At 37.6% G+C, this 72,089-nt stretch overlaps 1 protein-coding gene across 3 annotated transcripts; it reads right to left on the reverse strand.

Moving 5' to 3' along the window:
- Window positions 1-6,367: 6,367 nt before the first annotated feature.
- On the reverse strand, window positions 6,368-18,958 carry LOC107830058 (putative plastidic glucose transporter 2). Of its 3 annotated transcripts, none has more exons than XM_075221640.1 (15): window positions 18,463-18,958; window positions 17,931-18,025; window positions 17,514-17,622; window positions 17,305-17,372; window positions 17,093-17,225; window positions 15,401-15,500; window positions 15,201-15,313; window positions 15,015-15,108; window positions 9,881-10,034; window positions 9,556-9,699; window positions 9,345-9,418; window positions 8,713-8,801; window positions 7,588-7,702; window positions 7,247-7,430; window positions 6,368-6,666 (listed from the first exon to the last, which is right to left on the reverse strand). In XM_075221640.1, exons 2-14 carry the CDS (start codon window positions 18,016-18,018, stop codon window positions 7,248-7,250), a joined length of 1,464 nt encoding a protein of 487 aa, XP_075077741.1. In that variant the 5' UTR covers window positions 18,019-18,025; window positions 18,463-18,958; the 3' UTR covers window positions 6,368-6,666; window position 7,247. The 3 variants fall into 3 exon arrangements, with proteins under 3 accessions (XP_075077741.1, XP_075077742.1, XP_075077743.1); XM_075221641.1 differs by having other exon boundaries at window positions 17,931-18,032; window positions 18,463-18,778; XM_075221642.1 differs by lacking the exons at window positions 17,931-18,025; window positions 18,463-18,958 and adding an exon at window positions 17,701-17,838.
- Window positions 18,959-72,089: the final 53,131 nt, after the last annotated feature.

Here is a 72,089-nt window from a genome sequence, read left to right on the forward strand (position 1 = left end):
TCAGATATACATCCGGGAGAATATCCGATTGCATGGAGTGCCCATTTCCATCATTTCTGATCAAGGCACGCAGTTCACATTACAGTTTTGGAGAGAAGTGCAGTGAGAGTTGGACACACAGGTTGAGTTGAGTACAACATTCCATCCTCAGATGGACAGGCAGTCTGAGCGCACTATTCAGATCTTGGAGGATATGTTACGTGCCTGTGTTATGGATTTCGGAGGTTCATGGGATCAGTTTCTTCCGTTAGCAGAGTTCACCTACAACAACAACTTTCAGTCGAGTATCTAGATGGATACTTACGAGGCCTTATATGGTATAAGATGTCGTTTCCAGTTGGTTGGTTTGAGCCTAGGGAGGCTAGGTTGTTGGGCACTGATTTGGTCTGTGATGCTTTGGATAAGGTGAAGTTGATCTAGGAGTGGCTCCGCACAACACAGTCCAGACATAAAGTTATACTGATAGGAAGGTTAGTGATGTTGCATATATGGTGGGTGAGAAGTTTTTTCTCAGAGTTTCACCCATGAAGGGTGTGATGACGTTCGGGAAGAAGGGCAAGTTAAGCCATTGGTATATTGGTCCCTTTGAGGTGCTTGAGAGAGTTGGGGAGGTGTCTTATAGACTTTCATTACTACCTAGTCTATCAGGTGTTCATCCAGTATTTCATGTTTCTATACTCTGGAATTATTATGGTGATCTATCACATATTTTGGACTTCATCACGGTTCAATTATATGGGGATTTGGCTTATGATGTGGGTCGGTGGCTATTTTGGGTCGGCAGGTTAGGAAGTTGAGGTCGAAGAATATAGCTTCAGTGAAGGTTCAGTTGAGAGGTCACCCAGTTGAGGAGGCTACTTGGGAGACCGAGCAGGAGATGCAGAGCAAATATCCACAACTATTTGAGACTCCAGGTATGATTCTAGACCCGTTCGAGGATGAATATTTGTTTAAGAGGGGGAGAATGTAACGACCCGGATGGTCGCTTTATGTATTGTAGCCTTGTTCCCCTATTTATTGCCTTTTCTATGTTCTGTTGTGGTTATGTGACTTAAAGGGGTGATTGGTTTGATTTCGAGGATGTTTTAGAGTGAATTGGGACACTTAGTCCGAAGGTTAGAAGCTTAAGTTGGAAGACTTGATCGGAGTTTGACTTATGTGTAAACGACCCCCAGAATAGAGTTTTGATGGTTCTAATAGCTTTGTATAGTAATTATGGATTTAGGCGTATGTCCAGATTTGGAGTTGGAGGTCCGTAGGTTATTTTGGCTTGAATTGACGAAAGTTGGAAAGTTGAAGGTTTGGAAGGTTGATAGGTTTGACTGAGAGTTAACTTTATTCATATCGGTTTTGGATTTTTGGTTCGAGAGTTGGGATATATCTGTTGTGTCATTTGGGACTTGCATGAAAAATTTGAGGTTATCTGGAGTTGATTTAATGTGGTCCGGCATTAGTTTTAGAAGTTGAAAGTTCATTAGTTCATTAGGATTAAATTGTGTGTGATACGTGATTTTGGTATTGTTTGATTTGATTTAAGGCTTCGAGTAAGTTTGTATTATATTTTAGGACTTGTTGGTGTGATTGGACGGGGTCCTAGGGGCCTCGGTCGTGTTGCAGATGAGTTTCAGACCATTTTCTACATGTTTGTACAGCTGATTTGGTGTCTGGTGTGTGCTTCTTCGCGTTCGCAACATAGGGGTCGCGTTCGCGTAGGGTCTTCTTGGTTGGCTGGTAGGTTATTGTTTGCGTTCACAAAAGGGCGACCGCGATCGTGATGCTTTAGAGGGTTGCGGCCTTCGCGAACGCGAGCAGGGAGTCGCGTTCGCGTTGAAGAGAGGCAGGCTGGAGGGCATCTGGCCTTAGGCCTTCACGTTCGCTAGGGAGGCCTTGCATCCGTGTAGCATGGGGTCGTTTGGTCAACACGTTCGCGATAACGAAGTCGCATTCAGGAAGGAGGATTTGGCAGCTGGTGAGGTTTGTGCTTCGCGAACACGAGGATTCTTCCGCATTCGCGAAGGGTAATGTCTGGGCAGACTATAAAGTACTCTATTTCGAGGTTTTGGTTCATTTTAACATATTTTGAGTTGTAGAGCTCGGTTTTAGGCGATTTTAGAGGGGATTTTCACGATTTAGATTGGGGTAAGTATTCTTTTACTCGAATTAGTCCATTATTCATGATTTCATTTTTGTTTTTATCATTTAATTGTTGATTTGAATTGGAGAAATTGGGGATTTTAGTAAAAACTTTCCTAAAGTATAAGTGAGGATTTGAATGTCGATTTGAGGTCGTAACTGGATGGTTTTGGTATGGTTGGACTCGTAATTGAATGGGTATTCGTAATTTGTGAGTTTGATCAGATTCCAAAATGCGGGCCCAGGGTTGAGTTTTTGGGTTGACTTTTTGATTTTGATAAAGATTGAAGCCTTATTGTTTGAAGTTATTTCCAACGGTATTAATTGTTGATATTAAGTTGTTTGTGACTAGATTCAAGTCGTTCGGAGGCCAAATTGCGAAGGAGAGGCTTTTTGGAGTATTGATTTGCGCATTTTGAGGTAAGTAACACATCTAAACTTAGATTTGAGGGTATTCAACCCTGAAAACTACGTTATATGAAAGTATTGGGGTGACGTACGCGCGAGGTTACGAGCGTGTGTACGTGCACCGGTGTGTTCCTGATTTGAGGTAGCCTTAGACTATTACCAAAAATTGTTTTTCTATCATACCTTATTATACCCATGTTTTCCCTACTTGTTCGGTTATTTGAACTGTGATTCATGTTAGATATCATGTCTAGGCTATGTGTTATTTGTTTGAGACTTGATAGGGCTATTCTTGTCGTTTCTGAGCTATTTGCCTTATCTGTACACATGTTCTCAGTCATGATGCTATATCTATGTATGATATCTCTGTCTCAATACTTCTTATTTCATTTCACACAAGTTGTTGATGCCTCTTATGTGTAACACTATTAAACTGAGTATTGTGAGGTGTGTTATCTGAGGCTTGAATGATAAATGACTGAGTTTGGGCCATAGAGCCGATTTGGTATTGATTTTGAGGTGACACGTAAGCCAGGCCCATATTGGACTAAGTGTTATTGTTTTGGGGCAACGCGTGCACCAGGCCTCACTATTGTGCTATATGATTATAATTAGAGTTTGGGTAGGATCCGCCCCTACGGAGTCTTACATGCCAGTAGTGGGAGCATGCACAGTATTTTATATACGTTCTTGATGATGGGCAGTTATGCCAGACACCCGTACAGTGCTAAATGTGAATATTTTGATGGAGCCCTATGATATCATTGATTTGACATGTATACTTGACATGTAGGCATAGAGATGTACCTTACTCATGCTATCTGGTAAATGAAATGCTTTATCTGTGTTGGGCTTTAACTGTTACACTTGAAGGCATGCCTATATTCCTGAAATGTGAACAAGCTGAACATAATATCATTGAACTATATGTTTCTATTGTTTCCCTTTATATTCTGAACGGTTACTGGTTATTGATATTGGCATATGACTATTGTTTCTGAGCTCGTTACTACTTTTAGTCCAAGGCTAGTATTGTTACTTATTGAGTACATGCGGTCAGATGTACTTATACTACACTTTGCACTTCGTGTGCAGATCTAGATACATCCGGTCGAGGCAATTTCCAGAGTTGAGATGCTATTAGCTTTTGGGAAACTACGAGGTAGCTGTTATGTTGTCCGCAGTCCTTGAAGTTCTCTTTCAGTTATTTCTATCTTTACTATTCTATTGTTCAGGCAGTTGTATTAGAGGATTTTGCTGGTATCTTATTATTCAGTAGTGCTCGTGTACTTGTTGACACCATATTTTGGAGATGGTTGTAGCAGTATTGTGGTTATATTCTCAAATATTTCATGATATTTTTCCGTTGTTTAGTTATTAAACCATGTTATTCGATTTCATAGTTATTATGTGACTGTTGAGTACCTAGCGGGTTTAGTTAGGTGCCATCACGAGTAGTGGATTTGGGGTCGTGACATCAATATATAGTATATAATCGTTATACACTTTGATATATAGAATGCAATGTATATACATATAACAATGTGTATATAAAACTTTTATGTGAAATTATACTTGTATCTTTCAACTATGATTAAAAAAGTAGATAATGACAGGACACTGAGGATTTGGGTACAAGACTAATGAATGTTCTCGACTTTGTTAGGTTAGTCCTTTTTATCCTGCAAATAGGCAAATTGTTCCACTTATGATTGATATTGATTTTGAAACAATGTCTGCACAATATTCTTTGGGGCCATTACACATTATGAGAAATGTAGCCACCCATCCACAAATAATGGACGCATGGTATTTGTGTATTTATTATTATTTTTGTCTCCCTTTTTTTTTTTTTTTTTTTGTCTTCTTCTTCGTGTTCTCGTATGATTACTATTTTAAAACAAAGAAAACCTGAGAAAGAGGGTTTCTACATACAGGGATTGACAGAAATTAGAAAATTATGGCCACCTTGATAGTACAACCCCCTATATTTTCTTCATTTGCAAAATATTAAAAAAATTATTTACACTATATATCTTATTTAGTGAGATTGTGAATTGATCTGATTTTTTTCTTGAAGGAGGGGAGGAGGGCTACATACTTAATAAATCGCTTCAAATACATCATAAAAATTAGGAAATAGTTTCTTACTTTTCCACAATTGAATAACTGCCATCAATTCAAGCCTTCCAGTCCTTTTTTATTATTTTTTTACCCGACTTTCTAAATCCATATGACATGGCTTTCAATACTCCTATTTATTCATTGATCAATTGACTGTTAATATGTAAGTCAAGAGTGGCAAGTGGGTCGGTCTCGGGCCTAAATGAGCCGGTCCAAACGATCCCGGTCCCGGAGGTCCCAAATTAAACGGGCCACGGGACCGTTTGGTCCCGGGCTAAACGGTCTCGGCCTGCGGGCTAAATGGGCTAAGTGAGCCCAACGGATTTCTTTTTTTAAAAAAATTTAAATAGATATTAGAGACAAAAGGATGTTAAAAAAAATATCTAAAGCAATGCTTTGTAAATTTTATTATAGAATTGTGACCTAAATTTTATTTAACATCCTAAATTTTAATATTCAATATTTAATATCGAATATAACTTTTATATATATATAGCTTATATATTATACATTTAGTATATATACTATACTATACTATATATACATCTTATATAAGCTATATAAGATGTATATATAACTTATCGAATATAGCTTATATATATATATATATATATATATATATATACACACTTTTTAGTAGTAACATGAAAGGACCAAAGTATGATACTTCTTAGCTGGTATAAATATGGAATGATAGAAGATCAAGTTTTAGCTCAACTCAGATTACAGTTTCAACTAAAACTGAGTTGAGCTAAAACTTGATCTTCTATCATTCCATATTTATACTAGCTAAAAAGTATCATACTTTGGTCATTTCATATTACTACTAAAAAGTATATATATACTAAGTGTATAGTATATAAGCTATATAAGATGTACATATAGTATAGTATAGTATATATATATATATATATATATATATATATATATATATATAAAAGCTATATTCGATAAGCTATATATACATCTTATATAGCTTATATAAGATGTATATATAGTATAGTATAGTATATATACTAAATGTATAATATATATATATATATATATATATATATATATATATATATATATATATATATATATATATATATATAGCTTATATATTATACACTTAGTAACAATAAAGTAAGCAATAGTAGCAATTATAGAAGAAAATTAGAGAGAGATTGTGATAGATTGATGATTTTGTAAGAAAAATAAAAGAATGAAGGGGTATTTAAAGTTGAAAATAGGGAAAAAAATATAATTATAAAAAGTTTGGGGTTAAAACAAAGTTTGGGGGTTAAATGGCTATTTTATAAATAGCCAACGTCTATTTTTGACAGCCCAACGACTATATTTTTTTTTTTTTTTTATAAATATAGCCGTTGGGACCGTTTGGCCTGCTAAGACCAATCCCGGGCCGGTCCCGGTCCCTGACGGGCCAAATGGTCCCGGGCCTAACGGTCCTGGCCCGTTTAGCCCGCGGTCCCGGACCTGGACCGGCCCACTTGCCAGCCTTAATGTAAGTTATCAACCGAGAAAGAATAAATAGCCTCAAAAATTGGGCTAAGTTCAATTTGATGGGCAATTGGCAGCCCCAGAGGAGGAAAATCTGTGCATTGGAAATAGTGATTTTAACTTGTCAATAAATTGGGCCTAAAGGCCATTTCGGTTCTGTGGAAAAAACATGGGCTAATAAAAAATTTAGGGGGCCATAGAGTGGAAAAAATTCTCATTTCATATAAGCACAGCAAGTCCATATTGTAACAGGCCTAATAGCGTTATTGTTAATCTTATAGGCGTCGCAACACCATGTCATTTCTGCCCCCAATACTAGGAGGCTGCTAACAGCGCACAGCCCTACTCAGATCCTATTTAACTCTAGTAGCAGAAATCCTGGCTGCTGGGAAAAAGCTGCTAGTGCCAGAAACAGTTAATGAAGACTGTCAATCAATTACGAAGGATGATGCTCGTTAACTTTTCCTCTTAAGGAGCTTGATCTCTAGAATAACACGATATCTGCAATGCACAAAGAACAGGATTAAAAAAATGAGTCTCTCTGTAGGCTCTTATCACTTATCAGTTCAAAAGCTTAAAAAAGAAAAATCATTTGCTTTTTCCTTTTTGAAGCAGACATAATGGTTTCAATTCAATAATTCATTTTCAATTGAGAAACTTGTTTAGTCTTGGGACAACTTGGTGAGTTGTGTACTTGTGTCCCTGGTAGGTGGTCTAAACAGGTATGTAAACAAAAAACACTGGGAAAATGGAGAATATCTGATGGGCAAAAGACCAAGGAGAAGCTAAAACTGCAGCTTATATACAGGGCCAATGACACACAGTTTCACCACATTCAATGTATAAAGCAGAGAAGAGCCTGAAAAGAGCCCATGATTTGATAATGGTTTATTCTTTCCCCACACTTCAGAAGAACAATTCCTGAAAAACTGGCAACAATTAGGGGGAATAAACATGTTCATCTTTTTTTGAAGAAGAATGCATAAAGAACAAACAAGAACTATCTGGTACTGATCAGTTGCTGCAGTATGCTACTATGCTCTGACAGCATCTATAAGCCCATTAGTTCCCAAAAACTTACTTTATTCTTGCGGAAGAAGGGCTATCTCAATTTCTTGAAGTGACTTTCCCTTTGTTTCCATCACATTCCTCTTTACAAAAACCACGGCCATCGCGCAGAAGGTCGCAAATATGGAGTACAATAGGTGCGGCCCAAGTTGCTCGAGCAAACGCAAGAACATCAGTCCAACAAAAAAGTTTACCACCTAAACAAGCACCACAGACAATTAAGAAAATCGGTACAAAGATTTGTGCACTCTCATCTCAGTAATATGAATTGAACAATGGTATAGTCTATCAGCTGAACAAAGGTCTGATGCCGGTTGTAAATAAAAAACTGGAGAATTTGACGAGACTAATTACCCAGTGAACTGACATACAAAATGCCATAGCTTTAGCCCTAATCCGACTGGGAAATATTTCTGGGAGGAGGAGACCAGGAACTGGACCAGCTCCAACAGCAAATGTCAAGACAAACCTGCATAAAGTCTCAAACAGATACATCTTATTCAATATTAGTAGATGCTGTCATTAATGAATTGAAGAGGAAGGCTTACATGCAACATGAGAGAGAGAGAGAGACTTGACAACTTACTAGCTCATTCTTGCTCTTTTCTTTGGTATCAAGAAATAGTAACGACTCTATGCTTTCTACTAGATAATGAGACCAAAATAAAACATTTAAAAGGCACTGGATTTCTTATCCAAATCTTGAACAGGTAAATGGAAAGTGCCAGCGAGATTAATATTACCAGTCCTATTCTAACCCCCCCCCCCCCCCCCCAAAAAAAAAAAAAGACACCAAATCCAAAAAACACCCCAGTGAAAGGAAAGAAGAAAATGAAAAGATAACGTGCAAGTTGAGTAGTAAGTAAAGCCATGTCCTGTGTTCTAGGCTACTGCTCATCCATTGGATCCTTAGGAAGGAGTGAAGAGTACAAATTTGTGCATCCAGGTGAAAACATGATATAATATTATCGGGTTTGAAACATCTAAGGGTGCAATTGCGTCTTTAGTTACATGTTGTCTACGGTTATAAACTGATTTATAGAGTTTGTCTTTTGGAAGTGCAAGATGTGGAGATGCTAATATGATATGTTATACTCCCTTGTACTAATTTATGTGAACCTATTTGACGAGTTTAAAAAATAAATGAAGACTTGTAAAACTTGTGGTCCTAAACAAGCCGTAACATTTGTGTCGCAATAATTCTTTTGAAATTTGTGGTGTTAAAAATGCCAGAGTATTTATGTGACTATAAAAGCTTCTTATTTGGACAGAATTAGAAGTTGAAGTTAAATTATTTCCAAATTCAGAAAGGGATCATTCTTTTGGAATGAACCAAAAAGAAAATAGGTTCACATAAACTGGAACGGAAGGAGTAATAAAGTATCAAGTTCACCATAGATTGTTCCGTATTCCAGCACTGGACATCAACCTATACAAATCAAATCATCTGCAAGAATTTTAATTTACGGGACTACTTACAGCAGCATGCCACCAACAGAGAAGTAAAAAGCTCCATAATATGAAGCAACCCCACTTGATGCAAACACTTGAACGGCCATGGCTAAAGCCTGAATCAATTCAACGCCCCAGACATGCCAAATTTCAGATATTAGAGATGGCCAAATACCTCAAATAGGGTAAAGAAAAATATAGAAGTGTTTGTTAACCAAATTTGCCAACTCAAGGTTTCCGTGAATAAGGGAAAAAAGAGAGAGAATGAAATAGAATAATAATAATAATTCAAGCATTGCCCACATATGGTCCAGAAAATGAATTCATATGTTCTGCCACATTAGTTCTTTTTTTATCCCCGATGAAGTAATAGTTGAATGTTATCAACACATATAGCGCCCATGAGTTTCCTATAATCAGAAAATACAATAACTAGACGCTAATCAGAATTTTAGGATTCCATCACATTAGCTCATTTTCACCCTCTTTATTTCCTTCCAACAAACAGGTAATGGCACTTCCGTCGAGAATCCATGAAGTGAAAGACTCATCTTAATGCATTTTTGTGCCTTGAGCTCAATACATTTTTAGGTCTGAAGTTGTTTTTCAAGTATTGATGAACCCAGTCAAGCAGGTATACAATAAAAAAGGTACATTACCATTCCAAAGAAGCTCCAATGAAGGAGGACTTTCCTTCCTAAGTTGTCCATCAGAACCAACGCAACAATTGACCCTTGGAAAGTGCAGAGAAGCAGAAGGTTAGCTATGGACTTAGGAAATAATACCATTGGACCAAATTAGAGAAATGTAACTATACAGAGGAAGATAGAAGAGAGGGACCGCAACTCGAGGACGTTCTCTAGTCTGTACCTGTTAAGTTTGCAATCCCAACAAAAACATTTGCCAGGTTCGAGGATACTCCCGCACGTCTAAATACAGTTGAAGAGAAATAAAACACAGCATTTATTCCAGATAGCTGTTGTAAAGCAAATAGGGTTGATCCAATAAAAACAACTGCAAAAGGAGTAGGTAAATGACAATGAACTTGGCAAATTAAAAATGGATTAAGAGAATAAATGAAGAAGATTCTGCGTGGCAGAGTTAGATGCCAAAACTTCATTAATCTAAGAATAACTACTAACTTTAGAATTGTAAGGCAAATCGTTGAACTAAAACAGAAATTTATTTTCTTTACCTCTAGAATGCCGACCATAAAGTAATTCAGAGATCTTAACACTTTCAGTCTCATCCCCTCTATCCGACTTTGAAAGCTCCAGCATTGCACTCTTAACATGTGCACTTCCCAGAAGCCTCTCAAACTCGACTTCAGCCTCAGCAAATCTTCCTTGCTGCAGACAACAGAAAATTAAGCAACTAACTTAACTTAGATTAGTTGAAAAAAAAGTAGCTTTTAAGCACTTGGGCTTAAAAGCACGCACTTCTAAAGTGCTTTTAATTTATGAATAAGCAGTTACGTGTTTAAGTGCTAAAATAAACATAAGCAGTTGATGTGTTTGGTGAAAAAGTGCCGGTAAGCATATTCTTTTAATTAAAGTGACTAAAATGCTCGTAAAGCTGTTAACACTAAAAATGAGCTCATAATTTAAAAAAAAAGGGTTCTAAATTGATTCAAATGTAAATTAATTTATATCACAATTCAAACTTAATTCTAAAATTGACTATATATAATTTTTTAAATAAGCATTGATTATTAATTTATTTAATGTATAATAATGAATTTTAAGTTTTTAACAAGGTAACTTCAAATATTTATTTAAATGTCATGTTATAATTAACTAGTATTCATATCCGCGCCTTGCGCGGAGAATATTAAATATAATTTTTCATAAAAAATATTACTTGGAAAATCTGACACATACAAAGAAGTATGTAAATGATATTATTTTATGAACATGTAAATACACTGGATATTCATACATTTAAGTCTACTCAAATTCTACTATTTTTCTTGAATTACAATTTTATTATTTAAGTACTTGAAGAAATTGAAAAAAAAATTCAGGATTAAATTTGCATTTAAAATATTTAAAAACCTTTATCATCTTTTATTTTCTTCATGTGCTTATGTTGTCCTGAGCCGAGGGTCTATTGGAAACAACCTCTCTATCCTCACAGGGTAGGGGTAAGGTCTGCATACACACTATCCTCCCCAAACCCCACGGTGTGGGATAATACTGGGTATGTTGTTGTTGTTGTTTCTTTTATTTTCTTCATGAAATAGTAGGTAATATTATTATATAAACCCGTCAACTGATAAATATTGGTGCAACAATATGAAAACAAATAAGTAATAATATAACTAATAGGTTGAAAAGTTGTCTGATTTGATAGATATAAAGAACATTTTGGCCGACCAAGAAACATTGCTATGGTGCATAATTCCATTTGTATATTGTTCGTAACAATTGTCACCGTTTGTGTTTGTGATAATGCTGAAATATGCTGGCATAGTTTGATCAAATAGAAATTTTGAGAATTATAGGTTTTTAGTTAAGAAAATGTTGGTGATGAAGTTAAGGTTAGTAGATTTTTTTTATTTTTTTTTAACGACGTGGGTTTTGGGGTTAGGTGTTTTCTAGGAATAAAGTTAATTTCTTATCTCTTGAAATTTAAATGTAAAATTAATTTTTTAGGCGTTTTGCCGCTTGGATAATTTTGCAGATTTTCATATTTTCTTTTATTTTCTTCATGAAATAGTAGGTAATATTATTATATAAACCCGTCAACTGATAAATATTGGTGCAACAATATGAAAACAAATAAGTAATAATATAACTAATAGGTTGAAAAGTTGTCTGATTTGATAGATATAAAGAACATTTTGGCCGACCAAGAAACATTGCTATGGTGCATAATTCCATTTGTATATTGTTCGTAACAATTGTCACCGTTTGTGTTTGTGATAATGCTGAAATATGCTGGCATAGTTTGATCAAATAGAAATTTTGAGAATTTTAGGTTTTTAATTAAGAAAATGTTGGTGATGAAGTTAAGGGCAGTAGATTTTTTATTTTTTTTTTAACGACGTGGGTTTTGGGGTTAGGTGTTTTCTAGGAATAAAGTTAATTTCTTATCTATTGAAATTTAAATGTAAAATTAATTTTTTAGGCGTTTTGCCGCTTGGATAATTTTGCAGATTTTCATATTTATAGTTACAAAATTACATCCAACTTCCACATAACTTAGCAATAGGAATTAAAAAAAATTCAATGTCTAATGTAATTAGAAATGCCGCATTTCACAATCATATTAGCAAAACTAAGCACATTAATTCTAAACTAACTAATTTTATTACATTATTTATTTATCTTATCATAATAATCTAATATTATCAGTTGTCTTGAGAAATGCCAAGTGACTTATTATTAGGTTGTCACTTCGCTTAATGTGGATACTTGAAAGAAGAAACCACATAAATAATTATTTGGAAAGTTTAATAAATAAATCAAAAAACTAGCAAACAAACGTGGCAGGAAGTATTAATTTTTCTTAAACGTGGGAGAAAATATTAATTTTTTAAAATTGGCAGTTTTAATTTATTTATTTTAATTTTCTATCTTCTATTTTTAAAATAATTTTGAAACTTTTGTTATAGTTTTGTCCTAAAAATTTAAACCTAGCATGTTATAGTGATGTCATTTGGCACATAATTCATCGAAATAGTATCAAATCTTTGTCTAATATTCAAAAATCTTCAATTGTCTAAATTTATCAATAAATTTTTGAGTGATATTATTTAAATTATTTTTTCTAATCAATTCAAATTATAAATGTCCTAACATTATATTTATTTCCTCTTTTCGTATATTTTTTCCCACTTCTATATTTAATTATTTTTTCCATTTAGTATTTTACTTATAATTTAAAAACCTTATTTTTTTATTAAATTGTAATTTTGAATTTATTAAATTGTAATTTTGAATTCATTAAATTATAAAGAGACTTTAATTATTTTGTTCAAAAGTCTAAAGAGAGAAGCCTGCTATTATTCACATTCTTCAATTTGTCTAAATTTATAAATAATACTTCTGTATATTATTTACTGACTTTATAATTTTATCTTGGTTATTTTATTTTATTTTTTTGTTTTGTTTTTAAAATGTTTTCATGAATAATTGTAAAATTTATCAAGTGGCTTTGTAGTATCTTGACACTTGGCTTAATCTTATGAATAATAATTTTTTGTCCAAAAATTACTAAGTGGCTTTTTATTATGCTGGCACTTGGCTTAATATGATGTCTTTGCCTCTCCTTTTATTATGTATAGATAATATAATATATAATACATAGATACCTCCTTTAATATAACATAGATAATATAGATTTCTTACTTCGTCCAAAATATATGTTCTTTATATTATTTTGTATAAAATGTATCAATATTTTGATTATTTTCTTTTTACATTATATGAAATAAGCAATTAGATTTTTTTCTAATTTATTTTCAATATAAAGTTTTGATTTTTAAATTTTTTACTTCGTCCAAAATATATATTCTTTTATTATTTAGTATAAAATGTATCAATATTTTTAGAATTTATTTTCATATTATATGGAATAAGCAATTAGACTTTTCTTTTATTTTATTTTCAATATAAACTTTGTTTTTTTATATTTTTTACTATGTTACTTGTAATTGTTTCAAATTCAAATTAGACTTTTCTTCTATATTTAAATTCAAATTCAAAAAGAGTAACTAATTATTAACAACACATAATACATAATTTAATTTTTTAAAAATTTAAATTAAAAAAGAAACTAATTATTACCCAACCTAACTAATTTTGTCCTAAAATTGCCAAGTGGCTTTTTGTTATGTTGTCACTTGGCTTACTATGGTATCTTTGCCTCTCCTCTTATTATATATAGATAGGTTCCCCTTAAAACATTTCCCAAAACTGTGCAACTTGTGTATTCTTGGAGAGCTTATGAAGCATGTGCGCACGGATATTATTTGCAATGACTATATGCAATACAATAATAATAGAAAATATTAGGAAACTTTTTTAGTGACCTACGGAAATGACTGGAAAACTGCAACGGTGTAATGGAATCATTTAGTTGTAGAGATGGAAAGGCAAGTGACTCAACAAAATTAAAAGAAACGAAAAGGAGCTCTGATTTTTGGTGTAATAGGTGGTATTTTGAGGTTATAAAAATATATAATGGGTAATATGGTAAACTACTTGGTCAAAACCCAACTAGCTTTTAAGCCAAAAAGTCATAAGTTGGGGCTACCCAACTTGTTGCTTTTAGCTTATTTTGGCTTAAAATCACTTGACTTAAAAGTTGTTTTGATGTTTGCCAAACATTGAAACAAGCTAAAAGGTGTTTTTAAGCCGATTTAACCAATTTTTGACCCAATCCAAACACCCTCTTAATTGACTAGCATGTTAAAGCCAATTGAGCCTTGTCCTTAGTGATATCATTCCTTCGCTTATAGTATTTTAGTAAATAAGCCAGTTTGTAGGACAAAAATAGAGTAGAAATCCCAGAATAATAACATAGACCCACCCCCCCCCCCCTCTCCCCCAAAAAAAAAAAAAAAAAAAAAATCCAAAACCATCTCACTGTCTTCATTGATCTATAGAGTAGAAATTTATACTTGCATAACTTGCATATCATAAGTTATGTAGCCTTGTGTCTTGGGATTCAAAACCAATAATGTTTTCATTTTGAGAAATTCTGAGCTCCCTCTACAGCAGAAGTTTTATTCTTCCATTATCTTTCTCTTGTTTGAGACAAATCTTCTGCATCTAGAATATTGTAATCTTTTACAATCCAAGAAGTTGGGACGAGATTGTTAATAATAGATTACATATAAAAATAGGTAAAAGAAATTTCCACCAAAGATTTAATAGTTGGTCCATTCTCAACTTCAGTAAAGTCCATCTTGTTGCAATAGGAATGAACAAAAACAAATAAGTTTTGACTAATGTATTAAAACATACCAATTAGTGTTCCAAAAACTTTACCCCTTTTATTTATGCCAAATAGCTCTAGACTATATATTAGCTTAAACCTTATGAAAAGTGCAATAGGGAGGAACAAAATGTAAAAAGATAGTGGTGATGCAACCCTTTATGAGCAAGGGAACATAATTATAAGAAAGTAAAAGAAAACGATACTTGAGAAGAGATTGGACACTCAGCCAGTAAAATTGTCAACACCAAAGGAATTCACTTGGTATACATCTAAATATGGATTACCTTAGAGACCCTAGGAATTATAGCAACTCAAGAACTCTGTCAGAGGATGGACATTGAGAATAATCATCAAAGGAGCAAGAGGCCCATACATTAGAATACCTTATATAGCCAATGAGGGGACTCAGCACAGAACATCATAGCAAGTGCAAATATTGCAGCTGGAATAGTAGATACCCAAAAGCATACACGCCACCTGTACACATAATGAGCTCAGATACAACTTCATTGCTACACAAAGCAAGTCATCTACATAAGTTTTCCCACTAGATATACTATTTATCGTACCAACCCACTATGTTCTTGACGGGGATCCCTATGACAAGAGCTGCCATCAGCCCAAGACATGTTGCTATTTGGATCGAACTCCCATAAGTACCCCTCACATGAGCAGGAGAAACCTGCACCAAAATCAAGAGTTTTAACAGAACCTAAGAAGGTAAGCAATAACTAAAAGCATCATACCCTAAAGCTGATAGTAGCTTTACCTCTGTTACGTAAAGAGAAGCAACAGGAGGACCCACGCCCAATCCTAATCCCACTAAAAACCTTCCTGCAAGCATGCCTGCCAGAGTTTTCGCCGTTGCACTGGAAAATACATGTGTCACTACCAGTCCAAATGACTTTAAGAACAAAAGAGATAATAGGAATTCTGATACCAGAACCATGAGACGGAAAACATAAATTCTGTTACTTCTAGTGGGACTAGCGAAGCATCTTTTCGAAAGGCTCAGACAAGATCAACAGAACTCAGAAATTTCCACAAAAAGCATTGTCAAACAGAAGGAAAATGAGAAAAGACAAGAAAAGTAAATTCCTATGCAAAGGGCGCAGGAGTAATTTTAAGTGATTCCAGTCTTCCAGAACAACTGTTAGAAGTTCAAATCTCATGTTATCCTGTCGAGAACAAGTCTTCCACATACTCAAACCAGCACCTAAGCTATGCACATAGTACTAAACATCGTAATTCTTAACTAACTGAAAGATCATACAATGAGTTGCGAAGGAGAATGAAACTTCACGGAGGAGAGCAAGAAGATGATGGGAGGGGGGAAAACATGAATGCACTTGAGAGATCCAAAAGCAACATTCAGTTATTCAAATTCCCCAGAACTAAATTCACACATTCTACCAACACATCCAATAGCTTTTTTCAAGTGAACTACAAACGCTTCTACAGAGTAATGTTCATAATGATCACTAACAAGCGTAAAATACCATCTAATCCACAAGTATATACTAAGACACGCCAATGTAAAAGCACATAACTGAACAAACTACAAAGCAAAACTTCTAGCTTAATGTAAGAGGAATAAACCCTTTTCCCAGTATTATACTCAATGGGTTAATGTACATGTTTCTTAAGCCATATGCTTTAGTGTCTACCATATGCAAGCTATACGGGCTTCGGAGTTTACAAGGTTAGAAGACCTAGACATCTGTCATAACCCAGAAGTCCTGAACTGCAAACAGAAGAGTTGAGGTTTAGAGTGCCCGATCAACAAAACAAATGCCATTAGATCCTTAGTTACAGGTCTAATCCAAATTGATCCAGAATGATATTACGAGACTTACTTATGAGACTTGATAAACAAAAGAAAATTGGGCCAGATATTGCACTGCTTCCATAGACCCAATATCCGTCAGTCTATTTAGGATATCTTTTTTATATTTTAATATTTAATAAATGGAGATAGTAGTTTCTTCCCAGCAGCACATTATTGAAAAGTCATTCTTGTATCTATTTTTTTTTTTTCCTTTTTTACTTTTGGCATAGTTCTTTCAGATAAAAATCTCTCAGAACTTTGGCTCCTGCAAAATCCTTCCCGTGAAGATATCCAAGTAAAACTTTTACAACAAGCCTTCCCTAAATCATGGACCTTTTTCTTTTCATAAACTTCTCAGTGCACTGACTTTCTATAAGGTCCTTACTGGAAACATTACCGGAAAGAGCCTTCCCTAGAAGAAGCATGTAAGACCCTAAGAACCGCTTAACGCCAAAAGGAGCATGGCTATTTCTCTCAAACCTAGCAAGCAATTCAGCCATCTTCTATACTTTAAGTAGAACACAAAGAGATCATATTGAAAGCACAACAAGTTCAGTAATAAGAGGAAGAACCTTTAGTCTACCACCCAAACCATTGGATATAGATGAGCATTGAAGGAAATTTGGACTTTACCATAGAGAAGCACCCATAATCATAGGCAATGAGCACAACTGAAAGGCTCGACGACGGCCAACTCCATCAGCAATCCAACCACTAATCAGGGATCCAGCAAAGGCACCAGCTAGACAAGTGCTCACCACCAAACCTCCATTCACGGAAAAATATTGAACTTGAAATTCCAAAAAGAAATGACGGATATTCCAAAAGAATAGAATGTCAGTTACCTTCGGCCAATGTATTCCCACTGAAGCCAAGATCAATTGAAATGCTTTCAAGTGGTTCATTCACTACCCTGCAGATGAGACAGGGAGCAGGACAATATTTCTTTTAATCATGGAGAAAATCTCTGAGAACAATTTTCAGAATTAACCCAAGATGATACTCAAGATTATAGAAAGACAGTGTAGAGGAAAGAGTATGATCCAGAACTAACCCAAGATGATAGCCAAATAGAAATGCAACTATTGTTGCCACAAGTACATGCGGGCACGAATACCTCCAAGAGGGATTTGTCATCTCTTGCTCGCCATTCTCAAGAAGATCTAAGTTGAAATTCAAGAATTAAAAAGAATATCAGACAAAGCATCATAACGAGTATGACAAGAAAAACAAAAACATACTTTTAGCTCTGCCTTCTTTTTCCATTTTAATTTGTCGTGCAAAGGAAATGCAGTCAAAATAAGGACATATACTATTAAATTTCTACAGTATCTGACAATTCTAGATAATTGCACCCCCACGGACCAAAAAAATTGAGTGTAACCTTCATGAATAATCTCCTCTTCTACTAGATTTCTAAAATTAATGCACAAGATAAAATGCAGTGATTGCAACAAGAGAGTTGACTCACCAGAATTGGATTCGACATCAGCATTCATGGAATCCCTGGATGCCACGCGCTTATACATTGAGGATGAAGCACGCAAGTGTCCCCACATACCACAACTGCGCTCTTAAAGAGAATCGACATCACTCAGTGTCACATAATAGTAATCCAAATCATTTGTTAGGGCTTGCTACCTTTATTAAGAAAACCGTTCTACATGTTACAGCAAAACAAGCATAAAATTCTATAGAAACCTAAAATCTGCCAATTAAATAATAATAATAATAATAATAATAATAATAATAATAATAATAATAATAATAATAATAATAATAATATAATAATAATAATAATAATAACTGTTGCTAGAACTCTACTGTAGGTAAACATTATCATAGAGATCACCAAGGCTCAAGCATGCTTCCATTCCTAGTACTCAAACATGAGAACACACTATAATCATAATCAACTTACACAAACAGAAAAAACTATAAACATCAAAAGAAAATTCAAAGGAATTCGCGAACATTCTACATAAATATTAACGATTTATTACCTTTCTCTTACGATCCGATCATCAAACGGTTTGAGAGAAAAAAGAAATCCAACAGAAGCAAAAGCAACCGCAACGCTGGCTAGAAGAGTCCTCGTCTCACACGACTCTGCTGCAACAGACGAAACTTCTGGAACCGCCTTAACTGTATCTATAGACGCAATTCTAGAAAGGAGGAGGATGAGGGATCTATGGTTGCTGCTAATATACGCCTGGTGTGATTGCTTCACCAGCTTCTCTTTCAATCTGTTTTCTTTTAAAGAAAAAGAAGATGACGACACTGCACCTGTTATTCTTAATTCTTCTTTTTGGAATAGTCGTAATAAAAATGAATAATCATGTCTGATTTAAGATGGTGAAATAAAAAACAAATGTATAATTCAGTGACAGTTATCTATTTTTTGAGTTTGTTAATTATAATTAACTGATTCTTTTTTTTTTGTGGAAAAAGTGGATGCTTTTTCCAGATTCAGGTGAGATCTCTGTGGTTTTGGCGGATGATGCCCCTGCCACGTGTTGGTTAAAATATGTATCATCATAGAGATGGCATATTCGTTGTATTGATCATTTCCTTGATGGTTTTGTGAAAGCCAACTAATCAATTGGACAAACTTATGTTGTACCGAAACATAATCATCAATTAAATTCTCTTTTTCGCTAAAGTCATAAGTGAGTACAATCTTGTTTCTCTAATACTCTGACGCGACCGTCTGACACAAATCTAGGAGACATATTAGTTGTTTATTCCGTTCTAATTTACGTGAATCTATTTATTTTTTGATTCGTTAAAAAAAATAATTATTTTTCAAATTTAAAAAAAATTTAGCTTAAACTTCTAATTCTACCCTTAGTTAGAAATTTTATAACCACACAAATACTCTGAACCCCTTTTTAACTTATTTAGGACCACAAATTTAAAAAATCTTCATTTTTTTTTAAACTCCGTATCGAGTCAAACTAACTCATCTAAATTAAAACGGAGGGAGTACTAACTCGGCACAGAGTTTAAGAAAAAATAATATTTTTTGAATCTTTTGGTCTTAAAAGTTTAAGGGGTAAATATTTTGTGGAAACATGACATTTGTGTGGTTATAAAAACTTCTCATTAAGGCTAAAATTGGTAAAATGCAGAGTTTAAAATTAAATTATTTTCAAATTTAGAAATGTGTCATTTACTTTGAAACAGACTAAAAAGGAAATTAAAAAAGTATCTCATCTAATTTGAAACGGGGGGAGTAATATATTTGCATTTGCATTTGCAGTGAAAGAAATATGTATTTGCAATTTGCTTTATACTTTCTAAAAGAGAAAAGGTAGAATACATAAGTTACCCAGTAACTATATATCAAATTCCTATGATACATTTTTTTACCATCAAAATCACTTTACACATTCAACTTTTTTAATGTGAACCAAGATATATCACTTTTTTATTGACAGATTTTTCAAAATGTGTGTAATGTCACGCACTAATAAAGTCGTGACACAACAATAACAACAACAACAACAACAACAACAACAACTACAACAACAACAACAACAACAACAACAACAACAACAACAACAACAACAACAAAAATATTGTATTCTCACAGTGTGGGATGTAAGGAGGGTAATGGGTACGTAGACCTTTAAAATCATAACTATACCCTTAATCATCTTCTCTCTTTCATCTATTTCTCTTCTCTAGCAAATTATCCTCATGTCATCGACCGCTAGCAAAATCCAAACCACCACCTTCTGTTTAAAACAAAAAATTAAAATGGAAAAGCTCAAAGAAGTGTGAAGAATAAAAATCTTTAGATTAAGTGCAGAGTTTAGTATGAATACAACTGACCACATATGCTCAGTAAGTATCATGACTAGTATCAGCAAGGTAGTGGCGAGAATTGCCAATGATACTCACTTAACAACCTGTTTGGTTCATAAATATGCAAGTGTACAGCAACGATACCGAAATCTAAGCATGAAGTAAAGGTACAACCAAACAGTGCATATAGAGAAGATGTGCACAAGTCTAGTAACAGTTTAACAGCTCAACATATAGAGAAGATATGTGTCTAACATCAATGAATCCTCACAAGTTTCATATAGAAAAGATATGCTTGAATAAGCAAGCAAGCAGACACAGGTTAACATATAGAGAGGACATGTATCGTGAATCAATTCTTCAATAAAAGCAACATCTAGAAAAGACATGCATAAAGAGGCATGTATACATTCCTGAGCTAGCATATAGAGGAGATACGCGATAAAAATCATGTATACAACCAAGGTATTTGTATATAGAGAAGATACATAAAAATCAAACACTAATTAGTTTCCATAATCCACATGTATGTCATCAAGAGAGAAACATGAGAGGACGAACCTAGGAGGTGGATCCTTATCCACACACTGCACGGATAAATCATGTGCTATAATAGCTCAACCGGCACAGACCATTCACGTGCTGTCATTCCAGTCCATATCACTGAAAGCATATACAAGAGTACATGGATGCAGTCAACAAATATCAAATCACATAATCAAGGACTGATAAAATAGCATGCTAAGGTGTATGTATGTGCGAAGTGTATGATTACAATACAAATTAGGTGGGTATACCATACAACAACGAATATCATGTTTCAACAAGTTTAAATATTGATTTTTATTTATACATATTTTTGGATCGGGCCTTGGGTGGCCCGGGAAGGATTCAACGTTTTTTATTGAAAGTTAGCAGTTTGAAGAACTTTAGAGTTCATAAGTTTGACTTGCGATTGACATTTGTGTTATTGCATTTTGCTTTGTATTTTTAACCTTTACACAAGTCCATATAGGGTATTTGGATTTTTTGGGGATGGTTTGCAGGGGACCCCAGGGGCTTGGGTGAATTTCAGCGCATTTGGAGCAAGTTTTAGAAGAATTGCGTTGCTGAAACAGGGCTTTTCTGTAGCTAGCCTGACTTCACAAGAGTATTTCTCCAAATATATAAGGAATTTGGAGATAAACCAAGAACAAAAGTTATAGCCCTTTGAATTTAGTTTTTCAGAAATTCAAATTATTTGTCATTTCTATATTTTGTGCAAAACGTTATGACTATTTTAATGAAGGATGGAATTGCAGCTTTTGGGAGAGTCTAGTGCTGGCGCCCAAGACACCACATTGCAGTGCATGTGGCGCTGCATTCAGAAAGGCAAAAAGGGCCAGCGCCCAGGTCTAATTGGAAGCTCGATTTTGGGAGGTTTTGACCTAAATCTTTATCTATATGCTTGGGGTAAGTGATTATAATCTAAATCTATGATTTATACATGAATCTATCGCTAGAGTTAACATCAAAACATGAGATGGAACAAGAAAAGATGGGGTTTTGTCCAAAAGTTAGAAAAGTGTATATTAAGGTTTTGAGTTCCGATTTGGATTTGGATTTGGATTTGGAAAATAATCACATATTTGGACGTTTAGGATTATGAGTCAATGGGATCCAACCTTAGACTAGAGTTTTGATCATGTAGCTTGGGTTGACTTTTTATTGACTTTTGGGATTTGATGAAAGATTGAATCTTCATTGTTTGGAGTTGGTTTTTATAGCTTTATTTCACTTCGTTGAGTATTGTTTGGGATAGATTGGACTCGTTGGATGGCTTTGGAGCTCGGAAAGGTGGATTTTGAAGAATAGATCTAGCATAAGGTGATCTATATGCAAGGTGACATGCGTATATGTGGGCGCCAAGGTTATTGTCACAACCCAAAATCCTACCAAAGATCGTGATGGCACCTAACATGCCATCTAGGCGAAGCAACAGATACAACTACCAAACATTCAATTATAGTAGAAAGAACTACCACAATATTCTAAAATAGATACATGTCATAGATAATAAATCTAAAACTGAAGTAGAAGTACGGGACAACATACAACCCCTAGAACTGGTGTCACTGAGCACATGAGCTCTACCAAGTGCTAATTACAAAGATCCAAAGTAAATGCAATACCGTCAGAATCAAATAACATTAATAACGATAAATAAGGTGACTCCAGAGCATGCAAACGGATATGCGGTACTACCTTGAGTCTCCACTGTCCACAGCTAAGCACCTTTGGAAACTCATTTGGTACCAATACTTGCACAAGATATGCAGAAGTGTGGTATGAGTACAACCGACCCAACGTATTTAGTAAGTATCGAGCATAACTTCAATGAAGTAGTGACGAGGCTAAGACAAGACACTCACTTTATAAACATGTGCAAGTAATAAACAAAAATCAGAACAAGAGAAAAGACGAGTAATAATGAAAGAGGTCAAATAAGAGAACTAATAAAAAAGTATCAGGGATATGACAACATAATCATAACCTTATGAACGAATTACACAAGAGAGAAGAGATATATAAGAAATAAGCACAATGTATCATCTCCATTGCGGCGAGTAATCCGGTCTAATCATGCTACTGTTGCAACATGCAACCCGGTCCCATATTAATATCATTGCAGCGTGCAACCTGATCCACTTGCCTTACCGTTCTGGAAGACGGGAAACTTCCGTCTAGTGGTCATGGGAAAGCCGAAACTTGTATATAATAAGTCAATACTTGGTTCACACCAAGCACGTGTGTATCAATGACAAGCATAGTAGAGTGCATGGATATAGATACGGAAATATGATTAACATACGAAAATAGATAAGCATGACAAGGTGCAATAGGAAACAAACATCTCAAAAGACATCTCGAAGGTATTTCTCAACAAGGCCTAAATATGATCACTAACATACGCATAATTGAGTAGTCTCAGAGTCCATTATAGCATAAGCAGATAATACATAAACAAACAAAAGCATAAATAAGACTAACTCTACCCCAGCATACTATAACCTTGCATACATATATACGCTCGTCACCACGAATATACATCGCCCCCAACACACTAAGAACATAGCACATAAGACCATATACAACCTAATTCCCTCAAGTTAATGTTAACCAATATACTTATCTCTTGTTGGAACAAGCTCAACAATCCAATACTGCTTTTCCTTTAGAATTTGCCTCCAACCAGCTCAAAACTAGCTAAATTAACACTTAATAAGGTCAAATAAAATCATAAAAACCAATTCCAAACAATAAAACTTCAATCTTTAATCAATTCCCAAAAAGTCAACAAAAGTGAAACAGGGCACACATGGTCAAAACCCGAGTTTAGGACTAGTTCTCGTTAACCCATAACCTTACAAGTACAAATATGTGATTAGATTCCAAATTTGAGTCCAAATCGGTACTCAAAACCTCAAAATATACTCTCTTAAGTTGTAAACAAAAATCCCAAATTCCTTTAAAATTCCATGTATTTGGGTGTCGAAATTCAAGGGAATCAAGATATATGATCAAGATCAAGTAGAAACTAGTTATCCTCAAGTTAGTAGTGAAATCCGCTTAAAATTCTCCTCCTCTCGTTCTTCAAAACTCAAAAATGTGAAAAATGGACAAAATCCCGAATTTCTCGACTTAAAATACCCTTGGAGAAAAAAATACTCTTTGCGATCGCGAAACTACTCCTACAAGCGTGTGGCACTACAGAATCACCCCTACGCAATTGCAAAAGTGCCAACGCAGTCGCAAAGCACCATTCACCCCTGGCCAATCCTACTATGCGGTAGCAACCACAACCACGTGATCACAATACTTCACCTTCCTAAAGCTACGCGATCACAAAATGAAACCATGCGACCGCAAAGGACAAAAACCTCAGCCCCCTCTCTCTCCTCTACGCGATCGTATCCCCAACTATGTGATCGCGATGAGTAAAAAAACTCCTACGTGATCACTTGACAAGCTCTGCGATCGCGAAGCACACTAGACACCAGCAAAAACCAGCAATCTCAAACATGCTCAAGGTAGTCCAAAACTCACCCTAGCCACTTAGGACACCGTCCAATCATATCGACAAGTCCATAAACACTAACTGGGTCTATCCAAGGCCTCAAAACACATACGGAGTTCATCACATCTAAGAATCAAAGGCCAAACCACTTGTTGGAATCTCTTAAGTTCATAAACTTCCAACCAAGCATATGATTCATAGCTAGGCACCTTGAACCTCAATCAAACTTTGCATATAAGTTTCATCCAATCACACGAACATATCCACAGTCCTAGAATACTAATCGGAGTTTGATACCATCAAAGTCAACTATTGGTCAAACTTATGAACTCAAAATTTCTTCAAAATGCCAACTTTCAATAAATGGTGCCGAATTCTCCTAGGAACCTCCAAAATCAAATTTGAACACATGCCTAAGTCCAAAATCATCATACGAACCTATTGGAAGTTCAAATCCCGATTCTAAGGTCATTTTACTCAAAAATTAAACCTTGATCAACTCATAAAACTTAAGGCTTCCAAAATAGAACTAAGGGTTCCAACTCACCCTCGAACCCCACAAAAACCAAAAACCACCCATCCCTGCAAGTCATATAACATCAAATGAACCTACAAATAGGGGAACAGAGTTCTAAAACTCAAAACGACCAATTGGGTTGTTACATTCTGTACCTCTAAAACAAACATTTGTCCATGAACGGGTTTAGAAATGTACCTAAACTGCCAAAAAGATATGGGTATTTTCTCAACATATCACACTTGGTCTCCCAAGTAGCCTCCTTGCTCAGTTGGCCTCTCTAAATCACCTTCACCAAAGCGACCTCCTTTGACCTGAGCTTTTGAACCTGCCTATCCAAAATGGCCACTAGTTCTACTTCATAAACCAAATTATCATCTAACTGCATTGTGCTGAGGTCCAGAACGTCTGACTTATCTTTATGTTACTTCCGAAGCATAAAAAACATGAAATATTTGATGAACTCCCGAAACACTAGGAGGCAAAGCAAGCCCATAAGTGTCATGACCTAAAATCCCACCAACAGTCACGATAGCACCTAACCCCTATGACTAGGTAAGCCAACATCCAACATAGAGCAAACCCAACATAATTAAGATGTAGTAGCACTGAAATAGTATAAATAACAGAATAAGTCTTTCAACAACGGAAAGTATAAATACATTGTAACAACAATCCTCCAAAACAAGGTAGTACGGCGTCACGATCTCTAAAATAAGATAAAAGAAATTTCTCAATAATACAAAACAATCTGAAATCTGAATAACAGTATGAAAATAGGAGGAAAAGGACTCCAAGGGTGTACGAGTGATCATGCAGCATTACCTCAAGTCCTCTTTATCAACTACTAGACACCCTCTTGAAGTTTGCTACTGCTAATGCCCGGAGCTGCACAAAAATATGCAAAAATATAGTATGAGTACAGGACAACATGAACTTAGTAAGTATCAAGATTAACCTCAGTGAAATAGTGACAAAGTTCAAGTCATGTGATACCTACTAATCAAATAAACATGTAAAATTCATATTATATAAAACAAGACTATGAAAAGAGATTCAATATCGCCAAAGATTATATCAAGAGTTATCAACTCAACATGGACAGTTATAAGGCATATAACAAAGGCATCAAGTAGCATGTTAGCATTCAACATACATAGCATGTATAATGCATGATATGGTATAAAGAATTCACTTGAATGGTCAAAGCATCCACCTTTATGCTCAAAACTCACCACATCGGATTCTATATCAGAATCAACCAAGCATCTGTCAATTTATCACAACCTGTGTGTATGCCATCAAGAGAGAAACATGAGAAGCAAACCCTAGGGGGTGGATCCATATCCACACACTGCTTGGCAAATACCTCATAGCATAACAGTAACAATATCACCATAACTACACGGCAAAAACCTCATGCCGCAACAATAATAGTATCACAATAGCCGCGCGATAGAAATCTCGTGCCACATCCAATTTAATCTGCTCAACATGTCCAAATGTCCCATAATATTAGACCGAAATAAAATTTCATCTTTAAAGAGGTATATGATCACAAATAATCAATGAGGTTCACAAAGACACAATAAATAGAAGTGTGGATGTGTGTTCAAGATGTAAATCATGACTACGACTAAATCAAGTATAACAACAATTTCATGAGTATCCCATCTTGGCCAATTACGAAGTAGTAGTCCTAAACATGGATACTAGCATGGAGGAATAAGCTCATGTGGTTATAAAATTGATTAAAACATAAATCATGGAAGACACGAAAGCAAACAAGGCATAATAAAAGCCTAAACTCTAATCCGGTCATGAATCATACACAACACCTGTATATATGCTCGTCACCTCGTATATCCGACATATTTCAATTAAGCAAACAAGGTCATATCCTAAGGGTTATTACCTTAAATCAAGATTTGGAAAGATACGTAACTTAGCAAGCCAAATCAACCCTCCAAAACTACATTTCCTTTAGAAATGACCTTCCACCAGCTCGAATCTAACAAAACAATACTTAATAATGTCAAATAAAATCATAGGATTCAATTCCAAACAAATAAAGCTTCAATCTTTAATCAATTTCCAAAATGCCAACAAAAGTCAATCCGGGCCTACATGGTCAAACCCACATTTAGAGGTATATCTCGTTTACCCATAACCTCACGAGTCCAATATGTATTTAGTTTTAAAATCCAAGCCCAAATTATTCCTCATAAGCTCAATTTACACTCTCTTAAGTTGTAGGAAAAACACCCAAATTTAACTTCAAAATCCCATGTTATAGGTGTAGCAAATCCATGCGGATTCTTGAAATATAACCACAAATGAGTAGAAATTACTTAACCTCTTTCCATCTATGAAAATCTCCTTGAATAATCACCCTTTTCTTAGTCTAGGGTTCAAAATATGAGAGAATGGACAAAAATCCCGAAATCCCCACTTAAATGCACTACGCAGGGATACCCTTCACTAACGCATCCCAAGCCTCGCGTTTGCAAAGCACAAGTCTGCCTCTGATCGAAATCCTCCTTCGCGAATGCGACATGAGTCTCGCGAATGCGAAGGCCATCTGCCTCACATCTTCATGAATGTGACCAGCTCCTACGTGAATGTGAAGGCCAGTGACTCGGCCCCTTCACAAATGCGACTTCACCTACGCAAACACGAAGGCCAAAACCTCAAGGCAAATTTCCTTATTCGCGACCGCGACCCTTCCCACGCATTTGCGATGCACACTAGATACCAGCAAAATTCAGCTATCACAAACACGCTCTGGGTCGTCTGAAACTCACCCGAGCCCCCCGTGACCCCGTCCAATCATACCAACAAGTCAACAAACACTACCTGGACCTATAAAGGCCTCCAAAAAAATACCAGATCATCATATCTAAGAATCAAAGGCCAAACTACATGTTGAACTCTCTTAAGATCATGAACTTCTATACTTCCAACCAAGCGTTTGATTCATGCCTAAACACTTCATATCACAACCAAACTTTGCACAAAAGTTCCACTTAACAAAATGAACCTATCCACAGTCTCGAAACAACAATCAGAGTCCGCTAACATCAAAGTCAACTATCCGTCAAACTTACGAACTCTCCAATTCTTTAAATTGCCAACTTTCTGTAAATCGAGTCAAAATCATCTAGGAGTATCAAAAACCAAATCCGGACATACGACTAAGTCCAAAATGACCATACGAACCTATTGGAAACCTCAAATCACCAATCTGAAGTCGTTTACACAAAAGTCAAATATTGGTCAACTCTTCTAACTTAAGGCTTCCAAAATAAAACTAAGTGTTCCAAATCACTCCCGGACCCCATGAAAGCCAAACCACCTATTCCCAAAAGTCATAAAAATCAAACAAGCATACGGAAAGCATAAAATAGGGGAACAAGGTTCTAATACTCAAAATGATCGGTCGAGTCGTTACATCTCCACCTCTTAAACTAACGTTCATCCTCAAGCAAGTTTAGAAATGTACCTAAACTGCTGAAAAGATGCAGATATATCTTTGCATATCTGGCGCGGCCTCCCAAGTAGCCTTCTCGATTGGTTGGCCTATCTAAAGCTTATCATGCCCTTCATAGGCGAGACCCTCAGAAGCACCTTCTCTTTCTCCATAAAAACCATATCGCGAACCTTCCTATCAGCATAATTCTTCTGCCTAGACTGAGCTATGCGAAGCCTCTCCTGGATCAACTTCACCTTCTCCAGAGCATCACGTACCAAGTCTGTACCCAACAACCTAGCCTCACCATGATCGAACCATTAAACCAGGGAGCAACATGGTCTACCATATAAGGCCTAACATGAGCCATCTAAATAACGGACCAGTAGTTGTTTATGTAAGCAAACTCCGCCAATGGTAGGAACTGATGCCAATAGCCTAAAAATCTATAACGCATGTTGTCAGCATATCCTCAAGGACCTAAATAGTCCGGTCAGACTGTCCATCCATCTACGGGTGAAATATAGTGTTGAGCTCCACCCGTGTGGCCAACGTATGCTGAACGACCCTCCAAAAGTGAGATGTAAACTAAGTGATGCGGTCTGAAATGATAAAAAGGACACACCATGCAAGCGAACAATATCTCTGTTGTAGATCTGAGCTAACTTCTCTGAAGTGTAAGAAGTCATCGCCAGAATGATATGAGCTGACTTGGTCAATCTATCAACAATGACCCAAATGGAATCACACTTCCTCAAAGTTAGTGGCAAACCTACCACAAAGTCCATAGTAATGCGCTCCCACTTTCGCTCATGTATATCTATCTTGTAAAGCAAAACCACACAATTTCTAATGCTCATACCTGACCTGTTGACAATTCAAACACCGCAAAACATGCCCCATAATGTCCTTCTTTATCCTCTGCCACAAGTAATGCTGCTTCAAATTAGGATGCATCTTCGTATCACCTAGATAAATTGAATATGTGAGCCTCTTCAAGAATCAACTATCTCAAATCATTAACATTAGGCACACAAATCTAACCCTGAAGTCGCATAACACCATTATGCCCATTAACCACCTTCTTAGCACCACCTCGTTGCACTGTGTCTTTAAGTACCAACAAATGTGGATAATCATACTGGCGAGTCTTAATACGCTCAAACGCGAAGGAATGCACATCAAAACAAGAAAGAACTCTGCTAGGCTCAGAAATATCTAATCTCACAAATATATTGGTCGAGGCCTGAACATCCATTGCTAAAGACCTCTCCTTAACTGGAATAAATGCCAAAATCCCCACGCTCTTTACCTTTCTACTCAAGGCATCCGCTACCACATTTGTCGTACCTGAATGATACAAGATAGTGATATAATAGTCCTTAAGTAACTTAAGCCACCTCTGCTGCCTCAAATTCAAATCCTTTGTCTTGAATAAGTGTTGAAGACTATGATGATCAGTGCTAACCTCACATGATACACCATATAAGTAATGCCTCCAAATCTTTAGCGTATGGGATATCGCTGACAACTCCAAGTCATGAACTAGATAATTATTCTCATGAGTCTTTAACTATCGTGATGCATAAGCAATCACCCTGACATCCTATGTCAACACCGCACCAAGACCAACACATGAAGTATCACAATACACAGTGTATAGCCCAGAATCCCTGCGCAACACACTGGGGTTGTAGTCAAAGAAGTCTTGAGCTTTTGATAGCTCTCTTCACACTTCTTGAACCATCTGAACTGAGCTCCCTTTTGAGTCAACTTAGTCAATGAGGATGCAATGGAGGAAAAACCCTCCATAAAGCGACGATAGTAGCCTGCCAAACCTAAGAAAATCCTGACCTCTGTTGCTGTAATAGGTCTAGGCCAACTCTGAACCACCTCAATCTTTATTAGATCAACCATATACCATCACTCGACACAACATAACCTAGGAATGCACTTGACAAAACTCACATTTCAAAAATTTAGTGTAAAGCTTCCGATCCTTCAAGGTCGAAAGTACAATCCACGAGTGCTGCTTATGCTCCTCTCTACTACAAGAGTATACCAAGATATCATCAATGAATACATTTAGAAATAAATCTATATAAGGCTTGAACACTCGGTTCATCAAATCCCTAAAAGTTGCGGGAGCATTAGTCAAACCAAATGACACCACCAAGAAGTCAAAATGACCATATCGAGTCCTAAAAGCCGTCTTAGGGATATCCAAAGCCCTAATATTCAATTGATAGTTACCCGATCTCAATTCAATCTTAGAAACACCTTAGCACCCTGAAGTTGATCGAACAAACCATCAATATGAGGAAATGATATTTTTTCTTGATAGTAACTTTGTTCAAAAGTTTGTAATCAATGCACATCCTCATAGTACCATATTCTTCTTCACAAACAACATTGGCGTGCCCCAAGGAGAAACACTCGGTCTAATGAATCCCTCATCAAGCAAATCCTACAATTGTTCCTTTAATTCCTTCAACTCTACTGGAGTCATGCAATATGGTTGAATAGATATGGGTTGAATGCCCAGAACCAAGTCAATACCAAAATCAATATTACGATCCGGTTGCATACCCAGCAAATCCAAAGGAAACATCTCTGAAAACTCTTTTACCACCAGTACCGAATCCATGAAAGCAACCTCTACGCTAGAATCCCGAACAAAAGTGAAATATGCTAGACATCCCTTTTAAACCATATGTTGAGCCTTCAGGAATGAAATCATCTTACTTGTATAATGAACTAGTGACCATCTCCACTCTAATCTAGGAAGTCTTGAAATTGGCAAAGTCACAGTCTTGGCATGACAATCTAAGATAGCATAATACGGGGATAACTAATCCATGCCAAGGATCACCTCAAAATCAAACATGTATAATAACAAGAGATCAAACATCGTATCATACCCATTGATAGTAACCACACAAGAACGATAAACACGATCCACCACGATAGAATCTCCAACAGGTGTAGACACATAAAAACAAATATCCAAAGAATTACGAGGCGTATCCAAATATAATGCAAAATAGGATTACACATACAAATAAGTAGAACCCATATCAAACAATACTGAAGCAACTCTATGAAATACTAAAGCAATACTTGTGATGACTCCATCCGATGCAACCGCCTCAGGCCTACTAGGGAAAGCATAGCAACGAGCTTCGCATCCACCTCTAGAAAGACCTCTACCTGCCTAACCTTCACCTCTAGCTGGTTGTGTAGGTGGTGTAGTAGCTGGTGTTGGAATCATGGTTTGGGTGCCCTGTTGAGATACACCCATCCGAAGCCTGGGATAATCCCTCCTCATATTCCTTGAGTCCCCACACTCAAAGCAAGCTCTCAGCAAACATGGATGATATGCCTGAGCCTTCCCCGAACGACTGAAATAACCACTATAAGGACCCTGACCTGAAGATGCCTATGGGAACCACGTGCGGGAGGTTCATTGAATGATGACTACCCTAGACGAGTAGCATGAAATCTATTTCTAGCTAGAGCACCATGTGAAGTCTGAAGTGCTGACTGAACTGGCCTACTAGAATAGCGTCTACCATGGTAACCCTTGCCCCTAGAGTAGGCACCACTAAATCCTCCAATACCACGAGGCTTCTTGGCCTCTCTATCTCCCTCTCCTGCCAGTGGATACGCTCCAATCTCCTAGCAATCTCTACAGCTTGGTGAAAGGTAGTCTCAGTCTCAACCTCTCGTGCCATCCTAAACATAAGACTGTAGCTGAGACCCTCAACGAACCTCCGTACCCTTTAGTTCTCAATAGGAATCATGAAAGTTGCATAGTATGACAACTTTGTGAAACTCATCTCATATTGAGTAACGGTCATACCATCCTGCTGCAAGTGCTCAAACTGGTTGTGCAAACTCATATCTCCTGGTGAGTGGAATGAACTTCTCTAAGAAGAGAGTAAAAAATTGAGCACATGTAAAAGGAAGTGACCCTGCTCACCTTCCCGATTCATATGTCTGCCACCACATCTTGGTTGGACATCTCAATTGAAATGTAGTGAAATCAACTCTATTGGACTCTACAAGTCCCAAATTACATAGAATCTCATGAAACCTATCATAGAACTCTTGAGCTTCAGTTGTGGGATCACCACTATAACATGGAGGATCTGACTTCTAAAATGGATCCATCTTCTCCTGCTCCTCCACAGTCATAGCAAGTCTAATCTCAGGCCTAACTCTAGCAACAGTCTTAATCGTCCTAATATGTGGAACAACTGAAACTCATTGAGTCTAAAATGTAGTAGTCGCTAGCTTCAGAGTGTGAATAGCTGGGGTCTGTGCTCCCTCTTGATACTGATAAGTATATGGAATCAAAGGAATCATACCGGCCTATGCCAACACATCAAAATAACTCAAGATCTAGACCAAGCATCCTGAAGCACTGGAGTAGAAACAAAGCCCTCGAGAATCTGAGTTGGACCCGGTGGAACCATATGAGCTGGAACTTGCTTCACCATTGGAGCTACCTGTGGCTCTTAGAAACTGATCTAGCATGAGCACACGGGATTGCAGGTGCTCTACCTCTTATAGGTGCGGCCGTACGTGCTCTGTCCTGAACTCTAGCCATGCCTAGGCCTCTGCCTCTCTCGGCTCTGGCCTGTGGTACTAGCTCCTGCTCAACAGCTACGGAAGAACGCGTTCTCACTATCTGTGAGAGAATAGAAGTGTAAAGATTCAAACTTTAGGATGAAATAAAGTTGTACAATAGAGAAATGAAGGAAGTGAAGTATTCTAACTATCTCATATCCTCTCGAAGATAAGTATATATATCTCTATACCGATCTGCAAGACTCAACCAGACATGCTGATGACCCGTATAACCCATGAACCTAGAGCTCTGATACCAACTTTGTCACGACCCAAAATCTCACCAACAATCATGATAACATCGAATCCATATGACTAGGTAAGCCAACATCCAACAATGAGTATAAATTACTTAACCTCTTTCCTTGTATGAAAATCTCCTTGAATAATCACCCACTTAAATGCACTACGCAAGGATACCCTTCGCAAACACAGCCCAAGCCTTGGGTTTGCGAAGCACAAGTCTCCCTCTGCCCAAAATCCTCCTTCACGAATGCGAAGGCCATCTGCCTCACCTCTTCGTGAATACAACCAGCTCCTTCGCGAACATAAAGGCCAGTGACTCAGCCCCTTCGCAAATGCGACTTCAACTTCGCGAGCACTAAGGCCAAAACCTCAAGGCAAAATTCCTTCTTCGCGACCGCGATATTTCCCCTGCATTTGCCATGCACACTAGATACCAGCAAAAATCAACTATCACAAACATGCTCCAGGTGGTCTGAAACTCACTTGTCCCCCGTGACTGCGTCCAATCATACCAACAAGTCCATAAACACTACTTGGACCTATCAAGTCCTCCAAACACATACGAAATCATCACAACGAAGAATCAAAGGCCGAACCACATGTTGAACTCTTTAAAATTCATAAACATCTAAACTTCCAACCAAGCGTCCGATTCATGCCTAAACATTTCGGATCACAACAAACTTTTCACACAAGTTCCACTCAAATAAATGAACATATCCATAATCCCGAAACAACAATCAGACTTTGCTAACATCAAAGTCAACTATCTATCAAACTTATGAACTCTCCAATTCTTCAAATTGCCAACTTTCGGTAAATCGAGTCAAAATCTTCTAGGAGTATCTAAAACCAAATCCGAACATATGCTTAAGTCCAAAATAACCATAAGAACCTATTGGAATCCTCAAATCACCAATCTAAGATTGTTTATACAAAAGTCAAACATCGGCTGACTCTTCTAACTTGAGGCTTTCAAAATAAAACAAGTGTTCCAAATCACTCCCGGACCCAAGAAAATCAAATCACCCATCCCCACAAGTCAAAAAACATCATAAATACATGCGAGAAGCATCAAATCGGATTAAGACGTTCTAATACTCAAAATTACCGATCGAGTCGTTACTCAAAATTACCGATTGAGTCGTTACATTCTCCACCTCTTAAACTAACGTTTATCCTTGAACGAGGTTTATAAATGTACCTAAACTGCTGAAAAGATGCAGATATCTCTTTGAATATATGACTTGGCCTCCCAAGTAGCCTCCTCACTCGATTGGCCTATCCAAGGCACCTTCACCGACATGATCTCCTTTGACCTAATCTTCTTCTGAACCTGCCTATCCAAAATGTCTATTGGTTGTTCTTCATACGACAAGTTCTAATCTAACTACACTATGCTGAAGTCCAAAACAAGCGACTTATCTTCATGATACTTCCGTAGCATAGAAATATGAAATACCATATGAACTCCCGAAAGACTAGGAGCCAAAGCAAGCATAATGACCTCACCAACTCTCTACAACATATCAAATGGGCCAATAAACCCCGAGCTAAACTTGTCTTTCTTTTCAAACCTCATCATGCCTTTCACAAGCAAGACCTTTATAAGCACCTACTCTTTCTCCATAAACACCATATCGTGAACCTTCCTATCAACATAACGCTTCTACCTGGATGGAGTTGTGTGAAGCCTCTCCTTGAATCAACTTCGCCTTCTCTAGAGCATCACGCCAAGTCTGTACCTAACAACCTAGCCTCACCAGGCTCAAACCAACCAACTAGGGAGCAACATCGTCTACCATATAAGGCCTCACATGGAGCCATCTAAATATCAGACTGTAGTTATTGCTGTAAGCAAACACTGCCAATGGTAGGAACTAATCCTAATAGCCTACAAAATCTATAACGTATGCTGTCAACATATCCTCAAGAACCTAAATAGTCCGCTCAGACTGTCTATCCATCTGTGGGTGAAATGTAGTGCTGAGCTCCACCCATGTGCCCAACTCACGCTGAACTTCCCTCCAAACGTGCTATATAAATTGAGTGTCGTGGTCTAAAATGATCGAGATGACACACTATGCAAGTGAACAATATCTCAGTTGTAGATCTGAGCCAACTTCTTTGAAGTGTAAAAAGTCATCACCAGAATGAAATAAGCTGACTTGGTCAATCTATCAATAATGACCCAAATGGCATCACACTTACTCAAAGTCTATGGCAAACCTACCACAAAGTGCATAGTAATGCACTCCCACTTTCACTCTTGTATATCTATCTTCTAAAGCAAACCACCCACTTTCTGATGCTCATACCTGACTTTTGAAAATTCAAACACCACAAAATATGCCCCATAATGTGTTTCTTCATCCTCTGCCACCAGTAATGCTGCTTCAAATTAGGATGCATCTTCGTACCACCTGGATGAATAGAATACCACAAAATGTAAGCCTCATCATGAATCAACTATCTCAAACTATCAACATTAGGCACAAAAATATGACCCTGAAGTCGCTTAACACCATCATCCCCAATAACCACCTTCTGAGAACCACCTCGTTGCACCGTGTCTTTAAGCACCAACAAGTATGGATCATCATACTAGCGAGTCTTAATATGCTCAAATGCGGAGGACTGCATAGCAAGACAAGAAAGAAATCTGCTAGGCCCAGAAATATCTATTCTCACAAATTTATTGGCCAAGGCCTGAATATCCATTGCCAAAGGCCTCTCCTTAGCTAGAATATATTCCAAACTCCCCACGCTCTTTACCTTTCTACTCAAGGCATCCGCTACCATATTTACCTTACCTGGATGATACAAGATAGTGATATAATCATCCTTAAGCAACTTAAGCCACCTCTGCTGCCTCAAATTCAAATCCTTTAGCTTGAACAAGTGTTAACAGCTCTGATGATCAGTGTTAACCTCACATGATACACCATATAAGTAAAGCCTCCAAATCTTGAGCGCATGCACTATCACTGCCAACTCCAAGTCATGAACTGGATAATTATTCTCATGAGTCTTCAACAGCCGTGATGCATAAGCAATCACCTTGAAGTCCTACTTCAACACCGTATCAAGACCAACACGTGAAGCATCATAATACATAGTGTATGGCCCAGAATCTGTGGGCAACACATTGGGTCTGTAGTCAAATTAGTCTTGAGCTTTTGATAGCTCTCTTCACACTCCTTAAACCATCAGAACTAAGCTCCCGCCTGATTCAACTTAGTCAATGAGGCTGCAATGCTCGAAAACCCCTCTACAAAGTGACGATAGTAGCCTACCAAACCTAAGAAACTCCTGATCTCTATTTCTATAGTAGGTCTAGGCTAACTATGAAACACCTCAATATTCATCAGATCAACCATATACCATCACTCGACACAACATAACCCAGGAATCCAACTAACAAAAATCACATTTCAGAAACTTAGCGTAAAGATTCCGATCATTCAAGGTCGAAAGAACAATCCACAAGTGTTGTTCATGATCCTCTCTACTAAGAGAATATACCAAGATATCATCAATGAATACAGTCAGAAAGGAATCTATATAAGGCTTGAACTCTCAGTTCATCAAATCCCTAAAAGCCGTTGGAGCATTAGTCAAACCAAATGACATCACCAAGAAGTCAAAATGACCATATCGAATCCTAAACACCACCTTAGGGATATCCAAAGCCCTAATCTTCAATTGATAGTAACCCGGTCTCAAGTCAATCATAGAAAACACATTAGCACCCTGAAGCTGATCGAACAAATAATCAATATGAGGAAATGATACTTTTTCTTGATAGTAATTTTGTTCAACTGTTTGTAATCAATGCACATCCTCATCGTACCATATTTCTTCTTCACAAACAATATTGGTGCTCCCCAAGGAGAAATACTCGATCTATTGAATCCCTTATCAAGCAAATCCTGCAACTGTTCCTTCAATTCCTTCAACTCTACTAGAGTCAAGCAATATGGTGGAATAGATATGGGTTGAATGCCCAGAACCAATTCAATATCAAAATCAATATTTTGATCCGGTGGCATACCCAACAAATTCGAAAGAAACATATCCGGAAGCTCTTTTACCACCAGTATCGAATCCATGGAAGGAACCTCTACACTAAAATCCCGAACAAAAGCAAAATATGCTAGACATTCCTTCTAAACCATATGTTGAGCCTTCAGGAATGGAATCACCTTACCTGTAGAATGAACTAGTGACCTTTGCCACTCCAACCTAGGCAGTCTTGGCATAGCCAAAGTCATGTTCTTGGTGTGACATTCTAAGAGAGCATGATACGAGGATAACCAATCCATGCCAAGGATCACCTCAAAATCAAACATGTATAATAATAAGAGATCAACCCTAGTATCATACCCGTTGATAGAAACCACACAAGAACGATAGACACGATCCACCATGATAGAATCTCCAATAGGTGTAGACACATAACATGAATATCCAAAGAATTACGAGTCATATACAAATATAATGCAAAGTAGGATGACACATACGAATAAGTAGAACCTATATCAAACAATACTGAAGCAACTCTATCATAGACTGAAGTAATACTTGTGATGACTGCATCAAATGCAACCGCCTCAGGCCTACAAGGGAAAGCATAACAACGAGTTTCGCGTCCACCTCTCGAAAGACCTCTACCTACCAAACCACCACCTCTAGCTAGTTGTGCAGGTGGTGTAGCAGTTGTTGTGGGAATCATGGTCTGGGTGCCCTACTGAGATACACCCATCCGAAGCCTGGGATAATCCCTCCTCATGTGCCTCGAGTCCCCACACTCAAATCAAGATCTCAACTGACATTGCTGCTAGGATCGAGCCTTCCCCAACAACTAGAATAACAACTATAAAACTGTGACCAAAAGATGCACTATGGGAACCATGTGCGGGAGGTTCACTTAATGACGACTGCCCTAGACGAGTAGCATGAAATCCATGGATAGCTAGAGCACCACATGAAGTCTGAAGTGGTGACTGAACTAACCTACTAGAATAGCCTCTAATGTGGTGACTCTTACCCCAAAGTAGGCACTAACAAGTCCTCCAATACCACGAGTCTTCTTGGCCTCTCTATCTCCCTCTCCTACCAGTGAATATGCTCTAATCTCCTAGCAATATCTACAGCCTGGTGAAAGGTAGTCTCAATCTCAACCTCTTGTGCCATCCCAAATATAAGACTGTAGTTGAGACCCTTAATGAACCTCTGTACCCTTTCCTTCTGAATAGGAATCAGGAAAGTTTCATAGCATGACAACTCTGTGAAACTCATCTCATATTGGGTAACAGTCATACTATCCTGTTGCAAGTGCTCAAACTGGTTGTACAACTCATCTCTCTTGGTAAGTGGAATGAACTTCTCTAAGAAGAGAGTCGAAACTTGATCCTATGTGAGAGGAAGTGACCCTGATGGCCTGCCATGCTCATAAGTCTACCACCACCTCTTGGTTGGCCATCTCAATTGAAATGTAGTGAAATCAACTCAATTGGACTCCACAAGTCCCAAATTGCATAGAATCTCATGAAACCTATAAACGAACTTATGAGCTTCAGTTGTGGGATCACCACTATAACATGGAGGATCTCACTTCTAAAATCGATCCATCTTCTTCTGCTCCTCCACAGTCATAGTAGGTCTAATCTTAGGCCTGACTGTAGAAACACTCTAAATCGTCCTAATTGGTGGATCAACCGGAACTCATGGAGTCTAAAATATAGTAGTGGCCTGCTCCGGAGTGTGAATAGCTGGGGTTTGTGCTCCCCCTCGAGATTGAGAAGTAAATGGAATCAAAGGAATCATATCGGCCTATGCCAACCCATCAAAATAGTTCAAGATCCGTACCAAGCATCCTGAAGAACTGGAGTAGAAACAACGCCCTTGAGAACCTGAGTTGGACCCCGGTGGAACCATATGAGCTGGAATCTACTTCACCATTTTAGCTACAGGTGGCTTCTTAGAAACTGATCTAGCATAAGCACAAGGGACTGAAGGTGCTCTACCTCTCATAGGTGCGGTCGTACTTGCTCTGTCCTAAACTCTAGCCCTACCCTGGCCTCTACCTCTTGTGGCTCTGACCTGGGGTACTAGCTTCTGCTCAGCAGCTATGGAAGAATGCGTTGTCACTATTTGTGAGAGAATAGAAGGGTAAAGATTCAAACTTTAGGATGAAATAAAGTCGCACAACAGAGAAAGGAAGGAAGTGAAGTATCTTAACTATCCCATATCCTATCGAAGATAAGTACAGTCGTCTCTATACCGATCAGCAAGACTCCACTAGACATGCTCATGACCCGTATAACCCATGAACCTAGAGCTCTAATACCAACTTTGTCACGATCCAAAATCCCACCAACAGTCGTGATTACATCGAATCCCAATGACTAGGTAAGCCAAAATCCAACATAGAGAAAACCCACCATAATCAAGATATAATAACACTGAAATAGTAAAAATAACGGAATAAGTCTTTCAACAATGGAAAGTATAAAGACGCTACAACAACAATTCCCCAAAACCTGATAGTACAGAGTCATGAGCTCTAAAATAAGATACAACAGAATCTCTCAATAATACAAATACCATCAAAAATATAAATACAGTATGAAAATATGAGGAAAGGGACTCCATGGGCCTGCGAGCAATCATGTCGCACGACCTCGAATTTCCTCTGTCAGCTGCTACAAACCTCCTAAGTCTGCTATTGCCAATGCCCGGATCTGCACAAAAATATACAAAACTGTATTATGAGTATGGGACAACGTGTACTCAGTAAGTATCAAGACTAACCTCGATGAAGTAGTGACGATATTCAAGTCATGTGATACTTACTAATCAAATAAACCTATACAATTCATGTTATACAAAATAAGAGTATGAAAATAGATACTATACGGTCAAGATTATATCATGAGATATCAACTATATATGGACAATTTAATCTCGACGAATAACTCTAAAGCATATAACAGAGGCATCAAGTAGTATATTAGAATTCAACATAGAAATCATGTAGAATGCATGATATGGCATAAATGATTCACTTGGATGGTCAAAGCTTCAACCTTTATGCTCAAAACTCATCACACCGGATTCTATATTAGTATCAACCAAACATCTATCAATTTATCACAGTCTGCGTGTACGCCATCAAGATAGAAACATGAGAGGGTGACCCTAGTAGGATGGATCCATATCCACACGCTACACGTCAAAGACCTCGTGCCATAACAGTAACAATATCACCACAACTGCACAACTGTAACCTTATGCCACAACAATAACAATATCACAATAGTTGCACGGTAGAAACCTCGTGCCATATATAAATAAATCCGCTCAACATGTCCAAATATCCCATAATCTTAGACCGAAATAATGTTTCATCTTTAAAGAGTTATATGCTCACAAATAATCAATAAGGTGCACAAGGACAGAATAAATAAAAGTGCGGATGTGTGCTAAGATGTGAAGCATGACTACGAATAAATCAAGTATATCATCAATTTCACGAATAGCCCATCTTGGCCAATTACTAAGAAGCAATCCTAAACATGGATGCCAGTATGAAAGGATAAGCTCACGTAGTCATACAATTGATTAAAACATAAATTATGGAAGGCACACAACCAAACAAGGCATAATAAAAGCCAAAAGTCTAATCCAGTCATCATGCATAACACCTGTATATACACTCGTCACCTTGCATATACGTCACTACCCACACATTTCAATTACACAAACAAGGCCATATCCTAAGGGTTATTCCCTCAAACTAAGATTAGGAAAGACACTTAATTTAGCAAGCCAATCAACCCTCCAAAACCGCCTTACCTTTAGCAATCACCTCCAACCAGCTCGAATCTATCCAAATAACACTTAATAATGTCAAAAAATATCATAGGAATCAATTCCAAACAATAAAGCTTCAATCTTTGATCAATTTCCAAAAAGTCAACAAAAGTCAACCCTGACCCACACGGTCAAAACCTAAGTCTAGGGTAAATCCCGTTTACAAATAACCCCACGAGTCCAATATGTATTTAGTTTTCAAGTCCGAGGCCAAATCATTGCTCAAAACTTTAGTTTATACTCTTTTAAGTTGTAGGCAAAAATCCCAAATTTCTCTTCAAAATCCTATGTTTTAGGTGTAGAAAATCCATGTAGATTCTTAAAATATAATAACAAATGAGTAGAAGTTACTTACCCTCTTGCCTTGTACGAAAATATCCTTGAAAAATAGCCTCTCTCCAAGTCTAAGGTTCAAAATATTAGAGAATGGGCAAAAATCATGAAATCTCCACTTAAATGCACTGCCCAGGGATACCCTTCGTGAACGCGGCCCAAGTCTCGCATTCATAAAGCACAAGTCTACCTCTGTCCAGAATCCTCCTTCGCGAATGCAAAGGCCAACTGGCCCACCTCATCACAAACACTACCAACTCATTCACGAACGCGAAGGCCAATGACTCTGCCTCTTCACGAATGCGACTTTACCTTCGCGAATGTAAAGGCCAAAACCTTCGGGCCAAATTCCCCCTTCGCAAATGCGATCCTTCCCTCGCGTTCGCAATGCACAATAGACGCCAGCGAAAATCACCCATCACATACATGCTCGGGGTGGTCCGAAACTCACCCGTGACCCTGTCCAATTCTACAAACAAGTCCATAAATACTATTCGGACCTATCCAAGGCCTCCAAACACATATTAAATAATCACATCTAAGAATCAACAGCCAAACCACATGTTGAAATCTCTTAAGTTCATAAACTTCTAAACTTCCAACCAAGCACCAGATTCATGCCTAAACACTTCATATCACAACCAAACTTTGCACACAAGTTCCATTCAACAAAATGTACCTATCCACAATCCCAGAACAACAATCAAAGTCCGATAACATCAAGGTCAACTATCGGTCGAACTTATGAACTCTCCAATTCTTCAAATTTTCAACTTTTGGCAAATATAATCAAAATCTTCTAAGAGCATCCATAACCAAATACGAACAAATTCCTAAGTCCAAAATCACCATAAGAACCTATTGGAATCCTCAAATCACCAATCCGAGGTCGTTTACACAAAAACCAAACTATGGTCAACTCTTTCAACTTAAGGCTTCTAAAATGAAACTAAGTGTTCAAAATCACTCCCGGACCCCATGAAAATCAAACGACCCATTCCCACAAGTCATAAAAATTAAAACAAATATACGGAAAATATCAAATAGGGGAACATGATTCTAATACTCAAAATGACAGATTGGGTCACTACAATAAACAACCTTACCAACTCTCTCCAATAAAATGGGCCAATAAACCTTAGACTCAACTTTCCCTTCTTCCCAAATCTCATCACAACCTTCATAAGTGAAACCTTCAAAAGTACCTTCTCACCATCCATAAATGCCATATCACGAACCTTCTTTTCAACATACCTCTTTTTCCTGGACTAAGTTGTACGAAATCGCTCCTGAATCAATTGCACCTTCTTTAAGCACCAGGAACCAAATTAGTACCCAACAACCTAGGTGTACTAGGCCCAAACAAACCAATAGGAGATCGAAACTTCCTACCATACAAAGCCTAATACGAAGCCATCTGAATGTTGGATTGTTAACTGTTGTTGTATGCAAACTTCGCTAATGTTAGAAACTAGTCCTAGTGTCCTCCAAAGTCAATCACACAAGCTCTCAACATATCCTCAAGAATATGAATAGTCCGCTCGGACTGACCATCTGTCTGTGGGTGAAAAGTTGTGCTAAGATCCACCTGTGTACCCAATTCACATTGAACAACTCTCCAAAAGTGAGATGTGAAGTGGGTACCCCGGTCCAAAATGATAGAAATAGGTACACCATGCAAACGAACAATCTCATTGATGTATATTTGTGCCAACATCTCTGAAGTATATGTAGTCAACACCGGCATGAAATGTGCGGATTTGGTCAGTCTATCAATAATGATCCAAATGACATTAAATTTCTCCAAAGTCCTTGGCAAGCCTACCATAAAGTATATAGTAATATGCTCCCACTTCCACTCCGGTATAACTAACCTCTGAGTCAAACCACTTGGGTTTTGATGTTCGTACTTTACTTAATGGTAATTCAAATACCATAAAACATGCCCAACAATGTCCTTCTTTATCTTTAGCCACCGGTAATATTGCTTTAAGTCACGATACATCTTTGTGACATCTGGATGAATAGAATACCTCGAATTATGAGCCTCCTCAAGAATCAGCTCCCACAAACCATCAACATTAGGGACACAAATTTGACCCTAAAATTACAATAAAACATCATCTCTAATAACCATCTTCTTGGCACAACCTCGTTGCACCGTCCTTAAGCACCAACAAATGTGGATCATCATACTGGCGAGCTTTAATGCATTCAAATAAGGACGACTGCGCAACAACACAGGCAAGAACTCTACTAGATTCAGAAATATCCAATCTCACAAATCTGTTAGCAAGGGCATGTATCTCCATAGCCAAATGCCTCTTCTAAGTTGTAATAAATGCCAAACTCCCCATTCTCTCTACCTTTATACTCAAGGCATCTACTACCACATTTTCCTTACCCGGATGATACAAGATAGTGATATCATAATCCTTAAGCAACCCAAGCCACTTCCACTGCCTCAAATTCAAATCCTTCTGCTTGGACAAGTCTTGAAGGATAAGATGATCAGTATAAAGCTCACACGATACACCATACAAGTAATGCCTCCATATATTGAGAATACGCACAATCACTACCAACTCCAAATCATGATCTGGGTAATGTTTCTTATGGGTCTTCAACTGTCGAGATGCATAAGCAATCACCCTACCTTCCTACATCAACAGTGCACCTAGGCCAATGCTGAAGCATTACAAAACACTGGGTAGCTCCCTAAACCTATGTGCAACATCAACATTAGGGCCGTAGTAAAAGCAAGTGTCACAACCCCAAATACCCACCTTAGGATGTCGTGATGGCACCTAGTCTCTAAGACTAGGTAAGCCTAACATACATCAAGATTTACCAAATATAACAATTTAAATATCAACTCAAACTGGTAATCTATCATAATAAAAACAAACAATATAACTGTCAACAACTCCCAAAACCTGGTGGAACCGAGTCCTAAGCTCTACAGAGAGTGCACTAAAAATCTCAAAATACAATATGGTTTTGCACAGGAAATAAACAGTAATACAACTAAGAGCAGAAGGTGACTTTGAGACCTACGAACGTCGAGCAGGTATACCTTGAAGTCTCCAGGAATAACTGATCAATCACTGAAATCCGACATGAGTGGATGTACCTGGATATGCACAAAAATGTGCAGAAGCGTAACATGAGTATACCACAATGGTACCTAATAAGTATCAAGCCTAACCTAGGTAGAGTAGTGACGAGGCCATAACACGACACCTAATCGGGTAAGAAAACTGAATAGAGTATCATATAGTCAATGACGAAAAGCGAGGAAATGAATGATAATAAGACAGTACAATAATGTAGAATAACAAGGGAATTCAGATCAATAAGGGAAACAAGGAGTGAACACTTGATAAGAACAACAAGTATCAAATACGGATAAATACAAGTAGGACAAATTAAGAATTAATAAAATTGTTCAACCAACAAGCCTTTTTAATACAAAATGTACAACAAGAATCACAACCGAGGTACTATACCTCATAATCTCATCTCACAAGTCACAATCACAATCTTCCTTATATCACCGAGTGATCCTTGAATTTATTTTGAAAATATTTTCCCAAAATAGCTCTATGCATTTCCCTCTTATCTCATCGCATGGCTTCAAGTAATTCCCTTACTAGCAATACGCGTATAAATCCCACCTTATCTCACCGCATGCGTATCAACTCCTATCCTTATACCACCGCATACTTATTAATATCACAACACAATAATCAATATCAACTCCTATCCTTATACCACCGCATACTTATTAATATCACAACACAATAATCAACTCGCACCACACGTGCCATATGCCACAATATTTTGCAAAAATCAACAATACTGATGTTACCACAACATATAGCCCATTGCTCAACCAACAATGTGAACAAGAATCTCAATAGTAACAAAATGAATGAGGAATACTCAACGAGGAAGGATATCTTAATAATAAACAATTTCAAATAAGAATAATTCAACAATAAAGGAGGTAACAAGATAATAAGAGAGGGAACAACTTCAACTAAAGCATATAAGAGTAAACTTGACAATAGAAGGTAAAACATATGCTAACAACGTCAAATAGAGCATGTGAGAGAAAATTCAACAATGGAAGATATAACATGTTATGACAATTTTATTTAAATGCATGGAAGAAGCCTAATAGTCTAAACCAGTCAAAATACAACATATAAGCCCATGTACACACTCGTCACCTCGTGTACACGTCTTCCACGTAATCCAAATAACACAATCAACTCAAATCCTATGGGTAATTCCCTCACACAAAGTTAGGCAAGATACTTACCTCAACTAGGACAAATCAACCCTCAAAAATAGCTTTTATCCAAAAGTTTGCCTTTGCAAGGCTCAAATCTAACCAGAAATGACTTAACAACATCAAACAATGCAAGAGAAACCAATTTCGATAGGTAAAGCTATGATCTTTACACAATTTATCAAAAGTCAACAAAAGTAAACCATGGGCCCGCTCGGTCAAAACCCGGGTCCAAGGGTACACTCCAACTACCCATAACCCTACGAGTCCATATATGAGTTTTGTTTTCAAATCGAAGTCCAATTTGACTCTCAATACCCAAATTTTCATTTTTTCAAAACTTAGACAAAAAGCCTCAAAGTTCCTCTTTGATTCTTATAAATTTGATGTTAAATCTCATATATAATCATGAAATATAGTTGAAAATTGATTAAAACTATTTACCCAATGATTGTAGATGAAAATCTCCTCTCCAAATCGCCTCCTACCAAGTCTAGGTTTCTAAAATGAGAGAAATGAGATAAAATCCCGACTTTCCAACCTTTTGTTCAGTTGCAGATGTTGCAATTGCGACACTGGGTTTGCAATTGCAAATCCTCGCAATTGTGAAAAAAGTCTTGCAATTGTGGCTACTGACAGCCTAAGGGAGAAGTCGCAAATGCGACATTGGCTTCGCATTTACGAAGCCTCTCCTCATCGCAAATGCGACAAAATTATCGCAAATGCGATTTTGCCCAGTCTGGCCTATTTTTCGCAAATGTGATCAAGGCATCGCAAATACAATGCCTAAAGCCCCTCTGCTATGATCGCAATTGCGATGCTGGTGTTCTCATTTGTGACATCAGAGACACCAACACACCAGCAACCTGATTCAGTTCAAAACTGTTTTGAAACATGTCTGAAAATCACCCGAGCCCTCGAGGCTCCAAACCAAACATCCACACAAGTCTAATAACATCATACGAACTCACTCATGCGATCAAAACACCGAAATAACATCTAGAACCACAAATAGGACATCAAAACGCATGAATTTCTAAAGAAAACTCAAAAACCTATAGAATTGTAACCAAGCGTCCGAATCTTATCAAACCAACTCCAAATGACACCAAATTTTGCAGAAAAGTTCCAAATAGAAAAACAGGCCTATTCCAAGCCCAAAACTAAATTCCGAACCCGATAACCAAAAAGTCAACATACAGTCAAACTTGAGAAAACTTCTAAACCTCAAATTCCCAACTCTCGGCAAAACAAGTCAATTCAACCTAGGAACCTCTTAATTCAATTCTATGCATATGCCCAAGTCAAAAATCACGATACGAACCTATTGGAGCCATCACAATACCGTTCTGGAGTCGTTTTCACAAAAGTCAAATTTTAGTTAACATTTTCAACTTAGGCTTCTAAACCAAGAACCAAAGGGTCCAAATCAACCCCAAACCTTCCCGGAATAAAACTTACCAACCACTGTAAGTCATACAACCATAATACACACGTGTGAAGTATCAAAAGGGGAAATGGGGCACAAATACTCAAAATGACCGATCGGGTCGTTACAGCAACCTTGAGCTTTTCATAGCTCTCACATTCACTAGACCATCTAAAAGGAATGCCTTTATAAGCCAACTTAGTAAATGGAGCTGTAATCTATGAGAATCCCTCCACAAAACGATGATAGTAGCCTATCAAACCCAAGAAACTCCGAATCTCCATAGCAAAAGTCGGTCTAGGACAATTATGAACTGCCTCAATCTTCTTAGAATCAACTTTAATACCATCACTAGACACAATGTGACCAAAGATTGCAACTGAATCCAACTAGAACTCACATTTAGAAAACTTAGCATAAAGCTCCCGATCCTTCAAAGTCTGAAGTACTACTCTCAAGTGATGCTCATGCTCCCCATACTACGAGAGTAAAGCAATATGTCATCAATGAACACAATCATGAAAGAATCCAATAGGGCTTGAACACCCAGTTCATCAAATTCATGAAAGTCGCTAGAGTATTAGTCAACCCAAATAAAATCACCAAGAACTCATATTGACTATAATGGTTCCTAAAAGTTGTCTTAGGTACAGTTTAAGCCCTAATATTCCCTTGATGATATCCCAATCATAATCAATCGTGGAGAACACCTTACACCCTGAACTTGATCAAACAAATCATCAATACGAGGCAATGGATACTTGTTCTTGATAGTAACCTTGTTTAATTGCTAATAATTAATGCACATTATCATTGATTCAACCTTGTTCTTACTCACAAATAACATTGATGAACCCCAAGGAAAAATATTCGGTCTAATGAACCCTTTGTCAAGCAAATCCTACAACTGTTCCTTCAACTTAGTTGGAGCCATACAGTATAGTGGAATAGATATGGGTTGAGCACCTGGAACCAAGTCAATACAAAAATCAATATCCCTATAAGGTGGCATCCCTGGTAGATCTACAAGAAACACCTCTCGAAACTCTCTCACAAACATACCAAATCCATGGAAGGAACCACTGTACTAGAATCTCGAATGTAAGCCAAATATGCTAAACACCCCTTGTCAACCATGCTGAGCCTTCAAAAATGAAATAGTCTACTCGTGGAATGGCTAAGGTTTCCTCTCCAGTCTAGTCTAGGCAACCCTAGAGTAGCTAAATTCACAGTCTTGGCATGACAATCCAAGATAGCATGATACGGGGACAACCAGTCCATACACAGAATCACCTCAAAATCTACCAAATCTAGAAACAAAAGATTGACCACTGTATCAAAACCATTAATGGTAACCATACAAGAACGGGACACCCAACCAACTTCAATAGAATCCCCTACCAGTGTAGATATAGAAACAGGAAAGCCAAGAGAATCGCGAGGCATACTCAAGTGTGATGTAAAATATGATGACACATATGATTAAGTAGAACCTGGATCAAACAATATCGAAGCATCTCTATGACAGACTGAGATAATACCTGTAATAACTGTATACGGCAACTCTACCTTAGGCCTACCAGGAAATACATAACAACGAGCTTGACCTCCACCGATTTGTCCTCCTCCTCTAGGATGACCCTTAACTCGTTGATATTAAGCTCTAGCTAGTTGACCCCCACCCCTAGCTAGCTGGGTGAGTGGTGGTGAAAGCATGAGAATCATAGCTTGGGTACCCTACTGAGGATCTACCACTCTGCAATCTAGGAAAATACCTCATAATATGACCTGCATCTCCGTACTCAAAGCAATTTTTCGGCCGACGGGGCTACTGAGCCTGAAACTTTCCCTCATGACCTAAATAGCCACCAAAGGAACTCTACACTGGGGGTGCACTAATAGGACCATAAGCTGGAGACATGTTATATAATGACTACCATGAGCGAGAACCATTAAGTACCATGGCGTCCCGATGTACCATGGGAAACTTGAAGTGATGATTGAACTGCCTGATAGTATGACCTCTACTGAAATAACCCCTACCTCCAGATGAGGCACTGCTGAACCCGCCAAAATTATAAGGCCTCTTGTCACTCATTGCCTCTCTACCCTGGCCATAAATCAATCCTCCTAGAAATCCCTACCACCTGGGTGAATGTAGTCTCAATCTCGACCTCTCTAGCTATCTGAATTCTAATGCCATAAGTAAGCTCCTAGATGAACTTCCGTACCTTCTCCCTATTAGTAGAGATCAGGATAGCTACTTGGTGAGACAATCAACAAACCTCGTCTCATACTAGGTGATTGTTATAACATCCTACTGTAGATGTTCAAACTGACTGCATAGGTCATCACTCTAAGTGAGTGGAACAAACTTCTCCAAGAAAATATATGAAGACTGAGCCCAAGTAAGAGGAGTTGACCCTACTGGTCTGCCCTACTCATAGGTCTGCTGCCACTTCTTGGTTGATCCCTATATTTAAAAGAAAGTAAAGTCAACCCCATTGGACTCTACCAGTCCCAAGTTGCATAAAATTTCATGATATTGGTCTAAGAAGTCCTAAACATCCTTTGACAGCATGCTGGTAAAATAAGGAGTGCGTAATTTTTGAAACTTGTCCATCCTCTTTATGTTACACCCTGCACCCCTTATCCACCCATGAAGTTTAAAAATTGACAAGTTAACCCTTTGCGTAGCCAATCGGAGAGACACGCTAACGGACAAAAAAGGTGATTATATTTCATCAGATTTGCACCAGATGTCCCACCGGGTATAGTGGCCGGGGTGGCGCGACCCGTTTGGCACACGAGGTGCTGGAATTTCAAGACTTAGTATAAAAGGCAGTATAACTTCTTTCTATTTCATTCTAGAGGATATCACCAGTTTTAGCTCACCCAAAAACGATCTTAAACCCCAGATTTAGCATAAAGAATCTTGAGATCATCACACTATCACCTATCTTTTTGTTATACAGGTTTTGGAGATTCCTTGGAGGCAGAGATAATCACGATAAAAGCGTAAGAATTCAGGAAGCGTAACTAGTTCTTCAACAAGGTATGTAAGGCAGTTTTCTTTCTTGGTATGTCTATGTGTAAGCACTTCTTCTGAATAATCCATATGTGGTGTGGTTGAATTGTTCTAAGCCTCTCTTGATAAGGTTGTTCATGTTCTTGTATATTCTTTGTCGATGGCATTTTCTTTCCAGTCTGAAATGTTTCCGGATGATGTCTTAAGGTTGTGAAATGTAAGTCATTCTAAGTCTAGTCTCGACATCTCTTGAAATTGATTTTGCATTGTCGTATATGAGCATAACTATTTTACTTTCCGATTCATGTGGTAGTCGTTCGGGTACGACACCTATTATGCAACCACAGATCAGTTGGGTATGATGAGACACGATGTGAGGTATTTACCGAGCCCTTATGTGGCCAGGTATGACCGAGCTCTCTATGAGGCTGGGTATGAAATGATGTAAGATTATACACTACTGAGCCATCATGTGGCTGGGTACGATCGAGAATCCTATTGAGACCGGGTACAACCGGGACCTCCTGAGGCCAGGTACGATGTGATAAAGACATAAGACTTTACCAAGTCCTCTATGAGGCCGGGTACGATATGAAATGATATGTCCCAAAGAGTGGCTGAATAATATTATATTATATTTAATTCATAACCAATGAGTGGCATAAACCTTTACAAAACTTGTGTACATTTATGATTCATAATCACTATAGTGCACGCCCCCGGTGGCTTGTTTTTGGTGTTCAGGTTGAAACGGTGTATTCATACCTTTTATGTTATGTTCTTTGTTTACATATGTTACCAACTTTACATACTCAGTACATCATTCGTACTAACATCCTTTTCTTTGGGCGTTGAGTTCATGCCCACATGTACAGATAGACCTGATGACGTCCCTCCAATGTAAGGGTGTGCATTTCAGCGGTTGGTCATTGCACTCCACTTCTCGAGAGTAGCGGTACAGAAGTCGATAGGTACTGGAGTACATGTCTCTATAATTTTGGGTATGGTGGGTCCTTGTCCTGACCAAGTTGTATATTATAGTACTCTTAGAGGCTTGCAGACTAGTGTCTGGTGTGTATGTAAATATTGGTTATGACTCTGCTGACAACAGTTATGTACATATATAAGATGTTAAGGTTTCTTCCACAATTAATAATGAATTAGGGGGTATGGTCGGCCCGGATTCATGATGAAAGATTTAAATATGGAGGTTGATTCGCACGGGCCTTCAGGTGTCGTGTTCCAGTCGCACCTCCAGAGGTTGGGATGACACTTAAGCTCATCAGTAGACATCACGGGCCTATCCATAAGCTGATCTACAGCCAATGATGCTACTGGGGTCTAGACCCCCTGCCCATGGGCGGATTTATGTGGAGGGGGTGGGATACATGCACCCATGCTCCCCTTCCTAGGCTATGTATATACAGTACAAAATTTTCAGTTATATACATAATATATTGGTGACCACCCATGCTTAATTGACTAGTTTGGTGCATTGGTGATTGAGTGCCCCTTTTGTCTCCCAGATCCAGAGTTTGAACTCCTATCCTCACATACTTCTTTTTAATTAAATGTTTCTATTTTTTTCTTTTCTAAAGTTCCTTTTGACTTTTAATTAAATTTTTCTTTTAACAGATCCCTAAAACACTAAGACCCTAAATCCACGTCCCTTTTTACTATCTGTTTCTTTCCTTTTTATAACTACTCTCTTTCTCTCTTCGAATACTCCATTTCTCTTCGCCCTTTGTGGATTCTTCAAGAATCAAGAGCGCAATTTCTTCTCATTGCTCTCTGCTTTTAGTTTCTCAGGTATGCAACTACCCTATCTCTCTTCTTGCTCTGTATTTTAATTTACTCGCTGAACTTTCTTCTCCTCTTGCAATTTTCCGAATTCTCTTTTTCCTTTCTATTCAATGTTTGAATCTCTTGCCAAGATTTTGTCTTGTTGTTGGTGATTATTATTGTTTATTTCTAAGATTGGGCTGATTGGGCTGTTGAATGCTATTTCTTAGAAGAATGTGGGAGAGCTATGGCTTTAAAGTCTTGAATATTGGCAGTATTGATTTTCCCACATATTATGTTTGAGAAAATGCTTGATCGAACTTAGTTAAGTAGGGGCTATGTGAACTTAATTTCTGACTAATTATTAGTATTTCGGGCCAAGATAACATAAGATTGAACTCTGCTAAGAACTAGAGCTTGAACTTCTGCTAAGAATTCTCTAAAAATGAAGTAAATACTAACAATCAAAAAAAGAATCATATTATAAATCCAATGAATGAGAAAACTGATCTAATATAGTAATCGAATGATTTGTGTCCCTTTAATCCGATTACTCTATGATTTGAATCATACTATTCTATTTGAATTAAGATAGATTGCATAAAAGTGTAAATATTTAACTTTGTAGGAACCATAATCCTTAACATTGAAATGGATAGATTTCTCACCAAGCCGAAAAATGGTGAGCCAAGTTCTAGTGTTACTCGGCCATCCGTGAGTTCACAAATAGCTCTGGAAGTTCAAAGGATGACAAATCCTTCACTACTTTCAAATAGTGCACCCACGGTCTTAAAATCCCGGATACGCCTCTGCCCCTGCCCCATGTCTGAGAAGTAGCTGGGGGCACTGAGAACACTCCACCCTGAAACATGTTGTCAATAAAACTCACCATTTTGGTTATAGCCTCCGAAGAACTAGCGTAGCAACAAGCCCCTCTGGAATCTGATCTAGTACTAGTACCTTCACCTGCTCATCAATCGGATCCATCTCTTAGTTTGCATGTGCGTTCACTGACACCGCTCTCCAATGCCCACGAGCTTTGGTGGGTGCTCCACCTCTAGGTGTAACGATGCGGCCTCCAGCTAGCTAGTTGTACCCTAGGCCCTGCCTCTCCTGGCTCTGGCCAGAGGCATATGCTTTTTATCCTCCACTGCCACAAGTGAACATGTCCTTACCATATGTGAGAGAATAGGAAAGGGAAGTTCAAATTTCGGACAAATCAAACTCACAATAAGCGATGAAAAGGAAAGAAAGTTTCCTAAATGTCCCAAATCCTCTCGAAGATAAGTATAGACGTCTCCATAACAATCCGCAAGACTTTACTAGACATGCTTATGACTCGTGAGACCTATGCAATCTGGGCTCTGACACAAACTTATCATGACTCAAAATAAAACAAGAGATTGTGATGGCACCTAACATGCTTGCTAGCCGAATTAACAGATACAACTACCAAACATCCAATTATAATAGAAAGAACTACCACAATATTCTAATATAGATACATGTCATAGATAATAAATCTGAAACTCAAGTAGAAGTATAGGACAACACACAACCCTCAGAACTGGTGTCACTGAGTACATGAGATCTAATGAGTGCTAAATATAAAGACCTAAAGTAAATGCAATACTTTCTGAATCAAATACCATTAATAAAGATAAAGAAGGTGACTCCAGGGCCTACAAACGGATATGCAACACTACCTCAAGTCTCCACTGTCCATAGCTAAGCACCTCTCGGAACTCCGCTAGTACCAATACCTGAATCTACACAAGAAGTGCAGAAGTGTAGTATGAGTACAACCGAATCAATGTACTCAGCAAGTATCAAGCCTAACCTCAACGAAATAGTAACGAGGCTAAGACAAGACACTCACTTTATAAACCTATGCAAGTAATAAACAAAATGCAGAACAAGAGAAGACGAATAATAATGAAAGAGCTCAAACAAGAGAACTAATAAACATTTTTCATGGATATGACAACATAAGCATAATCTTATGAACCAATGCCATAATACAGAAGCAATATATAAGAAATAAGCACAAAGTATCATCTCCTTGCAGCGAGAAACCCAGTCCAATCATAACACCATTGCAGCGTGCAACCCAGTCTCATATTAATACCATTATGGCATGCAACCCGATCCAATGGCCTTACCTTTACAGCATGCAACCCGATCCATCCACACCAAGGACATGTGTATCAACAACAAGCATAGTAGAGTGCAGGGATATAGAAACGGAAAGATGACTAAACATACAAAAATAGATAAGCATGACAAGGAGTAATAGGAAACCAACATCTCAAAAGCCATCTCAAATGTATTTCGCAATATGGCCTAAACATGATCCCTGCCACGTGCATAATTTAGTAGTGTCATAGTCTATTATAGCATAAGCGGATAATACATGAAACAAACGAAATCATGATTAAGACTTACTCTACCCTAGCATGTTATAACCTTGGCATACATATATACACTCGTCACCACGAATATACATCGCCCCCAACACACTAAAAACATAGCACATAAGAGTATTTCAAACATAATTTTCTCAAATAAAGGTTAACCAAGATACTTACCTCTTCTCGAAACAAGATCAACAATCCAATACCGGCCTTCCTTTGGAATTCGCCTCCAACCGGCTCAAATCTAGCCAAAATAATACTTAATAAGGTGAAATAAAGTGATAGATGCAAATTTCAAATAATAAAGCTTCAATCTTTAATTAATTTCCAAAAAATTAACAAAAGTTAACTTGGGCCCACATGGTCAAAACTCGGGTCTAGGACTAGATCCCGTTAATCCATTACTCCACGAGTCCAAATATGTGATTAGATTCCAAAACCACACCGAATGTGGTAACTGGCCAGTTTGAGGAGCCTCATGTGTCTACTTTGGGTGGATCGAATGTCCCATCTTCTTCAACTGCACCTTCTCCTGAGCCTATAGTGGTACATACAGACAGTACTATGCCTCCAGCCCTAGCAGTTGCAGCTTCTATTCACTCCCCAGTGCCTATACCCACACGTTCATTGTCTGCTTTGTATATCACCAAGACTCTGGTGAGCATTAACAATTGGATGCAAAGTGCAAATACAAAGTTGAATGAGTTGATGACTACAATGACTAGGCAGTCTACCTCACAGTCTCCTCCCATCACTGCTAATCAAATCCATACATTACTTGATAACCAGAAGGTTATTATGGATACATTAGTACAACATAGATCGGTTATAGATGAATTGGTGAAAGAAGTAAAGGACCTGAAGCATGATCAGGCAACATCAGCTTTGATAGATGCACTGGGGGAGGATGTGGAGAAGATTGCAGCTTGTGACCTCCCATTTGGCATGCTTATTGGTGACACTCATCCACACCCTCCAGCTCAGACCTCTGCTTTCTTCCCCAGTTACTCAGATAGAGCCATAAGATGTTACCCGTGTTGAGGACGGAGAGAACGAGAGTAGCTCACGAGGAGAAGGAGATGGCTTCTAGCACTGCTGCACCACTTAGAGAGATGTGTACTGCTCCTACTATCAGGCTTGATGATTACACTATATATAAAGTAGAAGAAGAGAACGAAGATGGCTCAGCACCTGATGGAGATGCTTAGGGAGTTCCTTCACCCCTCACTTACTCTTTCTTTTCATTGACGCATTGGGAACAATGCTTAGTTTTTGTTTGGGGGTGGGAAATTTGGATTGATGATTTATAATAACTTGATGACGACATTTCATACTTTTGAGTAGTTTGGTACTTTTAGTAGTTATTTTTTCTTTTAGTATGACGAATAAGCCTTTGATTTTCTTAATACCACGGTTCTTTCCAAAGGTAATTTTCTTGCTGAACTAGGTGACTTTTTCAGATGATGGATAGTATGAAAACTTTCTTAAGGGAATTAGTCTTTTACATGCTTTGGTAGAATAGTAGTAGCTATTAATGAATAAAAGCTCTGATGGTAGTCTTTCTGTGCTAGGTTTATTTGTGTCTCATGTGGTACCAACACATTTAACTACATGCATATAATTTGAAACAAGTGCTTGAATTTTTTTGAGAAAGTGATTCTAGTGGTAACTTTGAGGCTCTTTGGTTGACTTCTTGGGTCATTGATTGGTTTGTAGAGGCCATAAAGATCTTGTGAAATGATTGTGTTCAATGTGGGTCTAAAACTCCATCTTCTTTTACGGTTCATTTGCATGTGAGGTGAGGAACACTCTTTTAAAAGGCTCACTTGTATGAGTTAATAGTCTAGAACTTGCCCCGAATGTACTTCAAAGCGCAATTCTAGGCTAAGCTTTGTTTGGAACATGGCTTCAGGCTATTCTTTGGACTATTTGAGCCTTCAACTTGTCACCCTTTTGTGCATTCTCCCTAGTGAACCCACTTTAAGCTTTTAGCATCATTCATTAGCAACCATATTACAAGTTTTTTCCCTTTTTGGTCATATTCTCTTTTTGATGCCCAACCTTCTTGAGCACTTGAAGTCATAATTGTAATAAAAAGAGAAAATTAGTGGTTTGAAAAGGACAAAAATAAGACATTGTGAAAAAGAACACTCAAAGAAATGAAGAAGCTAATGATATAAGCCTTGAATCAAGGAGTTTGAATGAAATTGATGTCAAAGTGGTGTCTAACTTCAAGCAATATGAACTCTTAGAGATCCCTTGATCATTGTACTTTGCCTTGTGAAAGAGAAGAAAAGAAAGGAAGAACTTGATTATTGTCATTAAATTGATTGTGCGAAGTGATTAGGGAAGGTATTAGTCACTTTTATTCATAATTGTGCCATATCCCTAATCAAAAGCCATCATTACAACCCAAGCAAGTCCCAATCGATTTTGAACCAAGCGTACGTATATTAATGAATAATAATAATAATAATAATAATAATAATAATAATAATAATAATAATAATAATAATAATAATAATAATAATAATAATAATAATAATAATAATAATAATAATAATAATAATAATAATAATAATAATAATAATAATAATAATAATAATAATAATAATAATAATAATAATAATAATAATAATAATAATAATAATAATAATAATAATAATAATAATAATAATAATAATAATAATAATAATAATAATAATAATAATAATAATAATAATAATAATAATAATAATAATAATAATAATAATAATAATAATAATAATAATAATAATAATAATAATAATAATAATAATAATAATAATAATAATAATAATAATAATAATAATAATAATAATAATAATAATAATAATAATAATAATAATAATAATAATAATAATAATAATAATAATAATAATAATAATAATAATAATAATAATAATAATAATAATAATAATAATAATAATAATAATAATAATAATAATAATAATAATAATAATAATAATAATAATAATAATAATAATAATAATAATAATAATAATAATAATAATAATAATAATAATAATAATAATAATAATAATAATAATAATAATAATAATAATAATAATAATAATAATAATAATAATAATAATAATAATAATAATAATAATAATAATAATAATAATAATAATAATAATAATAATAATAATAATAATAATAATAATAATAATAATAATAATAATAATAATAATAATAATAATAATAATAATAATAATAATAATAATAATAATAATAATAATAATAATAATAATAATAATAATAATAATAATAATAATAATAATAATAATAATAATAATAATAATAATAATAATAATAATAATAATAATAATAATAATAATAATAATAATAATAATAATAATAATAATAATAATAATAATAATAATAATAATAATAATAATAATAATAATAATAATAATAATAATAATAATTGGTAGTATAAGTCACGAGCCGCTAAGACTTAAATTTACATAGCTAGTATAAAAATAAATACAACATCTGTTTGGAATATACATAAATAGAATACGAATCTAAAACTACCAAGGACAAGTGGTAGCTATATCCGGAAAAGCAAGTACATCTTTAATGTCATCTCCCGCCATACACAGCAGCATCAACTCCAAGATCTAATGTAGAAGTGTAGCATGATTATAACCGACCTCATGTACTCAATAAGTAATAAACCTAACCTCGGACTGAAAGCAGTGACAAGCTCGGAAGAAGGTCAGTGTCCAACACCAATGATTAATAACCACACACGATATAATGATGACACTAGAATGAAACAATTCAAGAGATATCATGTTCATCTCGTTCCCAAATACAGAAAATTAGGCATCATTTCCCAAGTATAACAGTCAAATCCCAAGTCGTTCTTCGAAATCACTAAAGTATGAATTTAACAAGGAACTGTGACTTCCCAACTTCAACAACAGATAAGAAATTTTCTCACCATCTAGCATGAAGAAAAAATACATCTCTATGCCTACATGTCAAATATGCATGTCAAGTAAATAACATCACAATGAAACCATCAAGTACACTCACACTCAGCACACTCATGGTGCCTGGCACAAATTCCCCTCACCATCGCACACATAATCACACTCAGCATTGTATGGGTGTCTGGCACAAATGCCCCTCACCAAAGCACACACAATCATACTCAGCATTGTACGGGTTCCTGGCACAAATAACCCTCACCAAAGCACATATATGTCATTGTGCCTGCACTCACTATAATATCAAACTCTGGAGGGGCGAATTCTTGCCCAAGAGCTAATCAATAATCAATCCATTACATCGTGCAACCCGATCCAAATATCAATTTGTTACAGCGTGCAACCCCGGTCAAAATATCAATCCGTTGTGGCGTGTAACCCAATCCAAATATCAATCACAATACGGCTTTATGTCTCACATAAGTCATCAACCGCTCAAGTCTCAATGGCCCACATCTCACATAACTCAGCCCAAACAATATCACATATAAAAGGCATCAACAATATGTGATATGACATTTGAATAATGCATAGAGATCGATGTATAACATGCGGATGAAAAGTTATGACTAAGAATATGACTACCGCTCAAGTTTCAATTATCCACATCTCACAGTACTCCATCCAACAGTGTTAAAAATATGAGGCATAAATAACATTTGAGAAATCATAATACGAATGCACTGAGATAGAGATATCGTACACGAATATAGCATCATGAGTGAGAATATGTCTACAATTAAGGCAAACGACTCAAAACAACAAGATAGCCCTATCATGTCTCAAACAAATAAGCACGTAGGTTAGACATGATTTCTAACATGAATCATAGATCAAATAGTCTTACACGTAGAGAAAACACGAAATTAGTGAGGCATGATAGAAGACAAGTCTCAAAGTAGCCTAAAGTCTACCCAGATCATGAATACCTCGATGTACGCATACACGCCCGTCACCTAGCACGTGTGTCACCCCCAACACATCTCAAGTATCGTAGTCCATAGGGATAATTACCCTCAAACCAAGTTTAGATACGTTACTTACCTCGAACAAGCCAAAGCAATACTCTAGAAATGCCATCTTGCGCGAATCGACCTTAGAACGGCTCGAATCTAGCCAAAAGCAACTCAAAAATATCAAATAATGCCATAGGAAACAAACCCAAATGATAAAGGTCGAATCTAATTAAATACTCAGTCAACCAAAAGGTTAACCCGGTCCCGCACCTTGGAATGCGAACTCACAAATTCCAACAACCCAATCGAATACGAGTCAGTTTCATCCAATTCCAACTCTGAATCGATGTTCCAAGCATAATTATTTACTTTAGAAAGGTTTAGCCAAAACTCCCAATTTCTCTTTTAGATTCAGTAATCAAATGCCAAAATCGAAGATGGAATTGAATAATAATCAAATCTGGGTCAAAAATACTTACCCAAATCCAAATCGTGAAGATCCCCTCCAAAAGTGCCCAAATCCGAGCTACCAAACTCAAATTGTGATAAAATAACTCAACCCTCGAATATAACATGTTCTGCCCAGCACTTTCGTATATTCGAACCCAAACCCGCTTCTGCGATACCACATCCGTGAAAAAACCATCGCAGGTGCAGGAATCACTTAAGCCTCGATCAACCGCATCTGCAGACTTGCAGATGCAGACATACCTTCACATCTGTGCATACACCTAGCCTCCGCTAATATCGCATATGAGGACCCCCAAGCGCATCTGATCTTCCTCTTCTACCGTCAATATCCACATTTGCGAACTCTGCTCTTGGCCACCTATATTATTTCTGAACACCAGTTACCACTGATGCGCCATTGCATTTGTGCACCTCCATTCGGAGGTGCGATTGCACCAGGCCTGCCAACCTTCAGCCAAACTCAACCACCTTTCGGGTGGTCCGAAACCCACCCGAGCTCCTCGGGACCCCACATACGAACAAGTCCTTAAACATAACACATACCTACTCGAGGCTTCAAATCACACATAATAACATCCAAACGATAAATGGCACCTCAATTAAGCTTGATAAACTATTTCAAATTTTCAAATTCCAAAATCATGCCGAACACATCTAAATAACTCGGAATCACCTCAAATTTTGATCACAAGTTTCAAATAACATAATGAACCTATTTCAACTCCTGGAACAACAATCCAAACCCGATAACATCAAAGTCAACTCCTGGTCAAACCTATGAACTTTTCACACCTTCAAATTGCCAACTTTCGCCAATTATAGCCAAAACCCTCTAGAAACATCAAAATGTAAGTACGGGCATACTCCCAAGTCCAAAATTACCATACAGACCTCACGGAACCATCAAAACTCCGATCCGAAGTCAAGTGTACAAAAGTCAAACTTGGTCAACTTTTTCAACTTAAAGCTTTCAAATTGAGAATTATTCTTCCAAATCAATACTGAACTACTCGAAAACCAAAATCGACCATATGCGCAAGTCATAATATATCATATGAAGCTACTCAAGACCTCAAACCATAAAACAGAATGCAAATTCTTAAAATAACCGGTCGGGTCGTTACATATCTTTGTATGCAAGAAACGTGATCGTGAGTGCCAATAAATTAATATGAAAGGTTTATTCTTTGAAGTGAGTAATGCAAATGGAAGGTAAAGAGAGAAGAGTTTAGTCTTACTTTGACATACATGAATGAACAAGGGATCATAACAAATGAAGGGATCATAATGAATGAAGCTAACCTTTGAGGTTCAAAATGTTACATTCGGATTCATGGGTTGAGAATAAATATTTTTGAACTTGTAAGCCTTGTTAAAAATGCATATGTGTGGTAGGTTATTGTTGGTACCAATTGAGTCATCAATGATCTATGCCTAAGGTTGTTTTGGGGATGGGGAGATATGAGTGTGGGTGTAAATTTAGTTGCTTAATGACAAGAAATGACTTAAATTTTGGGGATAAGTGAGGATTTTAATCACTTATTATTGTATTTTTGCTATTGTATTAAGTCTGAAAGTAAGTATTAAAGGCCTGATTATAATTAAAAAATGTTGAATTTTAGGCTTGTTGTGAAGGATTCAGAGGATTGGAGGAAGAATGACTTGAAAGATACAAATCTAGACAATTCTATTAAAGTTAAGAAAGGAAGAAGTGCAGTATGAAAAACTGTAAGTGTGGTCCAAACTTAAGCTCTTGAAACCGCAAATGGAACAAATTGAAGTAGCATTATCTTAGTTAGAAGTGCAGTCCACACACAGAAGTATGCGTCCACACTTATATCCGCAAAGTAGCCTGCACTGACAAAGTTAAAAGATTAAGAAATGAAGAGATATCTGATTTCATGTGTCTCCAAAGTGCAGCCGCAAGATACAAGTGCTACCGCAAGACCTGAAGTGCGACTGCAAAACTTGAAGGGCGGCTACAAACCTCCATTCAAAATCTACAAAGTGCGAACCACACTATCTTTTTGCTACCGCAAAGTATCCCGAAGGGCATTTTCTACAAGAATTTCTAGAGCATTATAAACAATTTTTTTAAGCTTTTCTAGGATATATCTTCTTCCTTGGGACTTGGAGTAGAGCGGCTTTTGGGCATTTTGAGTGTTTTCAAGGAAGAATGTCATTTATAAAAATAAATATTGCTTTAATTTTACAATTACTAGTTTAACTATGTTTGTTTCATTGAATCTTTGTATTTTATTTTCTTAGTCATGAGTAGCTAGAATCATAACTAGGGTTGAAATAACTAGGGTTGTATTTCAACCTTAGTGTGTGAAACTTTACATGTATTTGATATTGAGCTTGTTTGAGATTGGACTATTTATTATTTATCCATTTTTATTCTTTAATTGCGAATTACTGGTTGAAAAAATTGATTCATTCCCTTTGTGATTTGACTCTTGCTTGAGAAAGAGGACTTGAGTTTGGGTAATTGTAACGACCCGGTAGGTCATTTTGAGTTAAAGAGCTCCTTTTCATGATTTAAGACGTTGAATAGATTCATTTGATGTTTTATGACTTGTGTGCGTGGTTCGTTTCACTTTTCGAAAGGTTTAGATGCATTTTGGAAGAGAAACTCTAATTCTAGAGTCTTATTAATGTTAGAGTTGACCACAGTCAACATTCTTGGTGTAACGACCCGATCGGTCATTTTGAGAACTAGAGTCCTGTTTGGTGGCTTAAGGTCTCAAGCGGCTGTGTATTATGTATTATGACTTGCGTGTATGGCAGGGTTTGGTTTCTGGATGATTCAGGTTTGATTTGGAAAGGTGATTCTTGTTTTGGAATCTTAAGCGGTAGAAGTTAACCGTTGTTTGACTTTTATGAAGACAACTACGGAATGGCATTTATATAATTTCAATAGCTTTGTACGGTGATTTTGGACTTAGGCGTGTGTCCGGATTTGGATTTGGAGGTCCGTAGGTCAATTTGATGCATTTTGGCGGAAATTGGGAAGTTGAAAGTTTGGAAGGTTGAGAGGTTTGACCGGGAGTTGACTTTGTTGATATTGAGTTCGGATTTCAATTTTGGGAGTTGGTATAGCTTCGTCATGTCATTTGGAACTTGCATGAAAAATTTGACCTCATTCCGGGTTGATTTGATATGATTCGGTGCGAGTTGTAGAAGTTGAAAGTTCATAAGTTCGATTTGAGGTGCGATTTGTAGTTTTGATATTGTTTGATGTCATTTGAGACCTTGAGCAGGTCCATTTTATGTTATGGAACTTGTTGATATGTTCGAACGGGGTCCCAAGGACCCCAGGTGTGTTTCGGATGGGCCACAGACCATTTTTTTAATATTTTGGAATGCTGGTTCTGTAATCTGGTTTTTCTTCATCGCGTTCTCGTCAGTGGCATTGAATATGTGTAGTGTAATTTGGAGGCAGGCAGTAATTGTTCTTCACATTTGCGAAGGTTGGAAGACTTTTGTCTTCGCGTTCGCGTCAGTGGCATCACGATCGCGCAGAGGTAAGGCGGGAAGGGCATCAGGCATTATTTCTCTTCGTGTTCGCGAGTACACAGACGCGTTTGCATAGAGTCTGAAGATCTTGGTCACTGCGTTTGTGACCTTTATGTCGCGTTCGTGAAGCACGTTTTGGCAGCTAAAGGTTTATGCTCACGATCGCGAAGGATGTTCCACGATCGCGATGTATAATTCACTGGGCAGAATATAAGAACTCTATTTCGAGGATTTGGCCATTTTTATCATATCTTGAGTTGTAAACCTCGAATTTTAGCAATTTTTGAGGCATTCCTCACCTGTTGGTTTAGGGTAAGCATTCTTTACCTAAATTTGACTTTATTTCATTATTTCGTCTTTGTTTTTATCATTAAATTAGTGGTTTGAGTCGGGGAAAAATGGAAATTTCGTGAAAACTTTCAAAAATATAAAATGATGATTTGAAGGACGATTTGATGTCGGAATTGGATAACTTTGGTGTGGTTGGACTCGTATCGAAATTTGTGTTCGGATTTTGTAAATTTTGTCGGGTTCCGATGTGCGAGCCCGGGGTTGACTTTTTAGTTTTAATTACAGATCGAAGCTTTATTATCCGAAATCGTTTCATATGAGTTTTATTAATGTTATGAAGTTATTTTGGCTAGATTTGAGCCGTCCGGAGGTTGTTTCACACAAGAAGGTCATTTTAGAGTATCGGTCTAGCTTCTTTGAGGTAAGTATCTTGCCTAACTTTGTGTGGGGGAACTACCCCTTAGGATTTGAGTCGTTTGTGCTATTAGTGTCATGTGAAAACCATGTACGCGAGGTGACAAGTACGTACTCGGCTTATATGTGGAAATCTACCGGTTTACACCCTTAGGCATCTTTTATGTACTTATTTAAAATTGTTAACACATGTTATACCTTTTATTCGTCATGTCTACTATCACATGCTTTATTTGAAGTTATCGTTACATGTCACATTCTTTACTTGCTGAGTTTTCTCTTGTATGCTTTATTTGGAATTGTTCCACTTTTACCATTACGTGATTTCTTTTCTTATTGAGTGGCTATTCGTTGAGATTATTGTTACATGATATCCCTTGTTACCGGTTTATTCTCATGCCTTTAGCCAAAGTACTAGCTCGTGTCATCTCTTTCATTATTAGTTTAATTCGTACACTAGAATCCGGAGTTGCCATTTCACGGAGACACTTTCACTATTGAGTTTATCCTTAAATAATTAATTGGAATTGAAGTTATCGAGAGTCATTAATCTATTTTAATGAAAGTTGTGTTTAAAGGAGGTGTTGTTCCTTGTTGAGATACTTTTCCATTCATTTTATTGTTATTGAGATTCTATATACATTGTGTTGAGTCGTGGGCTATTTGTTGTGAAAATATTGATATCGTTGAATCCTTGGAAAGGTTGTGGCCTACGGGCACTGGTGATACGAGTGATATGTTGTGTTGTTGTGATTATAGCAAGTGTGAATTGTTGTGTGGTTTGATTGTTGTTATGCGGAGTATAAAGGTGGCATTTCACCATTGTTGTTATACGGGACATAAGGGTGGTATCTCACTTTTGTTGAATGTACGGAGTGATACGGGTGGCTATTGTGTTATTGTCCGAGCAGAGTGATAAGGGTGGCTATTACACGGAGTGATACGAGTGGCTATTATACGGAGTGATACGGGTGACGATAGGAGAGATAAGGGTGGCTAATAATATTGTCAGGACGGAGTGATATAGATGGCTTTCGGAGAAATAAGGGTGGCAATGTCAGGGATGATGTGTGACGGTTTGGAGACATTGTGATGGTGACTTTCGTGTGATTGTGTTTAATACACCTTGCGTGACTTGTTTTGTTGTTTCGATGAGCTATTCGATGTCCTTGATATTACTTGTTGACTTGCATTGTAGTAGTACACTCGCACAAGCATACACTGTAGCACGCCACGTATACTAGCTCATGAGTATAAAACTTGACATTTATCGATCATGCCCATGGGTTCTTGTATTATCTATTTCCATGTTGATATTGTGAGCCTGTGATCATGCTGGGCGGATTGTGATTGGGAGCCTGTGACCATGCGGGGAGGATTGTGATTGTGAGTTTGTTATTATGTCGGGCGGATTGGGATTGTGAGCATGTGACCATGTCGGGCGGACTGTGGATGTGAGCCAGTGATTATGCCAGGCAGATTGTGATATTGGCACGTGAGTTGTCCGTGCAGTTGTGATTCGAGATGCGGGCACGAGGTGCCGTGAGTACATGATGATGGGTTGAGAACCCGAGACTTATGACTATGAGAGGAGGTATCACAAGGTGATTTCATTGTGAACCATTTATTAGAACAGGTTGATTAATTGATTATCTCTGTGTTCCTTATTTGGGTTCAATGATACTTCACGATGTTCTTGTTGCTTTACTGTTTATATTACATGTTGATTTTGTTGCCATTTACTGATTTCTACCTTCCATTATTAGCTTTATACCTCTATACTGTACAGGTTATTTTGTCTAGTGAGTGTCTTGACTTGTACCTCGTCACTACTCCACCGAGGTTAGTCTTGATACTTACTGGGTACCGACTGTGGTGTACTCATACTACACTTCTGCATATTGTTTTTGTGCAGATTCAGGTACTCTGGAGTCTGTTAATTGTTAGATAGCGGATCAGATATTGCTGTAGAGACTTCAAGGTATACATGTCGTCGCGTTCGCACGCATCGGAGTCACCTTCGAAAGTTATTTTTGTACAGTTTAGTTCTATTCCGGAACAGTTGTACTTAGTAATTTTCTACTAAACTCAGTAGAGCTTATGACTTCTACTACCGGATTTAGGATTGCTGACTTTGTATAGAAATTCGGTTTCATAATTTAATAGTTGTTGGTTGAATATTTCCATTAATTCAGTTAGGGTTAGGCTTACCTAGTGTTAAAGACTAGGTGCCTTCACGACATCCTACAAAGGGAAACTGGGGTCGTGACAAGTTGGTATCAGAGCTATAGGTTCATAGGTGCTACGAGCCATAAGAGAGTTTAGTAGAGTCTTGCGGATTGGTACGGAGACGTCTGTACTTATCTTCGAGAGGCTACGGAACTATTAGGAAAAATCTCCACTTCTTTCATTCCTGGCATGCGAATTTGTTGATTTCGAGGTTTGAGCCTTTGTGTCTCTATTCTCTCACATATGGTGAGGACGCGTGATGCCGGATCAGCTGAGCAGACGCCTGCACCCGCACCCCCTACTAGAGCCGCGAGAGGGCGGGGCCGAGGTAGAGGCCAAGAAGGGGCACGCACTATAGCTAGAGCACCTGTCAAAGAAACAATTGAGGAGCCGCTAGTAGCTCCGGTTGGGGGACAGGAATCGAAGACGCCTGTTGTTACCCTCCGACTTCAAGAGACTTTTGCATAGTTCCTGAGCATGTTTGGTACATTGGCTTAGGAAGTATTGATCTCTATTACACCAGTTACTTCGCAGATTGGGAGGAGCTCAAACTCCCACCGCCCGTACTCCAGAGCAGCGGGCTCACATTGGTCAGGTTCCGGGTGTGGTGTTGGTACAGCCCATTAGTTTGGTTCATCCTGAGGTCAGGCCAGGGGCATCAGAGGAGGAGCAGCTTAGACTTGCGAGGTTCAAGAAGTATCACCCTCCTACTTTCAGTGGTTTGGCTTCAAAGGATGCATATGATTTTCTCGAGGAGTGCCACTGTATTCTTCGCATTATGGGTATTGTGCAGACGAGTGGGATTGTTTTTACTACATTCTAGCTGTCAGGGGCAGCGTATCAGTGGTGGCAGGTTTTTGAGAAGGGTAGACTAGCCGATGCAGCACCACCCACTTGGGCTCAGTTTTCAGAGATGTTCTTGAGGGAGTTTGTTCCCCAGGCCCTCTGGGATGCGTGGTGTGCAAATTTTGAGCAGTTGCATCAGGGCACCATGATAGTGTCAGAGTATGCCATCAGGTTCAGCGAGTTATCCCGCCATGCACCTACTTTGGTTCCTACTGTCAGAGAGCGGGTCCACAGATTCATTGAAGGGCTCAATTATGATCTTAGATTCTGCATGGCTCGGGAGTTGCAGACTGATAATCCATTTCAGCAGGTGGTGGAGATTGTCAGGATATTAGAGCGTATTCGGGGTGAGGAGAGGGAGGCTAAGGAGACCAAGAGGTCTCAAGGTTCTGGAGGGTTCAATGGATTCTACTCTTCATCTATGACTCATCAAAGTGGAGGCTCGGGCAGTCGGCCAGCCCAGTCTACACTTCAGACTACTCGTGGTGCTCCAGTTAGTCAGGGTACTCATGTGGGGCAGTCATCATTTAGTGCACCACCGGCACAAGGTTCTTATGACGATTATTCCAGTTATCCGGCATAGACTCAGTACGAGCAGCCATACCCGCAGAGGGGTTGTTATGAGTTTGGTGATACTAGGCACATGAGAGATTGTCCCAGACTCGGGAGAGGTAGATTTCATCATAGAACTCAGGCTACGGGCTCCATTTCAGGTGTTACTCCACCTGCACAGCCAGTTAGGGGTGGAGGACAGGAGGGTAGAGGGCGCCCTAGAGGGGGAGGCCCGGCCCGTTAATTTGCTTCCATGGCAGGGCTGAGGCCGCTATACTAGATGGTGTCATTACATGTATGGTTTCGATTTGTTATAGAGGAGCATTATCCTTATTTTGATTCGGTTCAGTTTATCGAGGTGAGCCCTCCTATCTTGCTTCACATATAGATGGGTTTCGTGATTTTTTACCCTACTTATGTGTTTACCCCTGTTGGGAGATTCTATAGTGGTAGCCCGTGTCTATCATCCTGATTTGTTTACTATTGAGAGCCATGGGACTAGAAGTGACTTTCTGTTACTCAATACGGTAGGTTTTGATGTGATTTATGGATGGTTTGGTTACAATTTGTGATTTAGATGCTCTACCGGTAAGGGGAGTTTGTTACGTGTTGTGATTTTTGTTTTGCAGAATTGAGTTAGTGGAAGGGTTCGGTTGGTATGATGTGTATTCTACTTATGATCCATAGTTGAGGGTGAGACCCTCGTGTTTCCATATGCTTTGATATGTTTGAACCAGGCTACGTGTCGCGGTGGAGTTATATTAGGATGAGATCCTTGTGATTAGTCCATATGCTTTCATCCTCATTCGTGGAATTGATTCGTAGTATGGTACTGATGGGGAATTGTGCATGTCGGGCTTGTTTGATAGTTCTCTCATGTGTTTCTTTTGCATATTTAGACATATTCGCATTGTGCTTATTGGGTTTTAGCTTACGAGGTGTGTGCCCAAGTAGCGTTAGATGCGACTTATTGATTTGAGTGAATGGTTATGGGATCTTCTTGTTTCTTGCATCGTTGTCAGCATTGTGAAGGTATGGGATGAGGTTTTAGCTGAGATGAGGTTATTTGTTGGTGTTGTATTTAATTATAGACAATTATGGTGGTCAGAGATGTTGTTATGGGCAAATGTGTGATGTGTTATGACGTGTGGTTGTGCCTTGTTGGTGTAAGTATGAGTTGTTACAGCTGGTTGAGGTTGATACTGTATGTTGATGTGGGAATAAGCTCTTTGGTAAATGATCGGATGATGAAAAATTTGGTTATAAGGCTTATTAGTGTTGGTGGGAGGAAAGGTCTTCAGTTGAGATGGTGTTGTCGGGCTCATGTGGATTGGGGTGGCGTGGGATCACCCGCGAGTATATGTATGGTGAGTGCATTCAGTGATTTGATGACTTCAGAACAGTTCTTGGCATGTTCGAGGATGAACGTTTGTTTAAGAGGGGGAGGATGTAACGACCCGACCGGTCATTTTTAGAATTAGCATCTCATTCGGTGGCTTAAGGTCTCAAGCAGATTCGTATTATGTATTATAACTTGCGTGTGTGGCCGGGTTTGGTTTCCGGATGATTCTGGATTGATTTGGAAGGGTGATTCTTGTTTTGGAAGCTTAAACAGAAAGGGTTGACCGGAGTTTGACTTTGGTGAAGACAACTCCCGAATGGTATTTCGATGATTTCAATAGCTTCATATGGTGATTTTGGACATAGGCGTGCGTCCGAATTTGGATTTGGAGGTATGTAGGTTAAGTTGATGCATTTTGGCGGAAATTGGGAAGTTGAAGATTTGGAAAGTTGAGAGGTTTGATCGGGAGTTGACTTTGTTGATATCGGGTTCGGATTTCAATTCCGGGAGTTGGTATAGCTCCGTTGCGTCATTTGGAACTTGCATGCAAAATTTGACGTCATTTCAGGATGATTTGATATGATTCGACACGAGTTGTAGAAGTTGAAAGTTCATAATTTCATTAAGTTTGATTTGAGGTGCGATTCGTAGTTTTGATGTTGTTTGATGTGATTTGAGGACTTGAACAGGTCCGCATTATGTTATGGAACATTTTGATATGTTCGGACGGGGTCCCGGGGAACCCGGTATGTTTCGGATGAGCCACAGACCATTTTTCTCATATTTTGGAATGCTGGTTCTGTTATCTGGTTTTTCTTCATCGCATTCATGTCGGTGGCATCGCGATCGCGCAGAGGTAAGGCGGGAAGGGAATCAGGCATTATTTCTCTTCCCGTTAGAGAGTACACAAACGCGTTCGCATAGAGTCTGAAGATCTTGGTCACCGCATTCGCGACCTTTATGTCGCGTTCGCGAAGCACGTTTTGGAAGCTGAAGGTTTATGCTCTTCGCGATCGCGAAGGATGTTCCGCGATTGTGATGTATAATTCATTGGGTAGAATATAAGAACTCTATTTCAAGGGTTTGGCCATTTTTATCATATCTTGAGTTGTATGCCTCGGATTTGAGAAATGTTTGAGGCATTCTTCACATGTTGGTTTGGGATAAGTGTTCTTTACCCTAATTTAATTTTATTTCATGATTATATCTTTATTTTTATCATTAAATTAGTGGTTTGAGTTGGGAAAAATGGGAATTTTGTGAAAACTTTCAAAAATGTAAAATGATGATTTGAAGGACGATTTGATGTCGAAATTGGATAATTTTGGTATGGTTGGACTCGTACCGGAATGGGTGCTCGGATTTTGTAAATTATGTCAGGTTCCAAGGTGCGGGCTCACGGTTGACTTTTTGGGTTGACTTTTTAGTTTTAATTAAAGATCGAAGCTTTATTATCCGTAATCATTTCCTATGAGTTTTATTAATGTTATGAAGTTTTTTTGGCTAGACTATAGCCGTCCGGAGGTTGTTTCACACGAGAAGGTCATTTTAGAGTATCGGTCTAGCTTCTTTGAGATAAGTATCTTGCATAACTTTGTGGGGGGAACTACCCCTTAGGATTTGAGTCATTTGTGCTATTTGTGTCATGTGAAAGCCTTGTAGGCGAGGTGACAAGTATGTACTCGGCTTATATGTGGAAATCTACTGGTTTAGACCCTTTGGCATCTTTTATATACTTATTTGGAATTGTTAACACATGTTATACCTTTTTTTCATCATCTCTATGACCACATGCTTTATTTGAAGTGTTCGTTACATGTCACCTTCTTTATTTGTTGAGTTTGATCTTATATGCTTTATTTGGAGTTGTTACCACTTTTACCATTACGTGATTTTTTTTATCGTTGAGTTGCTATTCGTTGAGATTATTGTTACACGATATCCCTTGTTGCCGGTTTATTCTCATGCCTTTAGACGAAGTACTTACTCGTGTCATCTCTTTCATTGTTATCTTAATTCGTACACTAGAATCTGGAGTTGCCATTTCATGGAGACACTTTAACTATTGAGTTTATCCTTAAACAATTAATTGGAATTGGAAGTTATCGAGAGTCATTAATCTATTTTAATGAAAGTTGTGTTTAAAGGAGGTGTTGTTCCTTGTTGAGTTACTTTTCTGTTCATTTTGTTGTTATTGAGATTCTATATACGTTGTGTTAAGCCGTGGTCTATTTGTTCTAAAAATATTAATATCGTTGAATCCTTGGAAAGGTTGTGACCTACGGGCACTGGTGATACGAGTGATATGTTGTGTTGTTGTGATGATAGCATGTGTGAATTGTTGTGTGGTTTGATGGTTGTTATGCAGAGCATAAGGGTGGCTTGATTAATTGATTATTCTCTGTGTTCCTTATTTGGGTTCAATGATACTTCACGGTGTTCTTGTTGCTTTACTGTTTATATTACATGTTGATTTTGTTGCCATTTACTGATTTCTGCCTTCCATTATTAGCTTTATACCTTTATACTGCACAAGTTATTTTTGTCTAGTGAGTGTCTTGACTTATACCTCATCACTACTCCACCGAGGTTAGTCTTGATACTTACTGGGTACCGACCATGGTGTACTCATACTACACTTCTGCATATTTTTTGTGCAGATCCAGGTACTCCGGAGTCTGTTGATTGTTAGATAGTGGATCAGATATTGCTGTGGAGACATCAAGGTATACCTGTCGTCGTGTTCGCAGGCGTCGGAGTCACATTCGAAGTTATTTTTGTACAGTTTATTTCTATTCCGGAACAGTTGTACTTAGAGATTTTCTAGTGAACTCAGTAGAGCTTATGAGTTGTACTACCAGTTTTGGGATTGTTAACTTTGTAAAGAAATTCTGTTTCATAATTTAATAGTTGTTGGTTGAATTTTGCCATTAATTCAATAAGTATTAGGCTTACCTAGTCTTAAAGACTAGGTGTCATCACAACATCCTACGGACGGAAACTGGGGTCGTGACACTTGGTAAACGACCTCGGATCGTTACTTTGACAATTCTAGTAGGTTCAATGACGATTCGTACTTGTACATATGTTTGGGTTGTG

The sequence above is a fragment of the Nicotiana tabacum genome, chromosome 9 (assembly GCF_000715075.1).
Source record: "Nicotiana tabacum cultivar K326 chromosome 9, ASM71507v2, whole genome shotgun sequence".
Taxonomy (NCBI): domain Eukaryota; kingdom Viridiplantae; phylum Streptophyta; class Magnoliopsida; order Solanales; family Solanaceae; genus Nicotiana; species Nicotiana tabacum.

Excerpts from the sequence above, each read along its gene's own strand:
- LOC107830058 (XM_075221640.1), bottom strand. The coding sequence starts at position 18,018 with ATGTGGGGACACTTGCGTGCTTCATCCTCAATGTATAAGCGCGTGGCA. Across the intron at positions 9,700-9,880 it reads TTATGGTCGGCATTCTAGAG|TTGTTTTTATTGGATCAACC; the intron begins GTAAAGAAAATA and ends CTCCTTTTGCAG. Across the intron at positions 7,703-8,712 it reads TCTGTTGGTGGCATGCTGCT|GTTTGTCTTGACATTTGCTG; the intron begins GTAAGTAGTCCC and ends GACTTTATGCAG.